Source organism: Zea mays, chromosome 10, assembly GCF_902167145.1.
Source record: "Zea mays cultivar B73 chromosome 10, Zm-B73-REFERENCE-NAM-5.0, whole genome shotgun sequence".
In the NCBI taxonomy this organism is placed as follows: domain Eukaryota; kingdom Viridiplantae; phylum Streptophyta; class Magnoliopsida; order Poales; family Poaceae; genus Zea; species Zea mays.
Window position 1 is genome coordinate 64,513,175 of NC_050105.1, and position 71,335 is coordinate 64,584,509.

Here is a 71,335-nt window from a genome sequence, read left to right on the forward strand (position 1 = left end):
ATCATTGGAGAGCATGTTCCACATATGCTGGAAGAAATTTCCTCGTACATTGTTAGTCATCAGACACGCACCACCATACGTTCTTGCTTAAACAAAATGGTAAATGTGTGTGTTTGCGAAGAGAATTAAAGGCAGGTCAGCACAAAAGCTACCCTGACGGTGGCGAGGATGACGAACTGGTCACTGTTGTCGATCCTCCTCTGCGTCACCTCCGACGCTAAGATGACGCCACAATCCTCGATATAGTAGTCGTCGAACGCGCGCGACATGACGAGTACCGACGACTCTTGGTTGGGCTACCAAACGAAGTGTACCCCGGGCTCATCAGCGAGGTAGTACCCCTGGCCGTTGCACCACCAGATGTGCTACTCCACTACATACATCATGTTCGAGGACACTCACACAACGTCAGCAACGTCCATCGTCCCAGCGCACAAGAATTCATGTCCGGTCAGTAGCGACTTACGTGGTAGGTTGGGCTTCAGGTGGACGATGAGCTAGACGACGTGATGGCGTCGTCGTCGGATGCGGTGTCCAGAACAACCCGAGAGTCGTCGATGTTGGCGACAACCATGAGGCCTCCCTGCTTAATGATGGACAGTGCGGTGCAGCTGCTCTGGACCGCGTCCAAGTGGTGGCTTCGCGGGAGCTTGTCGAACACAGCGGCGCATGCGACCACGTAGGACTGCTTCTAGAGGTCGAACTGACAGTCGCCAAGCTTCTTCTCGTCATCGATGAGCGACGCCAACGTGAGTGCCTCCTGCTCATGGTGTTTGTTTGGGGTTTCAAGTAAGAAACATGGATTCATGCTTGGCGTTGGTTTATGAAAATGACTCAGAAGTCTGATCTATGGAAAAAATATTACGGAGAAAAATGTCACCCATGCAAAAAAAAGGAATTTAAGTATAATACATTATTCAAACAAAAGAAATTGCATGCAAAGCTCTTCTTTAAATAATATTACCTCCATCCAAAAATCTAATTCAAGAATCTCGGTGATACTTATCTACTACTACGCATTGTGCAAGGGTAGCAAGTGAGCTTGGTGAGAGATGTAGTAGATGTGTTTCATGTCATAGATGTAGACATAAACACATATGTGGTGTAGTGGTAGCTACTCTTGGCCTTCTCTTAAGAGGTCACGGGTTCAAATCCCCTTGAGAACATGTGTTTTTTTTAAATTTTAGCTAGACGTGAGCTGTACGGGGGAATGAGAATGGGAATGAGCTTTGGGAATGGCCGACTACTCTTGCAGCCTTAATAGTAGTAGAGATAATAGCATATAGTGAGTGCATGGGACATGCAGATGTATGAACAATCTTGTCCGTCTGAACCCTTGTTGTTTTTTTTGGAGTCAAACTAAAACCGGTGCTCCTTCATATAAACATGGCAACAATATGAATATAAGAAAATTTCCACACTCTCATTCAAAAGCAAACAAATTTATTAGTGTTGACTTCGATTTGGGTGCCAATTAGTGGAGATGAACTAACTGACGGTGCTATCTGCAGGAGCGCAGACGGTCCACGGCACAAGGTCAGACGGTCCGCGACTTCGGCGCAGGAGGTGCTCCCTCCCTGCATGCTTCCGGATGATTCGCGCCTAGGGCTCGGATGGTCCGTGCCTAGGGCTCGGATGGTCCGTGCCTAGGGCTCGGATGGTTCGCGACTAGCGCATAGGTCTTCTTCTTCGCAGGAAACCCAAATCTCGCCTCCCTGGATGGACCCCATCGGGGCGGAGAGATCCTAGGTGTGTCTTGAGGCCGACAGGTCACCTAACAAGACACCTCGAGACAATGCCGGGCCGAAGAGAGCTGAAGAAATAGGTTGAGAAAGACTAATACTACGACTAAACTAAGGTTAGATTACTCCTACTCCTAAGGAATAGAAAGAACAATACAAATAATATAAATTTGGTAAATAGATTTGATTGGATCGATTGTGGGGGCATCAATCGTTTGTATCCCTTCATCTATATAAACGGTGTAGGTCTGGACTCGTTACAAGTCGATTCCCAAGTTAATTCCATGGATTTTGCTAACAAGTCCTGTAAGAAATCCGGAACCATAACTGATTTTGTGATCGCGTGTACCATCCACGCCACCACGACGGACCGTTTGGATCGTGGACCGTCCGCCTGGCAACTTTGGTGCTCAACATATGCCCTACCTTTTGGTGGAGGTTGGTGAACCAACAACATATGCAATGTCAGCACTCTTCGAGAAACAACAACTCTCACAAATTATTTTGTTCTCGAAGTAAGAACAAAGCCCAATGCAAGTCAGCATCCTATTCAACCTAATAGGGGTGATTCACTACCGTAATCCGGGCCTTTGCCGAGTGCCGGCGGCTTTGTTGAGTGCTTTTTATCGGGCACTTGGCAAAGAAGACTTTGCCGAGCATCGCACCCGACAAAGTTTTGCGCTCGGTAAAGAGCTTGTTTACCGAGTGCAGGACACTCGGCACAGAGAAACACTCGGCAAAGACTGCTTTGCCGAGCGGCAAACACTCGGCAAAGAAGGCTCTCGGCAAAGGGCCGTTAGCGGCCGTCTACAGCTGACGACCGTCAGTCTTTGCCGAGGGCCAAAAGCCGGCACTCGGCAAAGAGGGTCTTTACCGAGTGTCTTCTGTGGACACTCGGCAAAGCATATTTTTTTATTTTGGCCACCAAACTTTTTGTTGTATGTTCCTACACTATGTAGACCTATATGTACCATTTTGGTACAATTATAACAGTGTTTTCAATAGCTAGTAGATTTAGTTCGTTTATTTGAATTTCTTCGGAAAATTCAGATTTGAACTACAGGTCACTCGAAATTTGAAAAACCGTGCATGCAAAAATGATATCCATGCTACTTAGCACAAGTTACGACCAATTTCAGGAGCGGACTGGAAACTTCAAGCAACATGCTCACTAAACATGGCCGTGAACTTGCCATCCACGTGTTTAAAAATTGTATAAAACACAAACAAAGTCAGAAAATCATGAAACCTATCCACGTGTCATGATATCATATGTAGAGGCTGTGATAAAAATTTGAAAAAGTTTCGAGAAAGTTGTGACGCACTATGTGTACAAACCTAAGAGATCCACATTGAAACTCTATAATTTCATGTGTTGTTCTCTTAGGTTTCTACACATAATGTCTCACAACTTTCTCCAAATATTCTAAATTTTTTATCATAGCCTCTACATATGATATCATGACACGTGGACAAGTTTCATGATTTTCTGAGTTTGTTTGTGTTTTATAAAAATTTTAAACAGCTGGATGGCAAGTTCACGGCCATGTTGAGTGAGCATGGTGCTCGAAGTTTCCGGTCCGCTCCTGAAATCGGTCGTAACTTGTGCTAACTAGCATGGATATTATTTTTGCATGCACGGTTTTCCAAGTTTCGAGTGACTTGCAGTTCAAATGTGATTTTTTCGAAGAAATTCAAATAAACGAACTAAATCTACTAGCTATAGAAAACACTTTTCTATTTGTATCAAAATGGTACATGTAGGTCTATATAGTGTAGGAACACACCATAAAAATTTTTGTTGGGAAAATAAAAAAATAAAAATGTACTTTGCCGAGTGTCTAGAAATGACACTCGGCAAAGTAGTCTTTGCCGAGTGTCCCCTGGGAGTGCCGCCGATCTGGCACTCGGCAAAGCATATTTTAAAATTAAAAAAAAATCTTTGCCGAGTGCCAGATCACGAGCACTCGGCAAAGCACTCGTACATAGCGCTGGTCAGTTCTTCTTCTTCCTCACTCTCTCACTCGTCGTGCCAACGCCCTCACCGCGCCGCCGCCGCGCCGCCGTGCCCACGACCGCCGCCGCGCCCACCGACGTGCCCTTCCAGCCCGCGACCTCGCCCTCAGCCCGCCGCGCCCTCCCTGCCCGCGACCTCGCCCGTCGTCGTGCCCTCTTTGCCCTCGCCGGCCCGCTGCGCCGCCGTGCCCTCGCCCGCCCGCCGCCTCGCCCGCGACCCGTCGTCTCTCCCGCGGCCCACCGTCTCGTCCGCGACCAAACCTCCAAGGTGATTGCTTGCTTTCGTTTTGTGATATTGTAATTAAAAAGCTTTATTCTACGTGTATGATATATATGAAATGATTAGGTTTAATATTGAGTTAATTATATACATGTATGATTAGGTTAATATGTAGTCTTGTTGTGTTAAATTTATGTACGTGTATGATTAGGTTAATATGTAGTATTGTTGATTGCCGGCCATCGTGCCGTTGAATTATGTGTGGATGTTAGCCATCGTGCTGATAGTTTTATTTGCAGGATTTCGAAACCTCCCCGTGCAGGGGAGTTTCTGCCAAAATTTTCTGTTGCTAAGCTTCTGTTAGAGGATGGAGGACCGTGAGTGGATGTACACGGGCCGTAGAGGAAGGAACAATGTCACCACTGAATGGAATAGAAAGACCGGTGATTTCGTGGAACGGGCATATGGCGAGGCTGCTAAAGGAGCGAGTCTAGTCCCATGCCCGTGCAGCAAATGTGCCAACCGGAAAAGAAAACCAAAGAACGCCATGGTAGAACATATTTGGAAGAATGGATTTATGTCGGGCTATACTCGGTGGATATTTCATGGTGAAGCGCATCGTACGAGAGAGGAGGTGCTGAGACAACGTGTCGAGGATTATGACGCGGATGTGGGGGTAGTGGATATGTTGAACGACTATCAGGAGGCACAGTACACGGGAGGATGTATGGATGACGAGCCAGAGCTGACTGCAAAGGCGTTCTACGACATGTTCGACGCGGCACAGAAGCCCCTTCACGGCCAGACAAAGGTTTCTCAACTGGATGCCATTGGGCATGTAATGGCGTTCAAGTCACTGTACAACATGAGTAGAGACACATTCGATAGCTTGTTGACGGTTATTGGGAGCCTGCTTTCCGGATGATCACGTTCTGCCAAAGAGCATGTACGAGGCACAGAAACTCCTTCGTGCACTCAAGATGATGTATGAGCATATTCATGCTTGTCCGAAGGACTGCGTGCTATTTAGGAAAGAATACGCGGAGGCAAAGTACTGTCCCAAGTGTAAATCGTCTAGGTTCATGGAGGTAGACTCTGGTGATGGACAGAAGAGGCAGCTCGACATCCCCTTGACAATCCTACGGCACCTTCCGTTCATACCGAGGATCCAGCGTTTGTACATGACAGAGGAATCCATGAAACAGATGACATGGCACAAAAATGGAAAAATGATATAATCCTGACACGATGGTGCACGCATCCGATGGTGAAGCATGGAAACACTTTGATGCCATTCACCGTGAGAAAGCCGAAGAGGCTCGTAATGTACGTGTTGCGTTGGCCACAGATGGGTTCAATCCCTATGGAATGAGCGCTGGCCCGTACACATGTTGGCTCGTGTTTGTTATCCCAATCAATCTCCCCCCTGGTGTGTGCTTTCAAAGGCAGAATATATTCGTGTCGTTGATAATTCTCGGACACCCGGGGAATAAAATGGGCGTGTACATGGAGCCTTTGATCGATGAATTGGTACATGCCTGGGAGGAAGGGGTATGGACGTATGATAGAGCTACGAAGACAAACTTCAGAATGCATGTTTGGTATCAGTACTCCATGCATGACTTACCGGCATATGGGCTATTCTGCGCCTGGTGTGTTCACAGTAAGTTCCCATGCCAAGTTTGCAAGGAAGCTCTCAGGTTCATTTGGTTGAAAAAGGGTGGCAAATATTCGTCCTTCGATAAACATCGACAATTTCTCCCTCCTGACCATCCATTCCGCCTAGACATCAAGAACTTTACAAAAGGTGTCGTAGTGACAGACCACCCACCTGCAACGATGACTGGTGCCGAAATTCGTCAACGGATAGATGGGCTCGTGGCCAATACAGAAGGTGGTTTTGTGGGATATGGTGAGCAGCTTATGTGGACACATAAGTCTGGCTTGACTCGGCTCCCCTATTATGACGATCTGCTCCTTCCACACAACATTGACGTGATGCACACTGAAAAGAATGTTGCCGAGGCACTATGGGCAACAATTATGAACATTCCTGATAAGTCAAAGGATAACGTGAAGGCAAGAGTGGATCTGGCAGCGTTATGTGAGAAGGCCTAAGGCCGATTTTGTCCTAAGCAGGGCCCAGAGGAAGGAAGTACTTCAGTGGATCAAGATATTGATGTTCCCTGATGGGTATGCAGCTAACCTAAGTAGGGGGTGAACTTATCTACTATGCGAGTCTTAGGGATGAAGAGTCATGACTTCCACATATGGATTGAACGGATTCTTCCTGTGATGGTTCGAGGATATGTCCCTGAGCATGTCTGGCTAGCGCTTTCAGAGTTGAGCTATTTCTTCCGTCAGCTTTGTGCAAAAGAGTTATCTCGGGCCGGGGTTGCAGACTTGGAAAGATTGGCACCCGTGTTACTGTGTAAGCTTGAGAAGATATTTCCACCCGGCTTCTTCAATCCAATGCAGCATTTGATTCTTCATCTCCCCTATGAGGCCCGAATGGGGGGCGTGCAGGGACGTTGGTGCTATCCAATCGAGAGATGTCTAAAGACTATTCGAAAGAAATGTAGAAATAAATGCAAAATCGAGGCTTCCATTGCAGAGGCATACATTCTAGAGGAGGTCTCAAACTTCACAACAACTTATTATGGTGACAAACTGTCGAGCGTGCATAATCCACCCCCTCGTTACAATGATGGCGACAATGAATCGAACCTTAGCATATTTCGAGACCAACTCAGAAGCGCAAGTGGCTCGACCACCAAGACCCTGACACATGAATAGTGGCGGCATATCATGCTATATGTATTGACCAACCTTGAAGAGGTGACGCCATACATGGAACAATTTCTTCATGAATTCTGGCGTCAATCAAGGGACCCCACTCCACAGGAATATGACACTCTTCTTAGAAAGGGTGCGAGAAATGGGTTGCCCGATTTCATTTCCTGGTTCAAACGTAAGGTACGTGCTTAGTTTGTAAAAGAGATACGTCTTTGAACTCAATTTAGCATCTTTTAACTTGCGAATACTTGCAGGGCCAAAGAGATCCGTCTATGAGTGCCGAGTTGAGACAAGTAGCCAACGACTTTGCTTATAGGGTCAAGAAATATTCTGGGTATGACGTCAACGGATACCGTTTTCGCACAACAAACTACGACAAAAGTCGGCCCAATCGGAAAACAATGTGTTCTGGAGTCTTTACGCCTGGCCTTGATGATGTCGATTATTTTGGATGAATCGAAGAAATATATGAGCTCAATTTTTATGGTTCCAAACCTCTTACTCCAGTGATATTCAAATGTCATTGGTTTGACCCTCAAGTGATGAGACGGACACATTCTAATCTTGGGATAGTCGAAATTTGACAAGATTCCACCTTACCAGGAGACGATGTCTATATCGTGGCCCAACAGGCCACACAAGTGTATTATCTCCCATATGCGTGCCAAACGAAAGAACATCTTAAGGGTTGGGATGTTGTGTATAAGGTATCGCCGCACGAGAGGTTACTTGTTCCTAACGATGAAGATTACAACTTAAACCCGGACACATATGATGGAGAGTTCTTCCAAGAAGATGGGCTAGAAGGGCGATTTGAGATAGACTTAACCGAAGCTATCGGAATGGACGTAGATATTGAAATGGTTGTTGATGAGGAGGATGATGAGGTGCAAAATGATAATGACTTAGTAATCCTTGAAGGCAATGACATTAATGACGAACTTGCGTCTTCCGATGGTGTTGAGATTGAAATGGTTGATAGTGATGATGAGAGTTATGATCCGGCTAACCCCGACACATATGAAGATTATTTTTAACGTAATGCTATATGACTTTTTATTTCGCACCTGTTTTTAAATATATCTTTTTATATGTGCTTATTTGTTTACTCTTAATTGCAGATTTTTGGACAAATATGGTGGGCGGTTGGCTGAGGAGGAGGAGGGGGAGGAGGAGCAGGATGGCGGACGAGCCAGAGCAGGACGAGGCACAGCAGGCGGCGCAGCAGGTGACCTTGTCCAGCATCAGGCAGCGCAGCAGGACGACGATGACCAGCAGCAGGACGACGATGAAGCTCAGCAGACCGCCTCAGGTTCTAGCGCCTCAGGTTCGAGGAGCATCTACCTGCGAGGTCTCGCGAGTCTGCCTCAGCGTCCCATACTTCGGGATAGGCGGCCTCTGATTCGGCCGGATGGGGAGAGGCATGTAACTTTATGTTCTTCATTCTTGTTCAAAATCATAATATAAACTAATACTTTTATTTATCACTTGGATAGGTCTTGGACGGTTGTGGATTATGCTGGGGGTCATCGTCGCCTCCCCAATGGCATCCTCGGGCTGTTGTGCAGGGAACACTTCCCTGGACTGGTTGAGTACGCCGGAGTGATGGGCCCAGCCTACACCTTCGACCACTACGCCGTCGCCCCCGATGCAGTAGACCGGGACAGCCGGGAATTCAATAACAAGGTGGAGCGGGTGAAGCAAGAGCTGTGGGTAAGTCTTAGTATAATGTAAAATATGTCGCATTCGTTGCAAATTCTTGAAATAATGTATGGATACATCGTTTTTGTATGCAGGATTTCTTCAGATGCGAGGCTGGATACGAGGCTAGGGCGGATGTGGTGGCCACCACGAGTTGTAAGAAGCTCGTCGTGGACATGCACTATGAGGCTCGAATCCAGGCCATCATCACCTACCACGGCTCCGTCCTTGGGGAGAGGGTGACCAAGCAGCAAGCCCGAACCATGTCGTTGACCAGGGACCAGTACCTGCAGGTAAAGTCATGCATGTTTGGTACCAGTACTCCATGCATGAATTTAAATTTATCTTCTGATATGCACTTTACGTGTTTACTTTGTAGGTGATTCCACATTGGTGTGCCGCACATCCTCTATGCTGGGAGCAGATGGTGGATAGGTGGTGTTCGGCTGAGTGGGACGAGGCGCACAACGCTAGCCGAGATTAGCGTATGATGATGCAAGGTCCCTCCTACCACCAAGGCAGCCGGAGCCTGGGCCAATATGCCGAAGCATGGGTATGCCCTCTTTTTTATTTACGTATATAGCACTGGATTAGATATTATTTCTAACTATCTTGTTGGTTTTCTTGCAGTCGGCGTCACATGGTGGCTGGCCTTGCTCCACCTTCTCGGCCTATGCTATGGCCCATAAGGGCAAAGCGACGTCCGACGTCACCTACAACCCGGATGACGGGCCCGAGGCCTACACCAACCCCGCCGTCTACAACCGCCTTCATGACTACACCGCCATGGCGCAGGAGGTCCATGGCCCAGAATATGATCCAAGCACCGAGCCGATCGACCCCGATGTGCTCATGAGGGTCAGAGGAGGCAAGAGACATGGGCGGTACTGGATTGCCGACGGGGCAATCGACTCGTCTTCCACTCCCACTCTATCTCAGGTGAGAGCAAGGAGCATGGGCTCGAATCCAGCCATACGACCTCGACACGACAGCTCACAGCATCGCATACAACAACTAGAGGTTAGTGCTTCTGTAACTCGTCCTTCCTTGAGTTATATACCTTCTCTTTGAGTTACTATAACGTTGGCTTGTAATATTACAGACCCAACTAGAAGAAGAGAGGAGGGAACGTCATGAGATGGAGGCGAGGATGATGGTGGAGCGGGAGGCTCACCTAGCAGATCATCAGAGGATGGCGGAGATGTTCCAGTACATGCAGAGCCTTGGCGCCGCACAGGGCTTCGCTCCGCCACCTCCATTGTTCCCTGCAGTTGACCCTGCTATCTTCCATACTCTCTTGAGTATCAAAATTGTAGTTAGATGTTGGTAATGCATCTGGTATAACACATGCAATCTCTTCTCTGTGCAGGGCCAATCTAGGGCGGCATCCAACAACCCTCATGAAGGGTTCAGCCCAACGCAGCACCAGTCGAACCGCCCACCTCCATGAGAGTTATGTTTTCAGTGTTTAGACTTCAGAACTTGTGTTGAATACTTATGTTTGTGTTGGATACTTATGTCAGAGCTTCAAGCTTATGAGGCTTATGTTCTTGATACTTATGTTTGCGTTGAGAACTTGGATATTTATGTTTGTGTTGGATATTTATGTTTGTGGTGATATCTGTGATGTATATATGTGATATATGTTATGTATATGTGGTATCTTTTGTTTGTTTGGATGGAATATAAAAAACAAATACAAAAGGTGCATACTGGTCACTTTGCCGAGTGTGACACTCGGCAAAGAGGTGCTTTGCCGAGTGTTAGGGTCATAACACTCGGCAAAGAACCAAGACCTGGGCACCGGTATAGGTTCTTTGCCGAGTGTAATGTCTATGGCACTCGGCAAAGAAGCATGCTTTGCCGAGTGCCATATCAAGCACTCATCAAAGTACCTGACATGGGGACCCCCTCTGGCGGATTCTTTGCCGAGTGCTGTTAGGCCGACACTCGGTAAAGGTAACTTCTTTACCAAGTGTCACCTGGGACACTCGGCAAAGACGCCGTCTCCGTCAACCCGGCGCCGTAACGACTGCTTTTCTTTGTCGAGTGCCCCTTGGCACTCGGCAAACCTCTTTGCCGAGTGCCCAAGAAAAGTACTTGCCGATGCAGTGTATGTCGAGCCCTCTTTGCCGAGTGCGACACTCGACAAAGCCTTTGCCGAGTGTTTTTAAGGCTTTGCCGAGTGCTTCAGGCACTCGGCAAAGCCGGCGATTCTGGTAGTGATTATAGGGTTCTAATACATAAAGGTCATTTAGGATTGTATTTTTTTGGCCATGACCATTTGATCAATAAGTTAACAGGTATAAAAATGTGGTGCCCTAGCCTGACAATTCGGTCGCACCTACCCACCGACTCCTCCGGTCTTGTTAGTATTATTGTCCGGAGCCTTCCGAACAATCACTCCTTGCGACATATTCGACGTGTGAGGATCACCAATGACAATATTTTGGCCTTTGCCTTTATCAGCCACTTCCGACCGAACCAGGACTTTTTTGTTTGTTAATTCTATTACGTTGACAGGAAATGGTTGCATGTCCACTTGCATCTCCTTAAAAACTCAAATGGCCCTCATTTATGGCTGATTGTATCAGTCGTTGAAAAACATTACAATCATTGGTGGCATGGGAAAAAGAATTATGCCACTTGCAATAAGCACGACTCTTTAATTCATCTAGAGGAGGAATAATATGAGTTACTTTGCCACTTTTTACTAGTTCATCAAATATTTCATCACACTTAGCAACATTAAAAGTAAATTTAACTTCTTCGTGTCGATTCTTTTGAACCGACTGTAAAGAAGAACATGGTGAAGGTTTGGCCTTTGTTGGCCAAACAAGTTCAGTTGTATATATATCTGCAGATTCATCATTCGAACTATCATGCTCCACTAGATGTATATTATTGCCAACCGATTTTGATGTCTCTTAGCCTTGGCTTTCATAGGCCAAAGTCACTAGTGTAGCTACGCCATTGAAAATAATTGGGTGCCATCTATTTTTTTCTCTTAGGTAAGATCGCAAACCATTAAAATCTAGCCCTGCTAGCTGTTTGTCTGCGACATGGATTTGGAAGCATCGGTGTCTAGTGTCCCGGAACCTTCGGATATAGTCATTAATCGATTCCCCGTTCCCCTATCGGACTAAAGCTAAATCAGCTAATTCTAACTCATGATCTCCTGAAAAAAGTGGTCATGGAATTTCTGCTCTAATTCCTCCCAAGAGTTGATGGAGTTAGGCAGCAGGGCTACGTACCATGAGAATGCGATACCAATAAGGGACAACAAGAATAAACGGACAAGGTAGGCTTCCCTATCAGCCAATTCTCCTAGGTGCGCTAAGAACTAGCTTACATGCTCATGCGTACTGTTTCCGCCTTCACTATAAAATTTAGAGAAATTCGGTATCCTGGTCCCTTGAGGATATGTCACGATTTCAAATAGATGATTATAAGGTTTCCGATACGACTGCACCGATCTAGTTACACTTATGTTGAGCCTTTCTCGGAGTAGTTCAGCCATTTCGTCCCTAATTTTTTCTATAGTGCCTGGTGGCAAGCCACTGGTCCTTGGGAGGTGGGGCTCGTTTGGCCAAGAATTGTTATATCACCCTTCTTGCCAGGGCCAATCAAAAATGACGCTCGGCCTATGATCGCATGGTGCACCACGACTTTGATATGTAAGGGTCGGACATATTGCTGCTGTGGTATATAATAGTTTGGTGTGCTTTGCGCCGCAATAGGTTCTATGTACATGTATCCGGACAGTCTGGTCAATGTGACAGGACGGTCCGGTGCGTTGACGGGCGGTCCGTGGGTGTACCCAAACTGTCTGGTCATGTTTGCTACCACCGGGGGCACATGGTGGCCATGGTGTGGTTTGGACTGTCTGATAGAGAGAGCCGGACTATCCGCGTTAGGGATGGACGGTCCGCGATTAGATGTAGACGGTCCAGTCATGTCCAGAGTTGTTGATCTGTCAAGCAGGGACGATAGTGGTGGAATTTTCCCTGTATATGAATTCATCGGCATACGATAGAATGGCTGGGGCTATGAATCCCCATTTGTTGCCGATGTATTAGACATAAATATTCTATTGCTAGTTTCGTATGACAGAAAACTAGGAACAACATATTTCTCAAATGTGTGTGTTAATTTTCTAATTGTTTCTTCCAACCCTCCAATCTATTGCTTCATTTCATTTTGTTGTTTCTTAATAGAATGGATGTAGTCAGATTTATTTACATTTGAGATTTGAAGCGAAGGCAGGAGGCATGCAATCTCGATCTCTTCATGCTTGGTAATCTTCTAGTGGCGATCCACCGTGAAATATGATAAGAATATCTCCATCACCTCCTCCTCAACCTTGGCGAGATGACGATGTGCATCCTTCCTCACTTGACTCATCATATTGTTGTTACTCATCGACCGACAGGCTTTCAACAACCGATCTAAGGATATTGTCTGAGGAGATTTCGGTGCGATCTTTAGAATTGGCCATCTGCGGCAGACTATAATAGATTTAGAACACACCCTTCCCTAGTGGAGTCGCCAAAAGTGTGTTGGCTCCAATTTGGGTGCAAATCAAGCGCTCTCTGAGCTCGAACGGTTCTCGACTGGTGTATAGGTCTTCTTCTTTGTAGGAAACTTAGACCTCGTCTCCCATCGGGGTGGAGAGATCCTAGATGTGTTTTGGGGCCGACAGACCATCCAAGACATCTCTAGACGATGTCGGTCGAAGAGAGGAGAAGAAATAGGTCGAGAAAGACTAATACAAGGACTAAACTAAGGTTAGATTACTTCTACTCCTAAAGAATGTAAAGAAGAGTGCAAATGAGATCAATTTGACAGATAGATTTGATTGGATCGATTGTGGAGGTGTCAATTGGCTATACCCCTTCATCTATATAAAGGGGAGATGTCTGAACCCATAACAAGCGGTTCCTGAGTTAATCCCGCGTATTTTACTAACAAATCCCACAAGAAATCCGGAATCATAACTGTTTTTGTGCTCTCGCGGATTGTCCGCGCTGCTAAGGCAGACTGCCTGTTGCCAAATTTGGTGCTCAACAATTAGTTTGAATTACTTATGCGATTCTATTTAATCATTTATTCGTTTTCTCCTTTTCTCATTGTCAGCAGCATTTTTTTTACTTTCGACTTTGTCCTTTGTTTTACGTTTGTTTTACGGGGAGAAACACACTTTCTTGATGATACGATGATCCTCCTAACCAGACACAAGCTTTTCGAAGAGCTTGTTTGAGTGAGCTTTTCTAAGAGCATGTTTGGATGAGCTAGAGTTTATTACTAGTTAGAAGAAAAATTAGTTTAAATTAACTGAGTTTGGCTAGCTAAAAATTAGTTTAAGTTAGCTAATTTTGGCTTGCTAGTTGACTAATAACTACTTGAAGACTTGGATAAAAAAATAGCTCACCTATTAGCCATCTTGTATAGATACACTACTAATTTTATCTAACTATCCCCTCCATCCAGAATTATAAGTCAATATATTTATTTAAGAGTCAAAGCATCTCAACTTTAACCAGAATTTATATAATAAAAAATGATATTCATGATACTAATTACACATTATTAAAATTTTATTAATATATTTTACAATATATCTATTTGATGTTTCTCTCTTACATGCGCTAAACCCAGAGCGAAACGGTCGCAGCTGCATGCGAATGAGGTTAGGAAAGTGTGGAAAAATATAATGTAATATATGGTAGTTATATATATACTAGTCGGTTGCCCGTGCGTTGCAACGGCTTACAACAATACCTACGTAAACTATATGTCGGGGACCATAATTAAGGATACCCCTAAGACTCCTAAATCTCACCTGGTAACCCCCATCAGCACAAAGCTGCAAAGACCTGATGAGTGCGATTAAGGTCAAGGCTCAGTCCACTCAAGGAACACGATCTCGCCTCGCCCGAGCCCAGCCTCGGGCAAAGGCAGCCAACCTCGAAGGATTCACGTCTCGCCCGAGGGCCCCCTCAAGCAACGGACACACCTCCGGCTCGCCCGAGGCCCAGTCTTCGCCAAGAAGCAACCTTGGCCAGATCGCCACGCTAACCGACCATATCGCAGGAGCATTTAATGCAAGGATGGCCTGACACCTCATCCTGACGCGCGCTCTTCAGTCGACAGAGCCGAAGTGACCGTAGTCACTTCGCCGCTCCACTGACCGACCTGACAAGAAGACACCGTCGCCTGCGTCGCTCCGACTGCTGTGCCACTCGACAGAGTGAGGCTGACAGCAGCCAAGTCCAGCCTCGGGCACCATAGGAAGCTCTGCCTCGCCCGACCCCAGGGCTCGGACTCAGCCTCGCCTCCGGAAGACGACAAACTCCGCCTCGCTTGACCCCAGGGCTCGGACTCAGCCTCGGCTCCGGAAGACGACGAACTCCGCCTCGCCTGACCCCAGGGCTCGGACTCGACCTCGACCTCGGAAGATAGACTCGACCTCGACCTCGGAGGAGCCTCCGCCTCGCCCGACCTAGGGCTCGGACTGACCACATCGCAGGGGGGCCATCATTACCCTACCCCTAGCTAGCTCAGGCTACGGGGAACAAGACCGGCGTCCCATCTGGCTCGCCCCGGTAAACAAATAATGATGGCACCCCGCGTGCTCCATGACGACGGCGGCTCTCAGCCCCTTACGGAAGCAAGGAGACGTCAGCAAGGACTCGACAGCCCCGACAGCTGTCCTTCCGCAAGGCTCCAGCGCTCCTCTGACGGCCACGACATCACATGAACAGGGTGCCAAAACCTCTCCGGCTGCCACGACGGCATGTACTTAGGGCTCTAGCTCCTCTCTGCTAGACACGTTAGCACACTGCTACATCCCCCATTGTACACCTGGGCCCTCTCCTTACGCCTATAAAAGGACGGTCCAGGGCTCTCGTACGAGAAGGTTGGCCGCGCGGGAGAACGGGCCGCCACGTAATTCTCTCGCTCTCTCCCACGCAGACATTTGTAACCCCCTACTGCAAGCGCACCCGACCTGGGCGCAGGGCAACACGAAGGCCGCGGGTTTCCCCTTTCGCATGTCTCCTTTTCCCCCCTTCGTGCTCCGTCTCGCGCCGACCCATCTGGGCTGGGACACGAGGCGACAATTTACTCGTCGGTTCAGGGACCCCCCGGGGTCGAAACGCTGACAGTTGGCGCGCCAGGTAGGGGCCTGCTGCGTGTTGACGAACAGCTTCCCGTCAAGCTCCAGATGGGTAGTCTCCAGCAACCTTTCCAACCCGGGACGGTGCTCCGTTTCGGGAGTCTTGAGTTCATGTCCCTCGACGGCGGCTACGACATGATACTCCTTCCTCCGCCGCGCGACAGCGACAATGGCGGCCGATGGCCAGCCCGCCGGCGGCGGAATCAACGACGTCTTCCCCACGTGGCAGAAGAACAACATTCGGGTTTGTTCCGTCGCCTCCCCGGACGACGGAGGAGGAGGCGGGGCAACCATGGCCAAGCAGGAGGCGGCACCTCGTCGGCTGTCAAGCGAGTCGACGGTGTCGGCGCCCCAACGGGGGACACGTCGGGCGTCGACCTTGCGTCTGAGACGAAGACGAGCGCCATTTCCCCGCAACACGCCATCTCCAAGCAGACAGACGACGCCAGCACGCTCGCGAGGGACTTGTTGGGCGTCACCCTCGTACCTGAGACGACGGTGCAGTTCGCCCCTGACGCGACTTCGTAACCGCCCGTCAACCAGGAGGTACCGACCGATTCCCATCCCGTGCCTTTTAGATCCAGCTGCGACCCACCGAGCGACCTCGCTTTGGTGGACGCTTTTATAAAGGCATGTACAAACCCTCCGGGGTATCATATGCAGTCACCCTGGGACCGGCTGACGGCCATCTCGACCTACGAACCCTCGGGTTCCGAGGAAGATGACGAGCCCGACTTTTGTTGGGATTTCTCCGGGCTCAGTAACCCCAGTGCCATGCGGGACTTCATGACCGCATGCGACTACTGCCTCTCCGATTGTTCCGATGGTAGCCGCAGCTTCGGCGACGAGGACTGTGGCCCAAGTCATGAATGTTTCAACGTCGATCTAGGGGGTCCCGGCGAAGGCAACCATCTTGGTATGCCGGAAAACGGTGATCCCCCTAGGCCTGCGCCTCGCATTGACATCCTTCGGAAGCTAGTTGTGGTCCCAGTCCCTGCGGGGGGTCAGGACGCACAGCTCGAGCAAATCCGCGAGATGCAGGCCAGGCTCGATGAGGGAGCAGGAACACTTGAGCCGTTCCGGCGGAACATCGGGTAGGAATGGGCAGACCGAGCTCCGGCCGGAGAAGCGCGTCATCTGCCCCAGGGCATCCAGCTCTGCATTGCCGACGATGTCAGGGCAAGGCCACCACCGGCTTCCAGTGGGGTCGGCCAGAACCTGGCTGCAGCAGCAATACTACTCCGCGCGATGCCGGAACCATCGACCACCGAAGGGCGGCGTATCTAGGGAGAGCTCAAGAATCTCCTGGAGGATGTCGCGGTCCGACGAGCCGAAAGCTCTGCCTCCCGAAGGCAGGGGTATCCCTCGGAGCATCGTGCCGCGACTTCCCGATTCATGCGGGAAGCCTCGGTCCACACCGGGCGCACGCGCAACAAGGCGCCTGCGGCCCCGGGTCGCCTCGGCAACGAGCACCACCACCGCAACCTTCGAGCCCACCTCGACGAGAGGGTGCGCCGAGGCTACCACCCCAGGCGTGGGGGACGCTACGACAGCGGGGAGGATCGGAGTCCCTCGCCCGAACCACCCGGTCCGCAGGCTTTCAGCCGGGCCATACGACGGGCGCCGTTCCCGACCCGGTTCCGAACCCCGACTACTATCACAAAGTACTCGGGCGAGACGAGGCCGGAACTGTGGCTCGCGGACTACCGGCTGGCCTGCCAACTGGGTGGAACGGACGATGACAACCTCATCATCCGCAACCTCCCCCTGTTCCTGTCTGACACCACTCGAGCCTGGCTGGAGCACCTGCCTCCAGGGCAGATCTCCAACTGGGACGACCTGGTCCAAGCCTTCGCCGGCAACTTCCAGGGCACGTACGTACGCCCTGGGAACTCCTGGGATCTCCGAAGCTGCCGCCAGCAGCCGGGAGAGTCTCTCCGGGACTACATCCGGCGATTCTCGAAGCAGCGCATCGAGCTGCCCAACGTCACCGATTCGGATGTCATCGGCGCATTCCTCACCGGCACCACCTGCCGCGACCTGGTGAGCAAGCTGGGTCGCAAGACCCCCACCAGGGCAAGCGAGCTGATGGACATCGCCACCAAGTTCGCCTCTGGCCAGGAGGCGGTTGAGGCCATCTTCCGGAAGGACAAGCAGCCCCAGGGCCGCCAGCCGGAAGATGTCCCCGAGGCGTCCACTCAGCGCGACACCAAGAAGAAAGGCAAGAAGAAGTCGCAAGCGAAACGCGACGTCGCCGACGCGGACCTTGTCGCCGCCGCTGAGTACAAGAACCCTCGGAAACCTCCCGGAGGTGCCAATCTCTTTGACAAGATGCTCAAGGAGCCATGCCCCTATCATCAGGGGCCCGTCAAGCACACCCTTGAGGAGTGCGTCATGCTTCGGTGCCACTTTCACAAGGCCGGGCCACCTGCGGAAGGTGGCAGGGCCCACAACAACGACAAGAAGGAGGATCACAAGGCAGAGGAGTTCCCCGAGGTCCACGACTGCTTCATGATCTACGGTGGGCCAGTGGCGAACGCCTCGGCTCGACACCGCAAACAAGAGCGTCGGGAGGTCTGCTCGGTAAATGTGGTGGCACCAGTCTACCTAGACTGGTCCGACAAGCCCATCACCTTCGACCAGGGCGACCACCTCGACCGCGTGCCGAGCCCGGGGAAATATTCGCTCGTTGTCGACCCCGTCATCGACAACGTCAGGCTCACCAAGGTCCTCATGGACGGAGGCAGCAGCCTCAACATCATCTACGCCGAGACCCTCGGGCTCCTGCGGATTGATCTGTCCTCGGTCCGGGCAGGCGCGGCGCCTTTTCACGGGATCATCCCCGGAAAACGTGTCCAACCCCTCGGACAACTCGATCTGCTTGTCTGCTTCGGGACTCCCTCCAACTTTAGAAGGGAAACCCTCACGTTCGAGGTGGTCGGGTTCCGAGGAACCTATCACGCAGTACTGGGGAGGCCGTGCTGCGCCAAGTTCATGGCCGTCCCCAACTACACCTACCTCAAGCTCAAGATGTCGGGCCCCAACGGGGTCATCACCGTCGACCCCATGTACCGACACACGTACGAATGCGACGTGGAGTGCGTGGAGTACGCCGAGGCCCTCGCCGAATCCGAGGCCCTCCTCGCCGACCTGGAGAGCCTCTCCAAGGAGGCGCCAGACGTGAAGCGCCATGCCGGCAACTTCGAGCCAGTAGAGACGGTTAAGTTCGTCCCTCTCAACCCCAGCAACGACGCCTCCAAGCAGGTCCGGATCGGCTCCGAGCTCGACCCCAAATAGAAAGCAGTGCTCGTCGACTTTCTCCGCACAAACGCCAAAATCTTTGCGTGGAGTCCGTCGGACATGCCTGGCATACCGAGGGATGTCGCCGAGCACTCGCTGGATATCTGAGCTGGAGCCCAACCCATGAAGCAGCCTCTACGCCGATTCGACGAAGAAAAGCGCAGAGCCATAGGCGAGGAGATCCACAAGCTGATGGCTGCAGGGTTCATCAAAGAGGTATTCCATCCCGAATGGCTTGCCAACCATGTGCTTGTGAGAAAGAAAGGAGGGAAATGGCGGATGTGTGTAGACTACACTGGTCTAAACAAAGCATGTCCGAAGGTTCCCTACCCTTTGCCTCGCATCGATCAAATCGTGGATTCCACTGCTGGGTGCGAAACCCTGTCTTTCCTCGATGCCTACTCAGGGTATCACCAAATCAGGATGAAAGAGTCCGACCAGCTCGCGACTTCTTTCATCACACCTTTTGGCGTGTACTGCTATGTTACTATGCCATTTGGTTTGAGGAATGCGGGTGCGACATACCAAAGGTGCATGAACCACGTGTTCGGAGAGCACATTGGTCGAACGGTCGAGGCTTACGTCGATGACATCGTAGTCAAGACGAGGAAAGCCTTCGACCTCCTCTCCGACCTTGAAACGACATTCCTGTGTCTCAAGGCGAAGGGCGTAAAACTCAATCCCGAGAAGTGTGTCTTTGGAGTCCCCCGAGGCATGCTTTTGGGTTTCATCGTCTCCGAGCGGGGCATCGAGGCCAACCCGGAGAAAATTGCGGCCATCACCAACATGGGCCCCATCAAAGACTTGAAAGGCGTACAGAGGGTCATGGGATGCCTTGCAGCTCTAAGCCGTTTCATCTCGCGCCTTGACGAAAGAGGACTACCTCTGTACCGCCTCTTAAAAAAGGCCGAGTGCTTCACTTGGACCCCTGAGGCCGAGGAAGCCCTCAGGAACCTGAAGGCGCTCCTCACGAACGCGCCCATCTTGGTGCCCCCGCTGCCGGAGAAGCCCTCTTGATCTACGTCGCCGCTACCACTCAGGTGGTCAGCGCCGCGATCATGGTTGAGAGACGAGAAGAGGGGCAAGCATTGCCCGTCCAGAGGCCGGTCTACTTCGTTAGTGAGGTACTGTCCGAGACCATGATCCGCTACCCACAAATTCTGAAGCTGTTGTACCCGGTGATTCTGACGCGGCGGAAGTTGCGACACTACTTCGAGTCTCATCCGGTGAATGTGGTGTCATCCTTCCCCCTGAGGGAGATCATCCAGTGCCGAGAGGCCTCGGGTAGGATTGCAAAGTGGGCGGTGGAAATCATGGGCGAGACAATCTCGTTCGCCCCTCGGAAGGCCATCAAGTCCCAAGTCTTGGCGGACTTTGTGGCTGAATGGGTCGACACCCAGCTTCCAGCAGCTCCGATCCAACCGGAACTCTGGACCATGTTTTTCGACGAGTCGCTGATGAAAATAGGGGCAGGCGCGGGCCTGCTCTTCATCTCGCCCCTCGGGAAGCACCTCCGCTACGTGATGCACCTCCATTTCCCGGCGTCCAACAACGTGGCTGAGTACGAGGCTCTGGTCAACAGGTAGCGCATCGCCATCGAGCTAGGGGTCCGACGCCTCGACGCTCGCGGTGACTCGCAGCTTGTCATCGACCAAGTCATGAAGAACTCCCACTGTCGCGACCTGAAGATGGAAGCCTACTGCGACGAGGTTCGGCGCCTAGAAGACAAGTTCTACGGGCTCGAGGTCAACCACGTCGCCCGACGATACAACGAGACTGCGGACGAGCTGGCTAAGATAGCCTCGGGGTGAACAACGGTTCCCCCGGACGTCTTCTCCCGAGACCTACATCAACCCTCGGTCAAGACCGATGACACGCCCGAGCCCGAGAAGGCCTCGGCCCAGCCCGAGGCGCCCTCGACTCAGTCCGAGGCACCCTCGGCTCAGTCCGAGGCGCCCTCGGCTCAGCCCGAGGCACCCTCGGCCCCCGAGGGTGAGGCACTGCGCGTCGAGGAAGAGCGAAATGGGGTCCCGCCTAATCGAGACTGGCAGACCCCGTACCTGCAATATCTCCACCGAGGAGAGCTGCCCCTCGACCGAGCCGAAGCTCGGCGACTGGCGCGGCGTGCCAAGTCGTTCGTCTTGTTGGGTGACGGGAAGGAGCTCTACCACCACAGCCCCTCAGGCATCCTCCAGCGATGCATATCCATCGCCGAAGGTCAGGAGTTATTACAAGAAATACACTCGGGGGCTTGTGGTCACCACGCAGCGCCTCGAGCCCTTGTTGGAAACGCTTTCCGACAAGGTTTCTACTGGCCGACCGCGGTGGCCGACGCCACTAGAATTGTCCGCACCTGCCAAGGGTGTCAATTCTACGCAAGGCAGACCAACCTACCCGCTTAGGCTCTGCAGACAATACCCATCACCTGGTCGTTTGCTGTGTGGGGTCTGGACCTCGTCGGTCCCTTGCAGAAGGCACCCGGGGGCTACACGCACCTGCTGGTCGCCATCGACAAATTCTCCAAGTGGATCGAGGTCCGACCCCTAAACAGCATTAGGTCCGAACAGGCGGTGGTGTTCTTCACCAACATCATCCATCGCTTTGGGGTCCCGAACTCCATCATCACCGACAACGGCACCCAGTTCACCGGCAGAAAGTTCCTGGACTTCTGCGAGGATCACCACATCCGGGTGGACTGGGCCGCCGTGGCTCACCCCATGACGAATGGGCAGGTAGAACGCGCCAACGACATGATTCTGCAAGGACTCAAGCCGAGGATCTACAACGACCTCAACAAGTTTGGCAAGCGATGGATGAAGGAACTCCCCTCGGTGGTCTGGAGTCTGAGGACAACGCCGAGCCGAGCCACGGGCTTCACACCGTTCTTTCTAGTCTATGGGGCCGAGGCCATCTTGCCCACGGACTTAGAATACGGTTCCCCGAGGACGAGGGTGTACGACGACCAAAGCAATCGAACCAACCGAGAAGACTCACTGGGCCAGCTGGAAGAGGCTCGGGATATGGCCTTACTACACTCGGCGCGGTATCAGCAGTCCCTGCGACGCTACCACGCCCGAGGGGTTCGGTCCCGAGACCTCCAGGTGGGCGACTTGGTGCTTCGACTACGACAAGACGCCCGAGGGCGGCACAAGCTCACGCCTCCCTGGGAAGGGTCGTTCGTCATCGCCAAGGTTCTGAAGCCCGGGACGTACAAGCTGGCCAACAGTGAAGGCGAGGTCTACAGCAACGCTTGGAACATCCGACAGCTACGTCGCTTCTACCCTTAAGATGTTTTCAAGCCGTTCATATACCTCGTTTACATATGAAGTCTAACCATCAAGGAAGGGTCAGCCTTGCCTCGGCAAAGCCCGACCCTCCCTCGGGGCTAGAAGGGGCGAACCCCCTCTGCGTCAAAATTTTCCTCGGAAAAGGTCTTTCTGCTAGAACGTCTTTCATGCTTTTCGACTACTTCGAAAGTGGGATCATGAAAACGACGGAGTACATGTAAGCAGCCAAGGCCGACCGAGCCGAGGGACTCCTACGCCTCCGGGATACGGATACCTCACTCATCACCTTCTGCGATAAGTAACTCACGCTCGGATAAGCGATTCCGCTGACCGAACAAGTCTTAATGCTCGGAAACTTTTTTGCCGAAACGATTTTTCAGGCCTTCTCGACTATATCGATAACAGAATCCTACGGACGAGTAAGAGTACACGTAAGCGGCAAGGCCGACCGAGCCGAGGGACTCCTATGCCTCCGGGATACGGATACCTCACTCATCACCTTCCGTGAAAAGTAACTCTCGCTCGGACAAACAATTCTGTTACCGACAAATAAGTCTTGATACTCAAAACAAGGGGAAAAGAAACGCAGCTTTACAACACAACGACGATATGTTTGGGCCTCGGCGGCCGCAGAAAACATACGCACGCTACAAGATGAACCGATCCTGCAGGCTCAGACATCGATGGAGGGGGAGCAGCAGCACCCTCGGCGTCAACTCCACCTTCGGCGAAGTCCGACCGAGCCTCGGACGGCAACACGGGCGAAGGATCTCCGCTTCGAAGGACGACGTCAGTACCATGCCCGGGCTATCGCCGCCAGGGTCTCCTCCAGGAATCCGGCCCGAGCAGACGGCTCGGCCGACCGCCCCGAAACCTCGGCCAGCTGTCCCCCGAGGACATCAGCCCGACTCATGGCCTCGGCAACTCGACTCCGGCGCTGGTCCCGCCAGTGGACGGCCCGGCCAGGCTCCGGCCGACGAAGTCTTCTTTTCGAGCCAACTCTGCCTCTGTTCACACTGACACTGCTGCCTCCGGCTTCGGCTCATCGCAGAGCGGCCGAGGGTTCCTTTAACTAAGCAAGAGAAGCCTCGGGCGGCAAGGCCGACCGAGCCAAGGGACTCCTACGCCTCCGGGATACGGATACCTCACTCGTCACCTTCGCACGAGGCAACTCACACTTGGTTAAGCGGTTCAGTTAGCCGACAGGCGAGTCCTAGTGCTCGAAATGAGGAAAAAACACGACTTCATGCCAAAAATACATACATGTTCAGGCCCCGACATCCACAATGAACAGACACCGGCATTCAAGGTGCCATTACAAATGGAACTCCGGTTCCGCCCCCGCGGGTAAGAACAACCTCCACACCGGAGAGCCTGCGGGGCGACAAGCTCCGGGCAACTCGCCAGCGACCTCTGCAGCAGCAGCCATGGTCTCAGGACGGACGCAGCCACCGAAAGGCTCTCGTTCGCGTCCCCACTCAAGGGACGCGAACCAGACATTAAAGCCAAAGAGCCGGAGGTCGGTCCGTAGGTGGCGCTGACGGCCTCGATGGCGGAGAAGCTTTCTCCAGCTGCCACCACGTCAGCATCGACGGCGGCGTCCGCCTGTCCACCAACGCCGCACCAGCGAGCGCGGGCCGCTCCAAAGCGCACCGGCAGGCCCTCGCTCCCGTCCTCGCCACGAAAGCGAGGACAGAAGACGGAATGTTGCATCCTAGCTGGGTAGCAACAGTTCGCCTTCCCCGACATGGCTGGAGGACGCCTCCTCCGCAGAGCTGGAGGATGGTTTCCACCCCAGAAGCTGGAAGAAGAGGTGGTCCGTCGACCCACGCGGGAGCTAGAGCTCCGGCTCGCCTCGCCCTTCGCCCCAGCCAGGATGATGAAAATCCTTGAAGCTGAGGGCGGGGCAGAGGTCGCAGCCCGGCTTGCTTCTCCCCACCATCAAACTGGTGGTCACCGCCTTGGGTGACCACCGACGAGGAGATGCAACCGGGCTGCCTGATGAAAATCCTTGAAGCCGAGCGATGGCTGAAAGGTACCAACTTCCGCGAAGTTGCGTTCCTCCAACGACGACAAGGCGGAAGAACCGCGGACGCTCCCCATCCGGGGGCTCGGAAGGTGGAAGGACGCGATGCATGGAGGGAGTGCGAAGACATGGTTGCCATCCAAGGGGGTCACCCTCCTTTTAAAGGCGACTCTCCCCACTTGCGTCCTCAGCCGTCGCGGACCGAGTCTTCTCCAACACGCTCCAAGGTCCTCCCCCTACGACATGGGGGCTGGGTCCCACGTGTCATGCAAGCTGGCCCAGGACAGAAGGAGCCAAAACCGCCGCGCGCGGTGCGCGCAACTGCCCAGCGGTTACAAGCATTCCTCCACTATCGCTTGGACCAGCGGGTGAAAGGGCGGACCGCCATGCAGGCGACATGCAACCGCACCAAGGGGGCGCACCCTTTCGACTTCGACGCGTCCAGCATGGAGGCCCAGGCCCACACGTCATGTAACCGGCGCGCCGGTTACTACGTGCGAGAAACTGCACCGCCACTCGCGCTAGTGCCACGCCTTCTCGACTGCGGAACCGGTGCCGCGACTCGAGGCGACCCTGCGCATGACCCGACAGTGCCAACTGAGCACATCGGTCACGGGTCAGTCAGCCGCGGGAGAAGGCGCGACGGTCGATACGGCCAGAAATGGGCCGGCAGTAATGGCGGTGGCAGGCGGGCGGAAGCAGCAGTCAAGTCGTCAGCAAGCTCACGTCCCCTCCTAGGACAGCAAGAGAGCCCTCTCCCACAGAGTGAAGACGACGCGCCCGTGTTCCGTTCCTCGAATGGCTCGCGCACGCACAATGGCTGCCCCGCGAACCACTCATCCCGTCGCATTAACTCTACGGCAGGAAAGGCGGCACCTTTGGCAGGCGAAGCAGGCGACGCTTCACCTCCGCCATGATGACCGCGTTAAAAAAGGTGTGCCACGTCATTCGATTTCATATCCTTTTCCAATTCCTCTTTCTCTCTCTTGCCACAGGGACCGGGAAAGGGGATACTCCGAAAGGGATCCTTCTCCGCGAAGGAAGCGGGCCCCGAGCCCCCCTACTGATCAGAGGTTCAAAGGCTGGCCCCTCGGAAGGGTTCAATAGCCGCCTCAGAGCACTCGGGCTCCGCGCCCACTACTAATCAGAGGTTCGAAGGCTGGCCCCTCGGAAGGGTTCAACAACCGCCTCAGAGCACTCGGGCTCCGCGCCCACTACTGGTCAGAGGTTCGAAGGCTGGCCCCTCGGAAGGGTTCAACGGCCGCCTCAGGCCACTCGGGCTCCGCACCCACTACTGATCAGGGGTTCGTAGGCTGGCTCCCGAAGGGTTCGACAGCCGCCTCAGACGCAGAGCGAGGGATGACCCTGGGTGTTCGATACATAACCAAGGCTCGGGCTACGCTCCCGAGCTACCCTAGGACATTTCCGAGACCAACGGGACCGATTTTGTAACGGAATCCCACCAGAGGGAGGCATCGAGCCCTCGGACCCCGTCAAAAGGGGACCGGGTCCGGCAAATCACCCGCATGTACTTTTGGAGCGTGCCTCCGGGCCACTAGCCGACCCCTAACGAATGGGGCACGGGCGTCCACTCGAATTACCCGTTAGCAACTCACTGGAGACACCATGTTCGGCGCCCTCCGAGGGCAACATGGCGCTTTCCCCCCCTCCTCCTTGCGGAAAGGCGACGCAGGGGCGTATGTAAAAAAGCCGAGTCTGTCCTTGACCGTCCTCTCGCTCTGTGCGGAGGCTCGGGGGCTGCTCTCGCAAACCCGGCTCCGGCCAAACTGTTGACAGCGTCAACATACCAGCCCGAGAACTTGGGACTCGACTGTGCACCCGGGCTACGGCCAGTTCGCATGAGGGAACAACCAGACCGGCCGAAGCATCACGAAACGCACTAAGACCTCGAAGGAGTCAAACCACTCCTCCGAGGCCTCGGGGGCTACACCCGGCGGGTGCGCTCGCGCGCACCCATCGGAACGAAACGCAACCGAGAAAGGCCGGTCCCCTTGCAAAAAAGTGCGACAAAAGCCTCCAAGCGAGTATCAACACTCCCTTCGAGGCTCGAGGGCTACTGTCGGGGACCATAATTAGGGGTACCCGCAAGACTCCTAAATCTCAGCTGGTAACCCCCATCAGCACAAACCTGCAAAGGCCTAATGGGTGCGGTTAAGGTCAAGGCTCAGTCCAATCAAGGGACACGATCTCGCCTCGCCCGAGCCCAGCCTCGGGCAAAGGCAGCCGACCCCGGAGGATTCACGTCTCGCCCGATGGCCCCCTCAAGCAACGGACACACCTCCGGCTCGCCCGAGGCCCAGTCTTCGCCAAGAAGCAACCTTGGCCAGATCGCCACGCCAACCGACCATATCGCAGGAGCATTTAATGCAAGGATGGCCTGACACCTCATCCTGACGCGCGCTCTTCAGTCGACAGAGCCGAAGTGACCGCAGTCACTTCGCCGCTCCACTGACCGACCTGACAAGAAGACAGCGCCGCCTGCGTCGCTTCGACTGCTGTGCCACTCGACAGAGTGAGGCTGACAGCAGCCAAGTCCGGCCTCGGGCGCCATAGTAAGCTCCGCCTCGCCCGACCCCAGGGCTCGAACTCAGCCTCGGCTCCGGAAGACGACGAACTCCGCCTCGCCCGACCCCAGGGCTCGGACTCAGCCTCGGCTCCGGAAGACGACGAACTCCGCCTCGCCCGACCCCAGGTCTCGGACTCGACCTCGACCTCGGAAGACAGACTTGACCTCGACCTCGGAGGAGCCTCCGCCTCGCCCAACCTAGGGCTCGGACCAACCACATCGCAGGGGGGCCATCATTACCCTACCCCTAGCTAGCTCAGGCTACGGGGAACAAGACCGGCGTCCCATCTGGCTCGCCCCGGTAAACAAATAATGATGGCGCCCCGCATGCTCCATGACGACGGCGGCTCTCAGCCCCTTACGGAAGCAAGGAGACGTCAGCAAGGACTCGACAGCCCCGACAGCTGTCCTTCCGCAAGGCTCCAGCGCTCCTCCGACGGCCACGACATCACATGAACACGGTGCCAAAACCTCTCCGGCTGCCACGACGGCATGTACTTAGGGCTCTAGCTCCTCTCTGCTAGACACGTTAGCACACTGCTACATCCCCCATTGTACACCTGGGCCCTCTCCTTACGCCTATAAAAGGACGGTCCAGGGCTCTCGTACGAGAAGGTTGGCCGCGCGGGAGAACGGGCCAACGCGTAAGTCTCTCGCTCTCTCCCACGCGGACGCTTGTAACCCCCTACTGCAAGCGCACCCGACCTGGGCGCAGGGCAACACGAAGGCCGCGGGTTTCCCCTTTCGCCTGTCTCCTTTTCCCCCCTTTGTGCTCCGTCTCGCGCCGACCCATCTGGGCTGGGACACGCGGCGACAATTTACTCGTCGGTCCAGGGACCCCCCGGGGTCGAAACGCCGACACTATCCATCAAAAAAATTTCAAGATTTTTTATTGTTTGTCTCCGCTCTCTGTATAATATATTTTTTATTTGGCTAACTGATGTTATTGTTTACTCCATGCAAATATGTCTTGGTACAACACGGCCAATGAAGTGAGCGATTAGAAGAGAGTTCACAACGATTGACTGAATGAACAGAGATTATAAAAGGACATAATTCCATCATACAGAGACCAAATAAGAGAAAATTTGTGAGATCAAGTTTATAAAATAAGTCCCATGAAGTCAAACTTATAAAAAAGATAGATCAAAATATGGAGTGATTGCTAAAGTCAGGCATCAATAAAAACTGGATGCGCTACATATAAATTACGCTACTTCGTAGCAATTACTAACGTTTAAAACCAACAAATAATCTTTCATTTTGATGTTAGTGTGACAAATCATTGCTGCTCCATCTAATTCAGCAACCTCAAACATTGTGTAGTCCATTGCGCCAATGTGGTCTCAGAAACGACCTAATGCTTGCAAGAGCAAAGAACGTCGTGCCGTGCTTGGGCTGTAGCCTCGGCCCGTAGTGTTGGCCCGGCCCGACACGATTATTTTTTTTATTTTACAAAAAAACGTATATACATATATACAATTTATATTCAACATTAAAAACATCTTAGCGTGATGTTCTACTGGTTAGACAGTTTCATCCCATGTCTCCCGCTCTTCTTCCATCAGGGCATGGGTTCAAACCTCACCTCTTGCACCGTTTTTTAACATTTTACGCTAATCTAATTAAATGGATCGATGGGCTAACGGGCTGGTCCGACACAGTTAGCAGGCCGGCATGACGTGACTATGCCATAGTTGTGGCCCGCGTGTATCTAGCCCGTGTCGGGCGTCGTTACGCTGATTTAATTAAATGGATCGACGGGCTAACGGGCTGGCCCGACACAGTTAGCAGGTCGGCATGACGTGCCTGTGCCATAGTTGTGGTCCGCGTGTATCTAGCCCGTGTCGGGCGTCGTTACGCTGATTTAATTAAATGGATCGACGGGCTAACGGGCTGACCCGACACAGTTAGCAGGCCGGCATGACGTGTTTGTGCCATAGTTGTGGCCCGCGTGCATCTAGCCCGTGTCGGGCGTCGTTACGCTGATTTAATTAAATGGATCGACGGGCTAACGGTCTGGTCCGACACAGTTAGCAGGCCGGCATGACGTGCCTGTGCCATAGTTGTGGCCCGCGTGCATCTAGCCCGTGTCGAGCGTCGTTTGACATCTATAGACGTGCAGCGGATTAATTTAAAATAGCTGTGAGGGATTATTTGTAAAAAAATGACGCATGACTACCGTTGAAACTGATGCTTTAAGTATAGTATAGTATTATATATATATATATATATATATATATATATATATATATATATATATATATATATATATATATATATATATATATATATATATATATATATATATATATATATATATATATATGAGGATAGGAAAGTGCGGAAAAAATATAATATAATATATGGTAGTTATATATATAGTAATTGTGACCGTAAAATGATATTGGATAGAGTAGAAAACTTTCTGTTTAGGATGGAATCTTTTTTTAGGGTAGAGAAGGGCTGGGCTGACGAAGTGCTAATTCCTCAAGCTCAAGCTCAGCCCACGATCTCCAGAACGTACCATATGTCAGTCCATATTTGGCCTGCCATTATTTCCCCGAGCGTCCCATATTTGCGAGAGATTCTGATATTTGCCATCAGCAAGAAACAGGTTTGTAAAATTGCCATCAGACTCACATTTCATAGACCTAGCTGGACCCATAATTCATACACACAATGGTAATTATAATAAGAAGACAACATTATGAGTGGCAAAAATCCAATTATCTCCGTATTTGCAATCTGAAGCACCCTGTTCGCAAAACCTCTCCTGCTCCTGCCGCCGCCGCCATGGAGAGTGCGCCGCAAACCCCCACCATGGCGGCCGCCGGCGATGTCCTTCGCGTGGCCGACCTCCCGGGACGAGGTCGCGGTCTCGTGGCCGCCCGCAACGTCCGCGAGGGTGAGGTGCTCCTCTCCGAGCCTCCCGTCCTCCTCTACCCGTCGACCCTCTCCTCCCTCCGCTCATACTGCTCCGCCTGCTTCCGCTCCCTCCCCCCCGCCGCCACGATTCCCTGCGTTTCCTGCCGCGCCGCTGCCTTCTGCTCCCCGGCCTGCGCCGCCGCTTCGCACCCGCACCTCCTCTGTGCCGCGCTCTCCCACGGCGGCGGCGCTGGCCTCGCCGCCGCCGCTCCCACCGAGGCGATCCAAGAGCCGCTCCTCTTCCTTCTCTCCGCCTACTCCCTCCCGGAGTCAACCATGCGCTCCATGCTCTCTCTCTCCTCGGCGCCGCCCCCGCCCCCGGGCGCGCAGGACGCCGCGGGGCTCCATGCTGCTGTGGCAGCCCTAGCGCCGCCGCACATGCTTCCCCAGGGATTGTCGCCAGACCTAACGGCGGCTCTCCTCGCCAAGGACCGGGGCAACAGCTTCGCCATCATGGAGCCGTACCGACACGGGATGTCGCTCGAGCTCCTGAAGGCGCGGGCCTACGCAGTCTACCCCCGTGCTTCGCTGTTCAACCATGACTGCCTGCCCAATGCGTGCCATTTCGATTACCCCGACAGGCCTGGGCCAGGGAACACTGACATTGTGGTGCGTGCACTCCATGACATACCCGAGGGGAGGGAGGTCTGCATCAGCTACTTTGCGGCTAATTGGAGGTATGCTGATAGGCAGCGCAGGCTGCTGGAGGATTATGGGTTCCGGTGCGAGTGTGATCGCTGTCAGGTGGAGAGTCAGTGGAAGGATGATGATGATAACAATGGAGATGATGGGGATGACACCATGGAAGAGGAGGGTGAGGATGATGTTGGAGATAGAGGTGATGATGGGATTGAGGAGGAAGAGGGGGATGGTGCTACCAATGGCGGTGATGATGATTTCCCACATGCCTACTTCTTTGTCAGGTACTTATGTGACAATGAGGGTTGTTGGGGTATGCTTGCTCCATTGCCACCCTCACCAAACGGCGACCTGTCCCATGTGTTTGAATGCAATCTCTGTGGGAAGCTGAGGAAGGAAGAGGATGTCATTCCTGATGAGGGCACTTCTGGCATGGTCCATTAGTTTGATGAAAACATACTGATCCGTGTGCTGCTTCTTTTAGTGGGTAAGAATTTGCTACACTCCTCCATTTTACTGTTCTTGGGCACGCTAATTCACTTCTCTAGTAATATTTTCTGAAGCCGATACAATTAGTTATGCTCTATAATCTGATTTAATATTTTACAGAGTTAAAGAAAATAATGTTCAGTTGGGAATATTATGTAGAGTATGTATGGAAGGATTTGATTAGGTTGCTGTTTTAACCATGTTATCAATAATCTAATCTATCTCAATTTTGTTTTTATTTTGTAATTTGCACATTGTTGGATGTAGATATCTTGTTTGGTGGTTTCTCTTAATTCCCTGGTTGAATTCAGGAAAGGGGGACAATGTCAGTACTCAGGAGTTAAGTTATACTAATAATTTGCAGTTTGGCACTTATTTTCTTTAGAATAATGAAATGTTTAGAAACTTACCCTTCAGAATATCCCCTTGTTGGATCCTTTGATTATGATTATTCCTTGGATCAAGATTATAGTCGTGTGGATATTGATTACACTCACTTTGTGATCCAATATTTTTTGTTAGCAAGTAAATAAGTCACCACCATCAGCTCTTTGCTATCACTATTCACTTGTTTGTGCTACTTTCTCCGGTTTGCATATTTGTACGGGTGAGCTATTGATGTAACGTTGTTTCTAAATTTAAGCTACATCGTCCTCTGCTTTTAGATTGTTAGTTCTGCCATACACTTCGTGCTTCAAATCATTCTTGGCGAAGTTTTCCTTGTGTGAGCTAGTTTTTTACTGGAGTGTGTAGATTACATTGTTTTTATAGGAGGCTATGCCCAGGGGCCAGGGCCAATGTTGAAAAGGGATTTGACATTGCATGAATAAGCTACCAGCCTTAGCATGTTAGAAACAAAAGACTTTGGCCATAGAGTCTCTAGCCTAATTAACATGAACACTACTCTCCCCGTTTTAAACTGTAAGTCATTTTGTTTTTTCTAGGTACATAGATTTATGCACCTAGATATACACTATGTCTAAGATACATAGTAAAACTATGTTTGTAGAAAAGCCAAGACGTTAATTTAGGACAAAGGGAGTACAAAATTAAGGTGGACTAGCAGTCTAGCACCACTAATTGTGCCGTTGGTGTAAATGTCCATTATAGTATAGGAGGGTCATAGTAGTAAATTTCCACTCATGTCACAAATAAAGGGACCATATCGGTCAAAGCTAATTATTTTTAGGAGCCTAAGAACTCTATGAAGCTCCTCTCACACTTATTTGACACAATTTTTCTTTATACAAATGTAGGAGTCAGGGAAGTCTGTTGTTTAAATCTACTGACTGAAGTATCCCAGCTCCAATGAGAGGCCGCATAATAAAAAATCCAAAAGGTTAAGAGTGAGTATGGTCCTAATAAGGCATCAAAATGTCTTTTTTTGTAGAGAAGATAGCCATATGCAGACTGTAATAGCTTGAAACTAGTTTCCAAAGAAGGATAATTATGACTCAATTTTAATTAATGAATCCCTTTATGTTCATATACTTGGATGATCAACTCTGCAGATTACTAATTCTTCATGGGGGACTGTTTATTTATTTACTATGCCGATGCTGGCAATAGGGCGAATTTAAAATGTTGATGAAGCCCTAAGCAGTCTACTCTCCTGTTGTTATTAGTTAATGTTTGTTTTAGATCAAATACATAATCTATGTCCCTAGCATGAGAGAAACACTACTGTAGTTTATTTATTAGCTAATGATGATCTATTATACCTTTGGTGGCGACATCATTTTTCCTGCTTAAACAAGGCATTGTACGGATCCCTGTGCAGAGTATGAACTTACGACATGAGCCTTTCAATCAAAGGGGAGAAAGTTGGAAGATGATGTCTAGCCATGTAAAGAGAATGAGAATTGGCCAATGTCCATAACTCTTCCAAGATTTGAGCCAGAGGGCAGGGGGTGGGGGTGGAGTTAAAGAGTTCATTGCTGGCAAACCATTTAGCCTTAGGGGATGATCATTGCTGCTAATCTCCACCTTAATTTAGTAGTGTTCATGTTAATTAGGCTACAAATCCTGTGGCGAAGGTCTAACACAAGCTTGGATAAGTAAGAGAAGTGAGTGTCAAAATGGCACATTATTTCATTTTTAGTTTCATGGAGATACCCAGTTTGAGCAGTATCTAGGTACGAGGAGTTACAAATTTGTTTATGTTATGTATTGTGCTCTTGCGTCATACTGATAAGAGAACCGTGATGACAAAATCCACCTGTTTTGGTGTTTACCTTGAGCCTTGTAAAGGTTTTCATTAACATTTCATCATGCTTCACAATCAGATGTGTTTCATTTTCAAGGAAAATGACTACATTACATATTTTACATGATTGTGAACTGAATCAGAACCGAATGTTTGTGTCACTGATTTTCTGATGTGCAAACAATTCAATGGCAGAGCTCTTGGTGAAGGAAGCCTGTTAATTCCTTGGCTGTTCGGCAGAAAGGGCATGGGTTCGATTCATCTGGACGTTGGAATTGTTCATGTAATACCATGTAGGCAAAACCTTAGCTTACTATTCTTAGAAATCTAATTTGGTTGTAGATTTTTTTCGTGACTCAAATCTGGGAAGGAAAACTTGGATAGGTGAGCCTGAGTTCGGAATTACAGTGGGTTGATCAGTTTTGTGTATGTTGTCTGGACATAGCCGCCGGGTAAAGGACAGTGTTGCGGTATACCAAGCGAGTTAGCGCTTGGCCCTATAATCACATCGGGCGAGCCTGCAAGGCTACAGCCATGCACTGGGCACTTCCTTATAGAACCATGAAAAGGGCAGGCTAGGTTGCGAGAAAAGAGAAGCAGAGTTGTGGCACTCAGACTCTGTTCAACGGTGTGCACTCCCCTATCCCTGTTGCCGTTTAGGGGGTCCAAATCCCTACAACGGTGCCCCCTTTGAACTCCTCTACACGCTACAGTTTTAGTGGAGGCTACAGGAAACCAACAGATATGGGGGTGCGGTAGTGAGCCCCCTGCCCTCGGTTTACGTGTGTGGCAGTGTTTGTTAGTTGGGAAAAATTGATAATAGATGGTGAATAGGTATGTAAAATGATATTTTATGGTTGTAGTGGAGTATAGGGGAAGGATTTAGGGGGAACCGCTGTACAGGGTGGAGATATAGGGGAGAAGAGAACGCTGACGTGGCACGTGAGTAGGATATAGGGGGAGAAATTTAGGGGGAACCGCTGAACACAGTCTCAGACCGTCTTCAACCGTTCACCCCCTCTCCTATCACTGTGCAGCCTACAGTGGCTACAGTGCTCCCCTTCACCGTTGCCTTCTCTCTAGTAGAGATTTCTTCTCTCACACTACGTGGAGGTAGGGACGGCAACGGGGAATTTCCTATCGGGTTTTAGCTCCCCAAACCTGTCCCCGCGATAAAAGAATTTCCCCGTCCCGTCCCCGCTTAAATTATAATTAAATCGTACTTCATTTGTTATTAATATAAAACATTGTCACTTATACACATTGTTAGATATAAAAATCATTATGTGCACATTAAAATCAATGTATTTGTATAACGGGTAATCTCTTGATAAGGTAATTTTTTATTTTAATCATTAACTATTACATTAAAACATTGTCACATATAAGTTTAAGGGGTCCCCGCGGAGAATGGGGACCCCGTCCCCATTTACATCCCGTCGGGGAAGAAACTTCCCATCCCCTAATGGCTTGTTCGGTTCTATCCCAATTCATATGGATTGGGGGGATTGAGGGGTTTTAATCCCTAGTAAGTCAAAATCTCTCCCAATTTATATCGATCCCCTTCAATTCATATGGATTTAAAATAACCGAACAAACCCTAATAGAGGAATTCCCCGCGGGGAATCGGGAATCGGGTCGCCATTGCCATCTCTACAATGGAGGGGTACTCTACGGCGTGCTCCCCGATGCGCGCAACCCCCTCCGCATGCTTGAACCCGCGAGCGAAAGTCTTCGAGGCGAGTGAAGGTGTCGTCGCGGCGACTTTGTTTTCGCCATCGGAAGGGCCGTTCGTCGAGGTTTGTCCAACTGCGGGCAACTGTGACGGCAGCCGAGATCCTCCAGGCGACCGCGACCGGCCTTCGCCGCCAATAGTCGTCGATCGAGGAGGAGCTAGCTTCCAACGAATGGAGCGGCTTCGAAGACGCCGCTGTCGTTCTTCTGTGTCCGCCGGGGCATCGTCTCCGACTCGTTGTTGCAACGGAGTTCATCGATCGGGGCCCAGATCTGCGTTTCCCCATTCTACTTCGTTGGACCTAAACGGTCTAAGGTACGATTCGTCTCGTCTGTTGTTCGTGTTCCTCTGATCCAGTCCACTTGGGATTTCCGTCTCATGCTTGTGCCCTGCAGATGGTATTTTCCGAGTCCATTTAGGATCAGGGTTTACTAAATTTGTGTAGTAAGTTGTGTACGATTCTTTGTAAACAGTTCTCTGATTTCATCCCAAATCAACATGGATTAGGGAAAGCTGAAATCATATCCTTGGGCAGGTAACATCGTGCTCGGTACTCCAGCAGTTTGTTATAGTTTCATGAACTGCAACTTCAATTAAAACCATTGTATGCTTAGCAATAACTGATGTGTGGACTATCGACAACTTTACTTATGTAGCTTCATAACTTAAGTTGATTATTTCATGTCACTGCAACTAATTGAGGTTCTACTTTCTTTTCGACTTATATTCGTTGTTATAAATCCCTTTCAGTATTTGTCGGCGTTTCGAGACAGGGGGGTCCCTAAGCCGACGAGTGAGTGTGCTGCGTGCCCCAGCCCAGATGGGTCGAGCGCGTGGGCGAGCGCGGAGGGGGGAGAGGCGAGGCGGCCGGAGCCGAGCGTGAGAGAGGTGGAAGTCCCGCGGCCTTCGTGTTCGTCCCGCGCCCAGGTCGGGTGCGCTTGCAGTAGGGGGGTTACAAGCGTCCACGCGGGTGAGGGAAGCGAGCGGCCCCAAGAGAGCGCCTGTCCCGTCCTCGGTCCCGCGCGGCCAACCTTCTCTGAGAAGGCCCTGGTCCTTCCTTTTATAGTCGTAAGGAGAGGACCCAGGTGTACAATGGGGATGTAGCAGAGTGCTACGTGTCTAGCGGAGGGAAAGCTAGTGCCCTAGGTACATGCCGATGTGGCAGCCGGAGAGATCTGGGCATCCTGCTGGCGTGATGTCGTGGCTATCGGAGGTGCGGCGGAGCCTGATGGAGGGACAGCTGTTGGAGCGGTCGAGTCCCTGCTGACGTTGTCCTGCTGCCGTAAGAGAGCTGGGGGCCGCCGTCGTCATAGAGTTCGTGGAGCGCCATCATTGCCCCTCTGGCGGAGCTGGCCGGACGAGACGCCGGTCTTGTTCTCCGTGACCCGAGTCGATTCGGGGTAGGATGATGATGACGTTTCCTGTTGACGTGGCGGTCTGTGCTCTAGGCAGGGCGACGTGGGGTTTCCTCCGAAGCCGAGGTTGAGTCTTGCCTTCAGTTGCCGTGGCCGAGCCCGAGCCAAGGGGTCGGGCGAGGCGGAGGTCGTTCGGCCGAGGCCAGGGCGGAGTCCGAGCCCTGGGGTCGGGCGAGGCGGAGTTTCGTCGTCTTCCGGGTCTTAGCCTGAGTCCGAGCCCTGGGGTCGGGCGGAGCGGAGTTCGCCGTCTTCCGGGTCTTAGCCCGAGTCCGAGCCCTGGGGTCGGGCGGAGCGGAGTTCGCCGTCTTCCGGGTCTTAGCCCGAGTCCGAGCCCTGGGGTCGGGCGGAGCGGAGTTCGCCGTCTTCCGGGTCTTAGCCCGAGTCCGAGCCCTGGGGTCGGGCGGAGCGGAGTTCGCCGTCTTCCGGGTCTTAGCCCGAGTCCGAGCCCTGGGGTCGGGCGGAGCGGAGTTCGTCGTGGCGCCCTTGGCAAGGCCTGATTGCCTGTCAGACTCACTCTGTCGAGTGGCACTGCAGTCGGAGTGGTGCAGGTGGCGCTGTCCTTCTGTCAGACTGGCCAGTGGAGCGGTGGAGTGACGGCGGTCACCTCGGCTCTGCCGGGGGCGTGTGTCAGGATAGAGGTGTCAGGCCACCCTTGCGTTAAATGCCCCTGCAATTTGGTCAGTCGGTGTGGTGATTTAGTCAAGGTTGCTTCTGAGCGAAGCCAAGGCCTTGGGCAGCCGGTGATGTGTCCGCCATAAAAAGGGGGCCTCGGGCGAGACGGAAGTCTCTCGAGGTCGGCTGCCTTCGGCCGAGGCTAGGCTCGGGTGAAGCGTGATCGAGTCACTCGTGTGGACTGATCCCTGACTTAATCGTGCCCATCAGGCCTTTGCAGCTTTATGCTGATGGGGGTTACCAGCTGAGAATTAGGCGTCTTGAGGGTACCCCTAATTATGGTCCCCGACAGTAGCCCCCGAGCCTCGAAGGGAGTGTTAGCACTCGCTTGGAGGCTTTTGTCGCACTTTTTTGCAAGGGGACCAGCCTTTCTCGGTTGCATTTCGTTCCGGTGGGTGCGCGCGAGCGCACCCGCCGGGTGTAGCCCCCGAGGCCTCGGAGGAGTGGTTACACTCCTTCGAGGTCTTAATACTTCGGCTGGTCTGGTCGTTCCCTCATGCGAACTGGCCGTAGCCCGGGTGCACGGTCGGGGCCCAAGCTCTCGGGCTGGTATGTTGACGCTGTCAACGATTTGGCCGGAGCCGGTTTTTGCGAGAGCAGCCCCCGAGCCTCTGCACAGGGCGAGAGGACGATCAGGGACAGACTCGGCTTTTTACATACGCCCCTACGTCGCCTTTCCGCAAGGAGGAGGGGGGGAGTGCGCCATGTTACCCTCGATGGGCACCGAACATGGTGTCTCCGGTGAGCTGCAAGCGGGTAATCCGAGTGGACGTCCGTGCCCCGTTCGTTGGGGGTCGGCTAGGGGCCCAGAGGCACGCCCAAAAGTACCTGCGGGTGATTTGCCGGACCCGGTCCCCTGGCGACGGGGTCCGAGGGCTCGATGCCTCCCTCCGATGGGATTCCGTTACAAGATCGTTCCCGCTGGTCTCGGAAATGTCCTAGGGTACCTCGGGAGCACAGCCCGAGCCTCGGTTATGTATCGAACGTACCCCTGGTCATCCCTCGCTCGGTGTCTGAGGCGACTGTGAACCCTTCGGGGGCCAGCCTTCGAACCCCTGATCAGTAATGGGCGCGGAGCCCGAGTAGCCTGAGGCGGCCATGGAGCCCTTCGGGGGGCTGGCCTTCGAACCCCTGACCAGTAGTGGGTGTCGGGCCCACGCGATCTGAGGCGGCTGTTGAACCCTTGGGGGGCCAGCCTTCGAACCCCTGATCAGTAATGGGGGGCTCGGAGCCCGGTTCCTTCGCGGAGAAGGATCCCTTTCGGGGTATCCCCCTTCCCTGGTCCCTGTTGCAAGAGATAGAGAAAGAGGAAAACGGAAAAGGATACGAAATCGGACGACGTGGCGTACCTTTTCTGAAGCGGTTATTACGGCGAAGGTGAAGCGTCGTGCGCTCCTCCTACCAGAGGCGCCGCGTGTCCCGCCGCGGAGTTAATGCGACGGGGCGAGTGGTTGGCGGGGCGGCCGTTGCGCGCGGGTGATCCGTTCGAGGAACGGGTCACGGGTGCACCGTCTTCACGCTGTGAGAGGAGGCTCTCTTGCTGTCTCAGGATGGAACGTGAGCCTGGCCGACGACGTGACCGCTGCGCCCGCCCGCCTGCCACCGCCATTACTGCCGGCCCACTTTCGGTCGCTTTGACCGACGCGCCAGGCTGGCGCTGCTGGGTCGCCTCGAGTCGCGGCATAGGCTCCGCAACCGAAGAGGCGCGACGGTGGCACAAGTGGTGGTGCGGTTGCTTGCATGCAGCAACTGGCGCGCCGGTTGCTTGACGCGTGGGCCTGGGCTTCCAAGCTGGCGTGTCAGAAGTCGGAGAAGCGCGTCCACCTGGCGCGGTTGCATGCCGCCTGCATGGCTGCCCGCCCCTTCCGCCCGTTGGTCTGGGCAAAAGTGGGGGGTCGCTTGTAACCGCTGGACGGTCGTGCGCACCACGCGCGGCGGTTTGGCTTCTTCTGCTCTGAGCCGGTTTGCATGGCATGCGGGACCCAGCCCCCGAGTCGCAGGGGAGGGCCTTGGAGCGTGTTGGAGAAGACTCGGCCCGCGGCGCCTGGGGGCGCACGTAGGGGGAGTTGCCTTTAAAAGGAGGGAGGCTCCTTTCGTAAGGCAACCATGTCTTCTTCCTCCCTTAAGCGCCGGGTCTTCCCGTCTTCCAAGCCCCCGGATGGGGGATATCCGCCGCCTTTCCGCCTCCTCGTTGGAGGAACGCAACTCCATGGGAGTTGGTACCTCTCAGCCATCGTTCGGCTTCAAGGATTTTCATCACGCAGCCTGGTTGCTCCCTCCCGCCGGTGGCCACCCAAGACGGTGACCTCCAGCTCCTGGATGGGGGGAGACAGACCAGGCTGCGGTCCCGCCCTCAGCGTCGGGTGCGTTCGTCATCCTCGCTGGGGCGGGGGCCGAGGCGAGCCGGGGCTCTACCTCGCATGTCGGTCGGCGAACCACCTCCTCTTCCAGCTTCTGGTGGTGGCAATCGTCCTCCCGCGCTGCGACGGAGTCGTCCTCCAGTCATGCCGGGGAAGGCGAACTGTTGCTGCCCAGCTAGGATGCAACATTCCGTCTTCCCCCTCGCATTCGGGGCGAGGACGGCAGCGAGGATCTACCGGAGCGCTTGGGGGCGGCCCGCTCTTTGGCTTTGATGGCTTGTTCGCATCCCTTGAGTGGGACCGCGAACAAGAGCCTTCCGGTGAGTGCGTTCACCTGGGGCCATGGCTGCCGCCGCAGAGGTCGTCGCCCCGCAGGCCCGAGGTCGCTCATACCCTCGGGGACGGAACCGGAGTCCCGTTTGTAATGGCACTTCGAATGCCAGGGTTTTTTGTTCATTGCGGCTTTCGGGGCCTGAACATGTATGTAATTTTGGCACGGAGCCGTGTTTTTTCCTCATTTCCGAGCACTAAGTCTCGCCTGTTTGATTGTCTGAACCGCTTTACCAAGCATGAGTTGCCCCTGTGTCAAGGTGACGGGTGAGGTATCCGTATCCCGGAGGCGTAGGAATCCCTCGGCCCGTTCGGCCTTGTTATGTGAGGCTCCTCTAGCTTAGTTGAAGAGACCCCTCGGCCGCCCTTTGGTGGATCGAGGCCGGGGGTAGCGATATCAGTATGAACAGAGGCGGAGTTGACTCGAGAATGGGAACCTGGTTGGCCGGAGCCTGGCCGGGTTGCCCGTCAGTGGAGCCGACGCCCAAGTCGGTCAGTCGAGGCCTCGGATCGGGCTAGCGCCCTTGGAAGCCGGTTGCCCGAGGCCTCAGGGGTAACCGGTTGAGCCGCCTGCTCGGGCCGGATTCCTGGAGGAGCCCCTGGACCTCGGCGCCGCCCGAGGCTGGGTCGGGCTTTGCTGTAGACGTCGTCGATGCCGAGGGTGCTACGGCTCCCTTCGGCGTGAAGACCCGAGCCTGCAGGATCAGATCATCTTGTAGCGTGTGCCTTCTGCGGCCGCCGAGGCCAGAAAAACACACCCTCGCCGTGCTTGCGAAGCTGCGTCTTTTTTCCTCTTGTTTCGAGCATCTGGACTCTCTGTTGGTAACAGGGATGTTTGTGCGATCGAGAGTTGCTTCTCGCGGAAGGGACGAGTGAGGTATCCGTATCCCAGAGGCGTGGGAATCCCTCGGCTCGGTCGGCCTTGCCGCTTACGCGTACTTTCACCCGTCCATGAGGCCCTGTCCCCGACTTAGTCGAGAAAGCTTGAAGGACTGCTTCGGCAGGAGAGCTTTCCGAACGTGAAGACTTGTTCGGTCCACGGAGTCGCTTTATCCGAGCGCGAGTTACTTATCGCAGAAGGTGATGAGTGAGGTATCCGTATCCCGGAGGCGTAGGAGTCCCTCGGCTCAGTCAGCCTTGGCTGCTTACGTGTACTCCGTCGTTTCCAGGATCCGCTTTCCGAAGTAGTCAAGAAGCACGAAAGTAATCCTGCTAAAAAGAGATCCTTTTTCGAGGAAAAATTCGACGCAGAGGGGGTCTCCCCCCTTTTAGCCCCCGAGGGAGGGTCGGGCTTTGCCGAGGCTAGGCCGACCCTTCCTTGACGACTAAACTTTGCGTAGGTGCGAGGTATATGAACAATTTGGAAACATCTTAAGGGTAGAGGCGACGTAGCTGTTTGATGTTCCAAGCGTTGCCGTAGATCTCGCCTTGATTGTTGGCCAGCTTGTATGTTCCGGGCTTCAGAACTTTGGCGATGACGAATGGCCCTTCCCAGGGGGGCGTGAGCTTGTGCCTCCCTCGGGCGTCTTGCCGCAGCCGAAGCACCAGATCGCCCACCTGGAGGTCTCGGGACCGGACCCCTCGGGCATGGTAGCGTCGCAGGGACTGCTGGTACCGCGCCGAGTGTAGTAAGGCCCTGTCCCGAGCCTCCTCCAGCTGGTCCAGCGAGTCTTCTCGGCTAGCTTGGTTGCTTTGGTCGGTGTATGCCCTCGCCCTTGGGGAGCCGTGTTCCAGGTCAGTGGGCAAGATAGCCTCAGCCCCGTAGACCAGGAAAAACGGCGTGAAGCCCGTGGCACGACTCGGCGTCGTCCTTAGGCTCCAGACCACCGAGGGGAGTTCCTTCATCCATCGCCTGCCGAACTTGTTGAGGTCGTTGTAGATCCGAGGCTTGAGCCCTTGTAGAATCATGCCGTTGGCACGCTCTACTTGCCCATTCGACATGGGATGAGCCACGGCGGCCCAGTCCACCCGGATATGGTGATCCTCGCAAAAATCCAAGAATTTTTTGCCGGTGAACTGGGTGCCATTGTCGGTGATGATGGAGTTTGGGACCCCGAAGCGATGGATGATGTTGGTGAAGAATGCCACCGCCTACTCGGACCTGATGCTGTTCAGAGGTCGGACCTCGATCCACTTGGAGAATTTGTCGATGGCGACCAGCAGGTGCGTGTAGCCCCCGGGCGCCTTCTGCAAGGGGCCGACGAGGTCCAGACCCCATACAGCGAAGGGCCAGGTGATGGGTATTGTCTGCAGAGCCTGAGCGGGCAGGTGTGTCCGCTTCGCATAGAATTGGCACCCTTCGCAGGTGCGGACAACTCTAGTGGCGTCAGCCACCGCCGTTGGCCAGTAGAAGCCTTGCCGGAAAGCATTTCCAACAAGGGCTCGGGGTGCTGCGTGGTGGCCGCAAGCCCCCGAGTGTACTTCTTGCAGCAGTTCCCGACCTTCGGCGATGGAGATGCATCGCTGGAGGATGCCCGAGGGGCTGCGATGGTAGAGCTCCTCTTTGTCGCCCAGCAAGACGAATGACTTGGCGCGTCGCGCTACCCGCCGGGCCTCGACTTGGTCGAGGGGTAGCTCTCCTCGACGGAGATATTGCAGGTACGGGGTCTGCCAATCTTGGTCTGGCGTGGCCCCGCTCTGCTCTTCCTCGATGTTCAATGCCCCGCCCTCGGGGGCCGAGGGTACCTCGGGCCGGGCCGAGGTTACCTCGGGCTGAGCCGAGGGTACCTCGGGCTGAGCCGAGGGTACCTCGGGCTGAGCCGAGGGTACCTCGGGCCGAGCCGAGGGTACCTCGGGCTCGGGCGCGTCGTCGAGCTTGACGGAGGGTTGATGCAGGTCCCGGGAGAAGACGTCCGGGGGGACTGTCGTTCGCCCCGAGGCTATCTTCGCCAGCTCGTCTGCGGTTTCGTTGTAGCGCCGAGCGATGTGGTTGAGCTCGAGCCCGAAGAACTTGTCTTCCAGGCGCCGAACCTCATCGCAGTAGGCCTCCATCTTCGGGTCGCGGCAGTGGGAGTTCTTCATGACTTGGTCGATGACGAGCTGCGAATCACCGCGGGCGACGAGGCGTCTGACCCCTAGCTCGATGGCGATCCGCAATCCGTTGACCAGAGCTTCGTACTCGGCCACATTGTTGGACGCCGGGAAGTGGAGGCGCAGCACGTAGCGCAAGTGCTTTCCGAGGGGCGAGATGAAGAGCAGGCCCGCACCGGCCCCCGTCTTCATCAGCGACCCGTCGAAAAACATGGTCCAGAGCTCCGGTTGGATCGGAGTCGTTGGTAGTTGGGTATCGACCCATTCGGCCATGAAATCCGCCAACACTTGAGACTTGATGGCCTTCCGAGGGGCGAACGAGATCGTTTCGCCCATGATCTCCACCGCCCACTTTGCGATTCTGCCCGAGGCCTCTCGGCACTGGATGATCTCCCCCAGGGGGAAGGATGACACCACAGTCACCGGATGGGACTCGAAGTAGTGTCGTAGCTTCCGCCTTGTCAGGATCACAGCGTACAGCAGCTTTTGAACTTGTGGGTAGCGGATCTTGGTCTCGGACAGCACTTCGCTGATGAAGTAGACCGGCCTCTGAACGGGCAATGTATGCCCTTCCTCCTGCCTCTCGACCACAATCGCGGCGCTAACCACCTGAGTGGTCGCGGCAACGTAGACCAAGAGGACTTCTCCGTCCGCCGGCGGCACCAAGACCGGCGCCTTTGTAAGGAGTGCCTTCAGGTTGTCGAGGGCTTCCTCGGCCTCAGGGGTCCAAGCGAAACATTCGGCCTTCCTTAAGAGGCGGTACAGAGGCAGACCTCTTTCGCCGAGGCGTGAGATGAAACGGCTCATGGCCGCGAGGCATCCCATGACCCTCTGTACCCCTTTTAAGTCCTTGATGGGTCCCATGCTGGTGATGGCCGCGATCTTCTCCGGGTTGGCCTCGATGCCTCGCTCGGAGACGATGAATCCTAGGAGCATGCCTCGGGGCACCCCGAAGACACACTTCTCAGGATTAAGCCTGACTCCTTTCGCCTTGAGACACCGGAATGTCACTTCAAGGTCGGAGAGGAGGTCGGAAGCCTTCCGAGTCTTGACTACGATGTCATCGACGTAGGCCTCGACCGTGCGACCGATGTGTTCGCCGAACACATGGTTCATGCACCGCTGGTACGTCGCACCTGCATTCCTCAAGCCGAACGACATGGTGACATAGCAGTACATGCCGAACGGCGTGATGAAAGAAGTCGCGAGCTGGTCGGACTCTTTCATTCGGATCTGGTGATACCCTGAGTAGGCATCGAGGAAGGACAGGGTTTCGCACCCAGCAGTGGAATCCACGATTTGGTCGATGCGAGGCAGAGGGTAGGGAACCTTCGGACATGCTTTGTTGAGACCAGTGTAGTCTACACACATCCGCCATTTCCCCCCTTTCTTCCTCACAAGCACAGGGTTGGCAAGCCATTCGGGATGGAATACCTCTTTGATGAACCCTGCCGCCATTAGCTTGTGGATCTCTTCGCCAATCGCTCTGCGCTTCTCCTCGTCGAATCGGCGCAGAGGCTGTTTGACGGGTCGGGCTCCGGCCCGAATATCCAGCGAGTGCTCGGCGACATCCCTCGGTATGCCGGGCATGTCCGAGGGACTCCACGCAAAGACGTCGGCGTTCGCGCGGAGAAAGTCGACGAGCACTGCTTCCTATTTGGGGTCGAACCCGGAGCCGATCCGGATCTGCTTGGTGGTGTCGCCACTGGGGTCGAGGGGGACGGCCTTGACCGTCTCCGCTGGCTCGAAGTTGCCGGCATGGCGCTTCACGTCTGGGACCTCCTTGGAGAGGTTCTCCAGGTCGGTGATGAGGGCCTCGGACTCGGCGAGGGCCTCGGCGTACTCCACGCACTCCACGTCGCATTCGAACGCGTGTTTGTACGTGGGGCCGACAGTGATGACCCCGTTGGGGCCCGGCATCTTGAGCTTCAGGTAGGTGTAGTTGGGGACGGCCATGAACTTCGCGTAGCATGGCCTCCCTAGCACGGCGTGGTAGGTTCCTCGGAACCCGACCACTTCGAACGTCAGGGTCTCCCTTCGGAAGTTGGAGGGTGTCCCGAAGCAGACTGGGAGGTCGAGTCGCCCGAGGGGCTGGACGCGCTTCCCAGGGATGATCCCGTGGAAGGGCGCAGCGCCTGCTCGGACGGAGGACGGATCGACGCGCAGGAGCTTGAGGGTCTCGGTGTAGATGATGTTGAGGCAGCTGCCCCCGTCCATCAGGACCTTGGTGAGCCTGACATCGCCGACAACGGGGTCGACGACGAGCGGGTATTTCCCCGGGCTCGGCACATGGTCGGGGTGGTCGGCTCGGTCGAAAGTGATGGGCTTGTCGGACCAGTCTAGGTAGACTGGCGCCGCCACCTTCACCGAGCGGACCTCCCGGCGCTCTTGCTTGCGGTGCCGAGCCGAGGTACTCGCCGCATGCCCTCCATAGATCATGTAGCAGTCGCGGACCTCGGGGAACCCCCCTGCTGGGTGATCTTCGTTCTTGTCGTCGTCGTGGGCCCTGCCACCCTCGGCGGGTGGCCCGGCCCTGTGGAAATGACGCCGAAGCATAACGCACTCCTCGAGGGTGTGCTTGACGGGCCCCTGATGGTAGGGGCACGGCTCCTTGAGCATCTTGTCGAAGAGGTTTGCACCTCCGGGGGGCTTCCGAGGGTTCTTGTACTCGGCGGCGGCGACAAGATCCGCGTCAGCGGCGTCGCGTTTCGATTGCGACTTCTTCTTGCCTTTCTTCTTGGCGCCGCGCGGAGCAGACGCCTCGGGGGCTTCTTCCGATGGGCGGCCCTGGGGCTGCTTGTCCTTTCGGAAGATAGCCTCGACCGCCTCCTGGCCGGAGGCGAACTTGGTGGCGATGTCCATCAGCTCGCTCGCCCTGGTGGGGGTTTTGCGACCCAGCTTGCTCACCAGGTCGCGGCAAGTGGTGCCGGCGAGGAACGCGCCGATGACATCCGAGTCGGTGATGTTGGGCAGCTCGGTGCGCTGCTTCGAGAATCGCCGGATGTAGTCCCGGAGCGACTCCCCCGGCTGTTGCCGGCAGCTTCGAAGGTCCCAGGAATTCCCGGGGCGCACGTATGTGCCCTGGAAATTGCCAGCGAAGGCTTGGACCAAGTCGTCCCAGTTGGAAATCTGCCCCGGAGGCAGGTGCTCCAACCAGGCACGAGCAGTGTCGGAGAGGAACAGGGGGAGGTTGCGGATGATGAGGTTGTCGTCGTCCGTTCCACCCAGTTGGCAGGCAAGGCGGTAGTCCGCGAGCCACAGCTCCGGTCTCGTTTCCCCCGAGTACTTTACGATAGTAGTCGGGGGTCGGAACCGGGTCGGGAATGGCGCCCGTCGGATGGCCCGACTGAAAGCCTGCGGACCGGGTGGTTCGGGCGAAGGACTCCGATCCTCCCCGCTGTCGTAACGTCCCCCACGCCTGGGGTGATAGCCTCGGCGCGCCCTTTCGTCGAGGTGAGCCCGACGGTCGCGTCGATGGTGCTCGTTGCCGAGGTGGCCCGGGGCTGCAGGCGCGGTGTTGCGCGTGCGCCCGGTGTAGACCGAGGCTTCCCGCATGAATCGGGAAGTCGCGGCATGAGGTTCCGAGGGATATCCTTGCCTTCGGGATGCAGTGCTCTCGGCCCGCCGGGCCGCGGCGTCTTCCAGGAGATTCTTGAGTTCTCCCTGGATCCGCCGACCCTCGGTGGTTGACGGCTCCGGCATCGCACGGATGAGCATTGCTGCGGTTGCCAGGTTCTGACCGACCCCGCTGGATGCGGGCGGCGGCCTGATCCTGACGTCGTTGGCGACGCGGTGCTGGAGACCTTGGGGCAGATGACGTATTTCTCCGGCCAGGGGTTGGCCCACCCACGCCTGTCCGACGTCCCGACGGATCGGCTCAAGCGCTCCCGTTCCCTCACTGAGCCTGGCCTGCGCCTCGCGGACTTGCTCGAGTTGTGGGTCGTAACCCCCCGCCGGGGCGGGGACCACAGCTAGCTCCCGTGGGATGTCGGCGCGAGGCACTGGCCTAGGGAGATCACCATCCTCCGGCATGCCAAGATGGTTGCCTTCGGTGGGATTCCCTAGCTCGATGTGGAAACATTCGCGGCTTGGGCCGCAGCTCTTGTCGCCAAGGCTGCGGCTTCCATCGGAACAGTCGGACAGACAGTAGTCACATGCGGCCATGAAGTCCCGCACGGCACTGGGGTTGCCAAGTCCGGAGAAATCCCAACCGATGCTGGGGTCGTCATCTTCCTCGGACCCAGAGGGCCCGTAGGTCGAGACGTCCGTCAGTCGGTCCCAAGGCGACCGCATACAGAACCTCAGTGGGGTTGCACTCGCCTCAATGAGAGCGCCCGCCAAATCGAGGTCGTTTGGCGGGTGGAGGCCGAGTCGAAATGACGCAAGATGGGAGTTAGTCGTTACCTTTTGGTCGACGAGGAGCGACGTAGTCACATCGGGGACTGGTTGCGCCGTCATCTCTGGTTCGAGGGCGACGTCCTGCAGGCTTTCCGCGAGCGCGCCGGCGTCGTCTTCTTGCTCGGGGTCATCGTGCCGCGGGGGGACGGCGCTTGCCTCCGTCTTGAACGCGAGGTCGATGTCCGGCGTGCCTTCCGTCGGGGCGTCGGAGGCGTCGATTCGCTCGACGGCTGACGAAGCGCGGCCTCCCGTCTGGCCTTGACGGCTCCGCCTTCCCCTCCGTTGGCGGGGGAGAGAACGGAGCGAGCCCGAATATAGCTCTTCCACCACGCGGGGAAGACGTCGTCGATTCCGCCGCCGGCGGGCGGGTTGTCGGCCGCCATTGTCGTGGTCGCACGGCGGTGGAAGAAGTATCATGTCGTAGCTGTCGTCGAAGGACATGAACTCGAGAGCCCCGAAACGAAGCACCGTCCCGGGCCGGAGAGGTTGCTGGAGACTGCCCATCTGGAGCTTGACGGGGAGCTATTCGTCAGCACGCAGCAGGCCCCTACCTGGCGCGCCAACTGTCGGCGTTTCGAGACAGGGGGGTCCCTAAGCCGACGAGTGAGTGTGCTGCGTGCCCCAGCCCAGATGGGTCGAGCGCGTGGGCGAGCGCGGAGGGGGGAGAGGCGAGGCGGCCGGAGCCGAGCGTGAGAGAGGTGGAAGTCCCGCGGCCTTCGTGTTCGTCCCGCGCCCAGGTCGGGTGCACTTGCAGTAGGGGGGTTACAAGCGTCCACGCGGGTGAGGGAAGCGAGCGGCCCCAAGAGAGCGCCTGTCCCGTCCTCGGTCCCGCGCGGCCAACCTTCTCTGAGAAGGCCCTGGTCCTTCCTTTTATAGTCGTAAGGAGAGGACCCAGGTGTACAATGGGGATGTAGCAGAGTGCTACGTGTCTAGCGGAGGGAAAGCTAGTGCCCTAGGTACATGCCGATGTGGCAGCCGGAGAGATCTGGGCATCCTGCTGGCGTGATGTCGTGGCTATCGGAGGTGCGGCGGAGCCTGATGGAGGGACAGCTGTTGGAGCGGTCGAGTCCCTGCTGACGTTGTCCTGCTGCCGTAAGAGAGCTGGGGGCCGCCGTCGTCATAGAGTTCGTGGAGCGCCATCATTGCCCCTCTGGTGGAGCTGGCCGGACGAGACGCCGGTCTTGTTCTCCGTGACCCGAGTCGATTCGGGGTAGGATGATGATGACGTTTCCTGTTGACGTGGCGGTCTGTGCTCTAGGCAGGGCGACGTGGGGTTTCCTCCGAAGCCGAGGTTGAGTCTTGCCTTCAGTTGCCGTGGCCGAGCCCGAGCCAAGGGGTCGGGCGAGGCGGAGGTTGTTCGGCCGAGGCCAGGGCGGAGTCCGAGCCCTGGGGTCGGGCGAGGCGGAGTTTCGTCGTCTTCCGGGTCTTAGCCTGAGTCCGAGCCCTGGGGTCGGGCGGAGCGGAGTTCGCCGTCTTCCGGGTCTTAGCCCGAGTCCGAGCCCTGGGGTCGGGCGGAGCGGAGTTCGCCGTCTTCCGGGTCTTAGCCCGAGTCCGAGCCCTGGGGTCGGGCGGAGCGGAGTTCGCCGTCTTCCGGGTCTTAGCCCGAGTCCGAGCCCTGGGGTCAGGCGGAGCGGAGTTCGCCGTCTTCCGGGTCTTAGCCCGAGTCCGAGCCCTGGGGTCGGGCGGAGCGGAGTTCGTCGTGGCGCCCTTGGCAAGGCCTGATTGCCTGTCAGACTCACTCTGTCGAGTGGCACTGCAGTCGGAGTGGCGCAGGTGGCGCTGTCCTTCTGTCAGACTGGCCAGTGGAGCGGTGGAGTGACGGCGGTCACCTCGGCTCTGCCGGGGGCGCGTGTCAGGATAGAGGTGTCAGGCCACCCTTGCGTTAAATGCCCCTGCAATTTGGTCAGTCGGTGTGGTGATTTAGTCAAGGTTGCTTCTGAGCGAAGCCAAGGCCTTGGGCAGCCGGTGATGTGTCCGCCATAAAAAGGGGGCCTCGGGCGAGACGGAAGTCTCTCGAGGTCGGCTGCCTTCGGCCGAGGCTAGGCTCGGGTGAAGCGTGATCGAGTCACTCGTGTGGACTGATCCCTGACTTAATCGTGCCCATCAGGCCTTTGCAGCTTTATGCTGATGGGGGTTACCAGCTGAGAATTAGGCGTCTTGAGGGTACCCCTAATTATGGTCCCCGACAGTATTCATGTTTGCATATTTGATGTTTGCACATACATTTTTTCAATAACTTATACTACCAAAAGGATGCTACAACCTCCTCAAATGTAACCATCTGTTTTCCCACCCAACAATTTTAGAGTGCCCCTCAATACAAAAAATGATTGTGGTTAGTTGCTCTAGAATATTCGTCACGACTTATTGTGTTAGGCAAACTTTAATTTTCTTTCTTCTACTACAACATCACTTAGCTTACACCCATTAGTCCAACAATGCGCCTAATACTTTGATGTATGGACCTTGCCTACCTAAGGAGAAACTCTAAGGATAGGCTTGCAGGTGGCAAATATGTCAAGCTACTGCAAAACTTGGTCCTCAATCTCGGATCCTCCGTGGAAAATGTTGCATGCAAAATTCGAAGCTTTCTAGAAAAGGCTTTCATGCACTTGGGTGATGAGCATTACCTTCTCAATGCTCTATTAGCTATCCAAAAAGAGGTTGAGCTCATGGAACAAGATGCAATAGAGAGCAAAGCAAGGCCAGATCCAGAGATGGAGATGTTTGAGGAAGAACTAAAGAATTTGGAGCCAGTGCAGTTAGTCCACCAAAATCCTGTTAGCCCCCCTCCTCCGCCGAATTGTATGAGCCAGGTGACAATGATTCATACAACTCAAACTAGTCCACTAGGTATAGCATTCGGAACCTATAAAAGTAGTAAGTAGTTGTGCCGTTGTGTTAGTATTCCATCCAAATAAAGAACCACTTATGTTTGTTGGTTGTGGTGGATGGGTGTCTCCTGTTGCAATTCTGGCTTGTGGTCTATGTGCGTGTTACTTATGTAAGAACCTTTATCTGGCATTCCTAAACCTAGTTATATGCGAAATTATGTGTCTTCTGTGCTTTGAAATTGATTATTCTCTGCCTCTGATTCCCAGAATGGCTGAGAACAACCATAGCACACATTTTTGACCTCATGGTGATGCACCAAGTTTAGAAAACCAAGGAGTGCCACCACCTATGTGTAATCCTCAGTTTTGGTCGGGCCCTGCATTTCAGTCTACCACACCTTCATCTATGAATCTTACTACTAGCCAGGTGAGCAGTCACAATTGGAGCCAGCCACATAATGACCCATCTAGTTATGCCATCCACAATACATGGAACCAATATTTTGGTATGATGAATCCTGCAACTGATGCCCCTCAAACTTCCTTGGGCCAAGTCACTTTGCAACCACCTAGTCCTTTTGCCCACGTTTATAACAATGCTACAAACCCATATGAGCCTAAAGACCAACTTTAATGCTACGGTGTACTATTACTTTAGTACCATACCGGAAGTTCAAGGCACAATTCAATCAACTTAAATAGGTGGACCATTGGTGTATCTATTGAGAAGCTGAGAAAAGAATGAAGTACTGTCACGCGCCGCCGGCTGGGCCGGGCTGAGGCTGTGGTTGTGGTTGTGGCCGTTCAGACCTTGGTCCGAATATTCCTTCCTAACGGTTGCGCATGTTGCCTGGAGTGATGATCGTCCATTACTATAGTATGTTACAGGCCGTTTCCTGTGTTATGGCTAGTAACAGACGGGCTGTAATGACTGTCAGCTAGTAACAGACGTCACTGATGATGTCAGTTTCTGGCTGGCTGTAAGCCTGTAACGGTAGCTTTGATGGCGATCGTTCGCCTCCCTCTGCGCGTGTACTGCTTTTGGTGACAGTACACACGAACAGTCTCAGACACGTTACACACAGTTGCTCGCTCCGTCCGTCCGACCAACGCTGATCGAGTTCTTTGTCGCTGACGCCGTTCGAGGGACTGTACTGCGTAAATGCATCGACTGTGTACGACTACATCGAACATACACACAATATGTCTCGTGTGAATGGAGTCACTGATGCCTTGAGCATAGGTCCTTCCGCATGGTATACTCCGTTCTTAGTATTTATGCATATTTTACTATTGTTTACTGCTTATATGAGTAATGATACACATATACACATACATGTCGTCACATACATCACTGTAATTTTCTGGATTAAATTAATACTGAAAATGTCTATTTCTAGTCTCCAATGTCATGTCGTGCTTCCACACAATGTTGAGTTGAAAACTTGAGGTGCATCTGCTGCTAGCCACGCATCATATACGGTGGCTGCCATGACCAGGTGTCTGTTCACACAATGTTGAGTTGAGAACTTGAGGTGCATCTGCTAGCCACGCATCATATACGGTGGCTGCCATGACCAGGTGTCTCTGTTCACAGTTCACTATGCATGTGGACTACGACACTCTCTGTACCAATTTCCTGATCCTTCCTTCTGACTACTCGGTAGATGGTACGAACCCATGTATCTTTTCATGCCTTTTTCAATATACAAATGCAAAAGAAAATGCTCATGACATAACATATACCCCTTCGTATTAACGTAATTGTCCTACTTTTCTTACCAAAATACCATATACTAGTACAGAAAAAATTCATTATGATTTCATTTTTGTCGGCGTTTCAACCTCGGGGTCCCTGGACCGACAAGTAAATTATCGCTGCGTGTCTCAACCCAGATGGGTCGGCGCGAGATGGAACACAAGGGGGAGAAAAGGGAACCGCGTCTCGTGTTATCCTGCGCCCAGGGCGGATGCACTTGCAGTAGGGGTTACAAGCGTTCGCGAGGGAGGGGGGAGCCTACTCGTCAGCCCGTCCTTCCGCGCGGCCACCTTCTCGTACGAGGGCCCTGGACCTTCCTTTTATAGATGTAAGGAGATGGTCCAGGTGTACAATGAGGGTGTAGCAATATGCTAACGTGTCCAGCAGAGAGGAGCCAGAGCCCTATGTACATGCCGACGTGGCTGTCGGAGAGGAGCTAGTGCCCTGTGCATGTGACGTCGTGGCCGTCGGAGGAGCGCTTGAGCCCTGTAGAAGCACAGCTGTCGGGGTTGACGGGACCTTGCTGACGTCTCCTTGCTTCCGTAGGGGGCTGAGAACCGCCGTCGTCATGGGAGCACGCGGGGTGTCATCATTACTTGTTTACCGGGGCGAGCCAGATGGGACGCCGACCTTGTTCCCTGTAGCCTGAGCTAGCTAGGGGTAGGGTAATGATGTACCCCCTGTGGCGTGGTCAGCCCGAGCCCAAGGTCGGGCGAGGCGGTGACTCCTTCGAGGTCGAGGTCGAGGCCGAGCCCTGCGGTCGGGCGAGGCGGAGGCCTTCTTCCGAGGTCGAGGTTGAGGCCGAGCCATGGGGTCGGGCGAGGCGGAGACCGTCTTCCGAGGTCGAGGTCGAGGCCGAGCCCTGGGGTCGGGCGAGGCGGAGTCCATCTTCCGAGGCCGAGGCGGGGGCTGAGCCCTGGGGTCGGGCGAGGCGGAGCTTCCTATGGCGCCTGAGGTGGGACTTAGCTGTTGTCAGGCTCACCCTGGCGGGTGGCACAGCAGTCGGAGCAGGGCAGGCGACGCTGTTTTCCTGTCAGGTCAGTCAGCGGAGGGGTGAAGTGACTGCGGTCACTTCGGCCCTGTCGACTGAGAAACGCGTCAGGATAAGGTGTCAGGCCATCCTTGCATTGAATGCTCTTGCGATACGGTCGGTTGGCGAGGCGATCTGGCCAAGGTTGCTTCACTGCGAAGCCTGCCCGAGCTGGGCCTCGGGCGAGTCGAGGGTACGCCCGTTGCTTGAGGAGGCCCTCGGGCGAGGCGTGAATCCGCCTGGGTCTACTGTTCCTGCCCGAGGCTGGGCTCGGGCGAGGCGAGATCGTGTCCCTTGAGTGGATGGAGCCTTGACCTAAATTGCGCCCATCAGGCCTCTGCAGCTTGTGCTGATGGTGATTACCAGCTGAGTTTAGGAGTCTTGGGGGTACCCCTAATTATGGTCCCCGACAGTAGCCCCCGAGCCTCAAAGGGAGTGTTGGTACTCGCTTGGAGGCTTTGTCGCACTTTTTTGCAAGGGGACCGGCCTTTCTCGGTTACATTTTGTTCCGGTGGGTGCGCGCGAGCGCACCCGCCGGGTGTAGCCCCCGAGGCCTCGGAGGAGTGGTTTGACTCCTTCGAGGTCTTAATGCCTTTCGTGATGCCTCAGCCGGTCTGGCTGTTCCCTCATGCGATCTGATCGTAGCCCGAGTGCATGGTCAGGTTCCGAGTTCTCGGGCTGGTATGTTGACGCTGTCAACGGTTTGGCCGGAGCCGGGTTTGCGAGAGCAGCCCCCGAGCCTCTGCACAAAGCGAGAGGGCGGTCAAGGACTGACTCGGCTTTTATCATACGCCCCTTCGTCGCCTTTCCGCAAGGAGAAGGGGGGAAAGCGCCATGTTGCCCTCGGAGGACGCCGAACATGGTGTCTCCAGTGAGTTGCTAACGGGTGATCCGAGTGGACGCCCGTGCCCCATTCGATAAGGGTCGGCTAGTGGCCCAGAGGCGCGCTCCAAAAGTACCTGCAGGTGATTTGCCGGACCCGATCCCGTTTGATAGGGTCCAAGGGCTCGATGCCTCCCTCTGATGGAATTCCGTTACAGAATCGCTCCTGCTGGTCTCGGAAATGTCCTAGGGTACCTCGAGAGCGTAGCCCGAGCCTCGGCCATGTATCGGATGTACCCAGAGTCATCCCTCGCTCTGCGTGTTCTGGGGCGGTTGTCGAACCCTTCGGGGGGCCAACCTTCGAACCCCTGACCAGTAGTGGGCGCGGAGCCCGAGTGGTCTAAGGCGGCTGTCGAACCCTTCCGAGGGGCCAGCCTTCGAACCTCTGATCAGTAATGAGCCTGAAGCCCGAGTGCTCTGGGCGGCTGTCGAACCCTTCTGAGGGGCCAGCCTTCGAACCCCTGATCAGTAGGAGGGCTCGGGGCCCATTTCCTTCGCGGAGAAGGATCCCTTTCAGAGTATCCCCTTTCCCGGTCCCTGTAGCAAGAGAGAGAAAGGGGAAGAGGAAAAGGATATGAAATTAAATGACGTGGCGCACCTTTTTTGACGCGGTCATCATGGCGGAGGTGAAACGTCGCCCGCTTCACCCGCCAAAGGTGTCGTCTGCCCTACCGCGAAGTTAATGCGACGATACGGGTGGTTCGTGGGGTATCCGTTGCACGAGCCGTTCGAGGGACGGAACACGGGCGCGTCATCTTCATGCCGTGGGAGAGGGCTCCCCTGCTGCTCCAGGAGGGGACGTGAGCCTGCAGACGATTTGACCGCCGCTTCCGCTCGCCTGCTGCCGCCATTACTGTCGGCCCACTTTTGGCCATATCGACCGTCGCGCCTTCTCTCACGGCTGACTGACCCGTGACCGACGTGCTTGGTTGGCACTGTTAGGCCATGTGCAGGGTTGCCTCGAGTCGCGGCATTGGTTCCGCAGTCGAGAAGGCGCAGCATTGGCGTAAGTGGCAGTGCAGTTTTTCGCACGTAGTAACCGGCGCGCCGGTTACATGACGTGTGGGCCTGGGCCTCCATGCTAGATGCGTCGAAGTCGAAAGGGTGCATCCTCGTGGTGCGGTTGCATGCTGCCTGCATGGCGGTCCGCCCTTTCACCCGCTGGTTTAGGCGAAGATGGAGGAGTGCTTGTAACCGCTGGGCGGTTACACGCTCTGCGCGCGGCGGTTTGGCTTCTTCTGTCCCGGGCCAGCTCGCATGACGCGTGGGACCTAGCCCCCGTGTCGTAGGGGGAGGACCCTGGAGCGCGTTGGTGAAGACTTAGTCCGCGACGCCTGAGGACGCGAGTGGGGAGAGTCGCCTTTAAAAAGGGATCGACCTCCTGGGTGGTAGCCACGCCTTCGTACTCGCCTCATGCATTGCACACTTCCACCTTCCGAGCCCCCGGATGGGGAGCGCCCGCGTTGCTTTCGTCTTGCTGCTGTTGGAGGAGCGCAACTTTGCGGAGGTTGGCACCTTTTAGCCATTGCTCGGCTTCAAGGATTTTCATCAGGCAGCCCGGCTGCATCCCCTCACCAATGGTCACCCAAGACGGTGACCACCAGTTCGATGGTGGGGAGAAGCAAGCCGGGCTGCGGCCTCTGCCCCGCCCTCAGCTTCAAGGATCTTCATCATCCTTGTTGGGGAGGAGGGCGAGGCGAGCCGGGGCCTGCCTTCGTGTGGGCTGGCGTCCCGCTTCTTCCTCCGGCATCTGGGGGTGGAAACCATCCTCCAGCTCTGCGAAGGAGGCGTCCTCCAGCCATGCCAGGGAAGGCGAACTGCTGCTGCCCAGCTAGGGTGCAGCATTCCGTCCTCTGTTCGGGCGACGGTGGCCAGCCGCACCGGGGGGGGGGTCTCACAACACGTCGTACGCCGCGAGGGCGGTACTCGTGTTCTGGGACGGTCCCATTCTCGTTTTCGTGGCGAGGACGGGAGTGAGGACCTACCGGTGCGCTTTGGGGCGGCCGACGCTCGCTGGTGCGGTGTTGGTGGGCAGGTGGACGCCGTCGTCGGTGCTGAGGTGGTGGCAGCCGGAGAAGGTTTCTCCGCCGACGAGATCGTCGGCGTCACCTGCGCTCCGGGCCTCCGGCTCTTTGGCTTTAATGTCTGGTTCTTGTCCCCCGTGAGGGGACACGAATGAGAGCCTCCTAGGCGGTAGCGTTCGCCCTGGGGCCATCGCTGCTGCTGCAGAGTTCGCCGACGAGCCACCTGGAGTTTGTCGTCCCGCAGGCTCTCTGATGTGGAGGTTGTTCATACCCGCGGGAGTGGAACCAGAGTTCCGTTTGTAATGGCACCTTGAGTGCCGGTGTATGTTCATTGCGGCTGTCGGGGCCTAAACATCTGTGTATTTGGGCGTGAAGCCGTGTCTTCCCCTTGTTTCGAGTATTGGGACTCGCCTGTCGACTAGCTGAGCCGCTTAACCGAGTGTGAGTTGCTTTGCGCGGAAGGTGCCGAGTGAGGTATCTGTATCCCGGAGGCGTAGGAGTCCCTCGGCTTGGTCGGCCTTGCCACTCAAGGCTTCTCTTGCTCAGTTAAGGAACCCTCGGCTGCTCTGCGATGAGCCGGAGCCGTAGGGAGGGGTGTCAGCATGGATAGAGACGGAGTCGGCTCGAAAAGGGGCTTCGTCGGCCCAGGAGCAGGCGGCTTCCTAGGCCGAGGAGGTGCAGCAGCGGCGGTCAGAGCCTGGCCGGGTCATCCGTGAGCGAGACCATCTTCAGAGTTATGCTGCCGAGGCCATGAGCCGGGCTGATGTCCTCGGGGACAGCTGGCTGAGGCTACAGAGCGGCTGGTCAAGCCGTCTGCTCGGGCTGGGTTCCTGGAGGAGACCCTGGCCGCGATGGCCCAGGCGCGGTGCTGATATCTTCCTTCGAGGTGGGGATTCTCCGCCCGTGTCGCCATCCGAGGCCGGGCCAGATCCCGCCGAAGGTGGAAACAACGCCGAGGGTGCTGTTTTCCCTCTGTTGATGACTGAACCTGCAGGAACAATTCGTCAGTAGCATGCGTATGTCTTTTGCGGCCGCCGAGGCCCAAACATATCATTGTCGTGTTACAAAGTTGTGTTTCTTTTCCTCTTGTTTCGAGTATCAGACTTGTTTGTCGGTAGCAGAATTACTTGTCCGAGCGAGAGTTACTTATCGCGGAAGGTGATGAGTGAGGTATCCGTATCCCGGAGGCGTAGGAGTCCCTCGGCTCGGTCGGCCTCGCCGCTTACGTGTACTCTTACTCGTCCGCAGGATTCTGTTATCGATATAGTCGAGAAGGCACGAAAAATCGTTCTGTCAGAAAAGTTTTCGAGCGTTAAGACTTGTTCGGTCATCAGAATCGCTTATCCGAGCGTGAGTTACTTATCGCAGAAGGTGATGAGCGTTAAGACTTCTTCGGTGGAGATATTGCAGGTACGGGGTCTGCCAGTTTCGATTAGGCATGACCCCATTCCGCTCTTCCTCGACGCGCAGTGCCTCACCCTCGGGGGCCGATGGTGCCTCGGGCTAGGCCGAGGCCTCCTCGGGCTCGGGTGTGTCATTTGTCTTGACGGAGGGTTGATGTAGGTCTCGGGAGAAGACGTCCGAGGGAACTGTTGTCTGCCCCGAGGCTATTTTAGCCAGCTCATCCGCAGTCTCGTTGTACCGTCGGGGCGACGTGGTTGAGCTCGAGCCCGTAGAACTTGTCTTCCAGGCGCCGAACCTCGTCGCAGTAGGCTTCCATCTTCGGGTCGCGGCAGTGGGAGTTCTTCATGACTTGGTCGATGACAAGCTGCGAGTCGCCACGAGCGTCGAGGCGTCGAACCCCTAGCTCGATGGCGATGCGCAACCCGTTAACCGGAGCCTCATACTCGGTCACATTGTTTGACGTCGGGAAATGGAGGCGCAACACGTAGCGGAGGTGCTTTCCGAGGGGTGAGATGAAGAGTAGGCCCGCACCCGCTCCTGTTTTCATCAGCGACCCATCGAAATACATGGTCCAGAGTTCCGGTTAGATCAGAGCTGTTGGAAGCTGGGTGTCGACCCATTCAGCCACAAAGTCCGCCAAGACTTGGGACTTGATGGCCTTCCGAGGAGCGAAAGAGATCGTCTCGCCCATGATCTCCACTGCCCACTTTGCGATCCTACCCGAGGCCTCTCGGCACTGGATGATCTCCCCCTGGGGGAAGGATGACACCACAGTCACCGGATGAGACTCGAAGTAGTGCCGCAACTTTTGCCGCGTCAGAATTACTACGTACAGTAGCTTCTGAATTTGCGGGTAGCGGATCTTGGTCTCGGATAGCACTTCACTGATGAAGTAGACCGGCCTCTGGACAAGCAATGCATGCCCTTCTTCTCGTCTCTCGACTACGATCGCGGCTCTGACCACCTGAGTGGTTGTGGCTATGTAGATCAAGAGGGCTTCTCCCACAGCGGCGGGCACCAGGATGGGCGCGCTTGTCAGGAGCACCTTTAAGTTCCCGAGGGCTTCCTCGGCCTCGGGGGTCCAAGGGAAGCGCTCGGTCTTCCTTAAGAGGCGGTACAAGGGTAGGCCTCTTTCGCCGAGGCGCGAGATGAAACGGCTCAGAGCCGCAAGGCATCCCATGACCCTCTGTACTCCTTTCAAGTCCTTGATAGGCCCCATGTTGGTGATGGCCGCGATTTTCTCCGGGTTGGCCTCGATGCCCCGCTCGGAGACGATGAACCCCAGGAGCATGCCTCGGGGGACTCCGAAGACACACTTCTCGGGATTGAGTTTCACGCCCTTCGCTCTCAGACACTTGAATGTCATTTCAATGTCAGAGAGGAGGTCGGAGGCTTTCCTCGTCTTGACTACGATGTCATCGACGTAAGCCTCGACCGTTCGGCCGATGTGCTCTACGAACACGTGGTTCATGCACCTTTGGTATGTCGTGCTTGCATTCCTCAAACCAAATGGCATAGTAATATAGCAGTACATGCCAAAAGGTGTGATGAAAGAAGTCGCGAGCTGGTCGGACTCTTTCATCCTGATTTGGTGATACCCTGAATAGGCATCGAGGAATGACAGGGTTTCGCACCCAGCAGTGGAATCCACGATTTGATCGATGCGAGGCAGAGGGTAGGGAACCTTCGGACATGCTTTGTTTAGACTAGTGTAGTCTACACACATCCTCCATTTCCCACCTTTCTTTTTCACAAGCACAGGGTTGGCTAGCCATTCGGGATGGAATACCTCTTTGATGAACCCTGCAGCCATCAGCTTGTGGATCTCCTCGCCTATGGCTCTGTGCTTTTCTTCGTCAAATCGGCGCAGAGGCTGCTTCACGGGTCGGGCTCCAGCTCGGATATCCAGCGAGTGCTCGGTGACATCCCTCGGTATGTCGGGCATGTCCGAGGGACTCCACGCAAAAACCTCGGCGTTCGCGCAGAGAAAGTCGACGAGCACTGCTTCCTATTTGGGGTCGAGCTCGGAGCCGATCCGGACTTGCTTGGAGGCGTCGTTGCTGGGGTCGAGAGGGACGAACATAACCGCCTCTGCTGGCTCGAAGTTGCCGGCGTGGCGCTTCGCATCTGGCACCTCCCTGGAGAGGCTCTCCAGGTCGGCGATGAGGGCCTCGGATTCGGCGAGGGCCTCAGCGTACTCCACACACTCCACGTCGCATTCGTACGCATGTCGGTATGTGGATCCGACGGTGATGACCCCGTTGGGGCCCGACATCTTGAGCTTGAGGTAGGTGTAATTGGGGACGACCATGAACTTGGTGTAGCATGGTCTCCCCAGCACTGCGTGGTAGGTTCCTCGGAACCCGACCACCTCGAATGTGAGGGTTTACTTTTGGAAGTTGGAGGGAGTCCCGAAGCAGACGGAAAGATCGAGTTGTCCAAGGGGCTGAACACGCTTCCCGGGGATGATCCCGTGAAAGGGCGCCGCACCGGCCCGGATCGTGGACATATCGATCTGCAAGAGCCCGAGGGTCTCGATGTAGATGATGTTGAGGCTGCTGCCTCCGTCCATGAGGACCTTGGTGAGCCTGACGTTGCCTATGACGGGGTCAACAACAAGCGGGTACTTTCCTGGGCTCAGCACGCGGTCGGGATGGTCGCCTTGGTCGAAGGTGATGGGCTTGTCGGACCAGTCTAGGCAGACTGGCGCCGCCACCTTCACCGAGCAGACCTCCCGGCGCTCCTGCTTGCGGTGTCGAGCCGAGGCGTTCGCCACCTGCCCACCGTAGATCATGAAGCAGTCGTGGACCTCGGGGAACTCTTCTGCCTTGTTGCCTTTCTTCTTGTCGTTGTCGTGGGCTCTGCCACCTTCCGCCGGGGGCCCGGCCTTGTGGAAGTAGCGCCGAAGCATGATGCATTCCTCAAGGGTGTGCTTGACGGGACCCTGATGATAGGGGCACGACTCCTTGAGCATCTTGTCGAACAGGTTGGCCCCTCCGAGAGGCTTCCGAGGGTTCCTGTGCTCGACGGCGACGACAAGATCTGTGTCGGCGGCGTCATGTTTCGCTTGCGACTTCTTCTTGGCCTTCTTCTTTGTGTCGCACTGGGCGGGCGCCTCGGGGACGTCTTCCTGCTCGCGTCCCTGTGGCTGCTTGTCCTTCCAGAAGATGGTCTCGACCGCCTCCTGACCAGAGGCGAACTTGGTGGCGATGTCCATCAGCTCGCTCGCCCTGGTGGGAGTCTTGCAACCCAGCTTGCTCACCAGGTCGCGACAAGTGGTGCCGGCGAGGAACGCGCCGATGACATCTGAGTTGGTGATGTTGGGCAGCTCGGTGCGCTGCTTCGAAAATCGCCGGATGTAGTCCCGCAGGGATTCTCCTGGCTGCTGGCAGTAGCTTCGGAGATCCTAGGAGTTCCTAGGGCGCACGTATGTGCCCTCGAAGTTTCCAGCGAAGCCTTTGACCAGATCGTCCCAGTTGGAGATCTGCGCAGGAGGCAGATGCTCCAGCCAGGCCCGGGCGGCGTCAGAGAGGAACAGGGGGAGGTTGCGGATGATGAGGTTGTCATCGTCCGTTCCACCCAGCTGGCAGGCCAGCCGGTAGTCCGCAAGCCACAGTTCCGGCCTTGTTTCCCCCGAGTACTTAGTGATGGTAGTCGGGGCCCGGAACCGGGTCGGGAACGGCGCCTGTCGTATGGCCCGGCTGAAAGCTTGCGGACCGGGTGGTTCGGGCGAGGGGCTCCGATCCTCCCCGCTGTCGTAGCGTCCCCCACGCCTGGGGTGGTAGCCTCGGCGCACCTTCTCGTCGAGGTGGGCTCGACGGTCGCGGCGGTGGTGCTCGTTGCCGAGGCGACCCGGGGCTACAGGCGTTGCGTCCCGCGTGCGCCCGGTGTGGACCGAGGCTTCCCGCATGATTCGGGAAGTCGCGGCGCGATGCTCCGGGGGTACCCCTGCCTTCAGGAGGCAAAGCTTTTGGCCCGTCGGACCGCGGCATCCTCCAGGAGATTCTTGAGTTCTCCCTGGATACGCCGCCCCTCGGTGGTGGATGGCTCCGGCATCGCCCGGAGTAGTATTGCCGCTGCAGCCAGGTTCTGGCCGACCCCACTGGAAGCCGGGGGCAGCCTTGCCCTGGCATCGTCGGCGATGCGGTGCTGGATGTCCTGGGCCTGATGACGCGTTTCTCTGGCTGGTGCTCGGCTTGCCCACTCCTGCCCGATGTTTAGCCAAAGCTGCACAAGTTGTCCTGCTTCCTCGTCGAGCTTGGCGTGCATCTCGCGGATTTGCTCGAGCTGTGTGTCCTGACCCCCCACAGGGACTGGGACCACAACTAGCTCCCGAAGGATGTAACCGCGAGGCGCAGGCCTAAGGGGATCGTCGTCCTCCGGCATACCAAGGTGGTTGCCTTCGTCGAGACCCCCTAGATCGACGTGGAAACATTCGCGACTTGTACCACAGCTCTCGTCGTCAAGGCTGTGGCCACCAACGGAGCCATCGGAGAGGCAGTAGTCACATGCGGTCATGAAGTCCCGCATGACACTAGGAGCACGGAGCCCGGAGAAATCCCAACCAGAGTCTGGCTCGTCATCTTCCTCGGAACCCGGGGGCCCGTAGGTCGAGACGGCCGTCAGTCGGTCCCAGGTTGACCACATATGGTACCCCGGAAGGTTAGGATATGCCCTTATGAAAGCGTCCACCGAAGCGGGGTCGCTTGGTGGGTCGAAGCTGAATCTAAAAGGCATAGGGTGGAAAACGGATGATACCTCTTGATCGATGGATGGTGACGAAGTCGCGTCGGGGACGGACTGCACCGTTATCTCAGGTACGAGGCTAACACCCAGCAAGTCCTTCGCGAGCGTGCTGGCGTCATCTGTCCGCTTGGGGTTGGCGTGTTGCGGGGAAACGACGCTCGTCTTCGTCTCAGACGCGAGATCAACGCCCGACGTGTCCCCCGCTGGGGCGCCGGCGTCGTCGACTCGCTCGACAACCAACGAGGTGCCGCCTCCTGCTTGGCCACGGTTGCCCCGCCTCCTTCTCCTGCGGCGAGGAAGGTGACGGGACAGACCTGGATGTTGCTCTTCCGCCATGGGGGGAAGACGTCATCGAGTCCGCCGCCGCCGGGCGGGTTGACGGCCGCCATTGTCGCTGTCGCGCGGCGGAGGAAGGAGTACCATGTCGTAGCTGCCGTCGAGGGACATGAACTCGACACTCCCAAAACGGAGCAGCGTCCCGGGCTGAAGAGGTTGCTAGAGACTACCCATCTGGAGCTTGACGGGGAGTTGTTCGTCAACACGCAGCAGGCCCCTACCTGGTGCGCCAACTGTCGGCGTTTCGACCCCGGGGGGTCCCTGGACCGACGAGTAAATTGTCGCTGCGTGTCCCAGCCCAGATGGGTCGGCGCGAGATGGAACACAAGGGGGAGAAAAGGGAACCGCGGCTCATGTTATCCTGCGCCCAGGGCGGATGCGCTTGCAGTAGGGGGTTACAAGCGTTCGCGAGGGAGGGGGAGAGTCTGCTCGTCAGCCCGTCCTCCCGCGCGGCCACCTTCTCGTACGAGGGCCCTGGACCTTCCTTTTATAGATGTAAGGAGAGGGTCCAGGTGTACAATGGGGGGTGTAGCAATATGCTAACGTGTCCAGCAGAGAGGAGCCAGAGCCCTATGTACATGCCGACGTGGCTGTTAGAGAGGTGCTAGTGCCCTGTGCATGTGGCGTCGTGGCCGTCGGAGGAGCGCTTGAGCCCTGTAGAAGCACAGCTGTCGGGGCTGACGGGACCTTGCTGACGTCTCCTTGCTTCCGTAGGGGCTGAGAACCGCCGTCGTCATGGCAGCATGCGGGGTGTCATCATTACTTGTTTACCGGGGCGAGCCAGATGGGACGCCGGTCTTGTTCCCCGTAGCCTGAGCTAGCTAGGAGTAGGGTAATAATGTACCCCCCTGTGGCGTGGTCAGCCCGAGCCCAAGGTCGGGCGAGGCGGTGACTCCTTCGAGGTCGAGGTCGAGGCCGAGCCCTGGGGTCGGGCGAGGCGGAGGCCGTCTTCTGAGGTCGAGGTTGAGGCCGAGCCCTAGGGTCGGGCGAGGCGGAGACCGTCTTCCAAGGTCGAGGCCGAGCCCTGGGGTCGGGCGAGGCGGAGTTCATCTTCTGAGACCGAGGCGGGGGCCGAGCCCTGGGGTCGGGCGAGGCGGAGCTTCCTGTGGCGCCTGAGGCGGGACTTAGCTGTTGTCAGCCTCACCCTGGCGGGTGGCACAACAGTCGGAGCAGGGCAGGCGGCGCTGTTTTCCTGTTAGGTCAGTCAGCGGAGGGGCGAAGTGACTGCGGTCACTTCGGCCCTGTCGACTGAGAAACGCGTCAGGATAAGGTGTCAGGCGATCCTTGCATTGAATGCTCCTACGATACGGTCGGTTGGCGAGGCGATCTAGCCAAGGTTGCTTCACTGCGAAGCCTGCCCGAGCTGGGCCTCGGGCGAGTCGAGGGTACGCCCGTTGCTTGAGGAGGCCCTCGGGCGAGGCGTGAATCCGTCTGGGTCTACTGTTCCTGCCCGAGGCTGGGCTCGGGCGAGGCGAGATTGTGTCCCTTGAGTGGACAGAGCCTTGACCTGAATTGCGCCCATCAGGCCTCTGCAGCTTGTGCTGATGGTGATTACCAGCCGAGTTTAGGAGTCTTGGGGGTACCCCTAATTATGGTCCCCGACAATTTTGTTCTTCAATTTCCAAAAAAAAAATTAAAGTACTTCTCTTATTTATAATGTTATATTTTTGTTGACAACGATTCTGGTTTAACAAAATACAATGTGCGGGATTTAATTGAGTAAATGGCGAATTCATACTACGGGAATATGTATATCTCACTACTTAGGGCTAGTTTGGGAACACTATTTTCCCAATGGATTTCAATTTTCACAAAGGAAAATGAACTAATTTCTCTTGGAAAAATGAAAATCCCTCGGGAAAATGGTGTTACCAAACTAGCCTTAGGAAGGATAATGCTTGGTGTGACATGTTTTATGACTAATATGCATAGCGGTGTATCAGTACCCATTTCTCCGTTCATGTGCATTAACTAAAAGGGGTTCAAAAAAAATATCTATGTGATGTTTGATACTCTCTCCGTCTTAAAATAGTAGTATTTTAGCTCTTAATTTTTATGTCTATATTTAAATAGATTTGGTTTTTATATCTATATTCAAATAGATTAAGATAAATCTAGACATATATATAAAACACATACATAAGAGTTGTATGAACCTATTAATTAACTAAAACGAATTTTAATTTTAAACAGAGTGAGTACTATTTCACCGCATGCTTGTCGCACGTGCACTCTAACTAGTTGCAAGAATAAAATATAAGAATGTTCTAGTTTTCTCTCAATACTTTTTCATACTATTAAGCACTTCATCAACGACTTCATCTATTATCTTATGTAACACTCCAAGCTCGGCCAACCAATCCTTCAGCTCTGGATCATTCTCCGAAATATATTCTTCGGGTTCTGGCGAGAGAGCAGTCGTGTAAAAAGCATTTGTGTCAAGTAAGTACAAACAAATACTCGAAGCCTTAATGACTGAGTAAGCAAAATACCTTCGAGTTCTCTCAACCTTAAAGCTTCTTTTGTTTCTCTATCCATTTTTGCAGCCATATGAATCTGAGACAAGCACCATGTGTGAATATTAAACTTCGTAAACTGAAGGTAAAGTGTGAATGTTAAAAAAGGAACATTTCCTGCATTTTCTCTAGTAGCTTCATTAGCTAGCTTTTTTCCCTCACCAAGCCATACATCTGTATTTAATTTTCTCCCAAATTATGTATAGCTTCAACAAAAGGGTCTTTGATATTTTCAATAGAGAATTTAAATTTTGGCTAGATAACAACTTTTACATGTTCGCACCTAGCCTTCTTAAGAATCAAAGTTGTCCCTCGAGACCCTACACTTGCAGAGTAGTCACATGGGTAGATAGGACTTCATCAAAAGCCTCAGCTTCCCCTTCGATCCACTTCACTACCCTAGCTGGACGTATCACCTTGCACCAATTCCTTTTCACTAGAAAAAGGCCCTATGGTAATGAAGGTGTTCTTTAATTTTTCACAGCACTGGGCAGCAATGGAGAAGGATTTCTCTTTAGACTGTCGAAGCTCATCAACAGTTTTTTGTAGCACGTTGCGCTCGTTCTCGGTAATCTCACGCTTGCAATTTTGCATTTCAAAATTCCCCTCAGTTTCTTCAAGATTCTCCCTTAGTAGAGCCATTTCAGCTCTATGTGCTTTGGCTTGCCCTTTATTTGAGCTTCAAACTCAGCAATGTGCTTCATGCTATGGGAGTTATCGGTTTCTAGCTTCAAAGTTTTAGTACAGTCCTCAAGGTTCTCCTTAGATTTTTTTTGAAATCTGTTACAGTCCTCAATTAGATCATTGGCCAAGGTATTTAGCATTGATTCCTTTTCTTCAACCTTGTGTCAAAGATCAATAACCGTAGACCGCAGATTACCAATGGCTAACCAGACGCTGTCATTTTCAGCATCTTTCTATGCCTTCAAAACTTTGCATAAAATAAGCCCATGCATGTTATGAACAATAGTTTAAAGTCACACAATAAAACTAAAAAGGCAAAGGGTCAAAATCTAACCTTTAGGCTATTGTACGCTAGACAATCTGCAAACTTGTACTTCGGCATTGCAGATTGTAAGGAAAATGGACCTCGGGTCATTTGACTAAGTGATTTTTGTGTTTGATGATCAACATAACCTTGTGAACTAATGTGTTTGCTAGTGTTTGTGTTTGATGTTCACATGATGCAAAGAGGATTGGACTAAGGCTTTGAGGATGCAACACCTCAAAAGAAGACTTAAAAGATGTGTAGAAGTCCAAGACTCAAGAACAAAAGAAGCCCAAAGAAAAAAACGAAGAAATTCATGAAGTGGGCAGTCAGCCAGCGCTCTGGTGGCGCACTAGACAGTGAACAATACCTGTGTGCAACCAGACAGTCTGTCTAGAGAGGCTTGCAACCAGGGACTCTCAGGCATTGTAGCACCGGCGAAAGTAGCCTAGAGGGGGGTGAATAGGCTACACCTGAAATTTTTCACCAAAAACTTCGAGATAATGTTAAGTTCAAGTTGCACTGGTGCAAACTGGTTCAGCTGATTTTGTTTACAGCTGAACAAGTTTGAACTTGCTCAACTTAGATTAGATAAACAGTTAACCAAATATGACAAAGTAATGAGAGATTCCTTCTTAAGACTTGCCCTAGAGAAAATCCACTCGAATGGGTGACAAATCGATGTGAATCGATTTCACAGGATTTAACCCGAGGTTCGGCAACCACCACAAAGGTGTCCTACTCCTCGTTGAGGAGCCCACAAAGGGCCGGGTCTTTTCCAACCCTAATCCTCCACAAGCCGACCACCAAGGTCAAGGCAATCTCTTCTCAACTTAGCTCAACGAGCGGGTGATACAAACTTCTTGGGGTCGTCCACAAATTTGGAGACTCTCAAGCAACCTCTATCCGTCAAGGAACACAAGGTTCCAAGAGTAACAAATCCGCACAAGATTCAAGTTTGCGATGAGCTCGAGAGATGAAGAGAAAGGGAGAATCGAGATGAAATCAACAACGAGTTAGACCGACTTCACCTCACACTAAGGGTCCTTCAATCAATTGAAGGAGATGCGATTTTGGGTGTGAGAGGTGGATTGAATGCTCTTGTTTGAGAGTAGGTCAGCCAAGAAATCGTGCATCGGCAGAAGTGAATGAAGAGAGAGAGTGTGAGGGGTATATAAAGGAGCCCCCAAAAGCTGGTGGCCATTGGGGAATCCTCACTGAAAACCGGTTGAACCGGTTTCCACCAGGGTGGTTCTCGGTTCAGCGGCTGGCTCAGCCGGAGAGTGAATCAGTTCCAAAATCGGTTGAACCGGCCCAAAAACCGGTTGAGTCGGTTTTTCAACAGTCTGCGCACAACTTTTTTGACATGACAGACTGGCAAACTGGCAGAGCAGAAAATGGCAGGGTGAACAGTGCAAAAACCGGTTGAGCCGATTTTTAGACCGGTTGAGCCGGTTTTTTAAACTGGCTGAATTGATTTTTAGGAAACTGAAGAGAACCATGGGGAAGTCTTAGTGGGAAGTGAAAGTGGTTTTTCCAAGAGCATTCATGATCTAATAAAATGTTTTCTTAGAGGATTTGGAAGAGGTTTGGACTGAGCTCATCGCAGTTACTTACTCAACTACTGCAGATCCCTCTTAATTGAACGATGATTCCTATGACTCAAGAATTATAAAAAGTAAACTGCCGTTGTTCATAAGCACTTGAAGCACGCTATATGATGTAAAATTTTAATCCGCTGTGTTTTTCCTTTTGTGTACATATGGAATCTGTGCTCCTCCTGTCTTTAGGATAACTGTATACATACTATGAGCAAACTTGTTAGAAACTCTGTTTGTTTTGTCATTTAATCACCAAAACCCTCAGTCCGGGTTGATTGCACTTACAATCTCCCCCTTTTTGGTGATTGATGCCAAAACAAACTAGAGTAGAGATAAAAACAAAATTACTAGCGAGATTATGAATACTTGTGTATGTGTGGCTCCCCCTAAATATGTGCATGTGTTTTATGATCTTCATATTGACTTGATATGTCAATTATGCAACATATTTGGAGAGAATGAATAGTCAACACATTACACAATTATTCGAGGGATGCAACAATGTTTTATAAGATATGATGATGTAAAATGACATACTCTCACAATTTCATCATGTCATAGCATAACACATATATGATGGATAAGGAGGATCATTAAAAAACTAGCTATTACAATAACGATCACCATCACATAATGTAGTTCATGGCCCTAGGCCATCATCACAAGCACAGACAAATGTAAAGTTATTACAGACCATCATGTTCATTACATAAATAAAAATAGTTCAGCAGTTTAGCCCCTTGGGCTACCAACCATCAACCCTTCTCCCCCTTTTTGTCAGCGAGCACCAAAAATAGGAGAAGACAAAATCACATATTACCAGGATGGAGAGGGATCAAAGAACCGAGATGCCAGATTAACTGCAAAGTTTTCCTCCCTAGGGTTAGCAGGGGGAGGAGTGCTTCCTGAAGGATCGTGGGGGGAGGATAAGATGAAGAGGGACTCGGATCGCCCTGGTGGGGAAGCGGGACAAACTGATCCCTATCATCAAAGAACTCTTCTTCAACATCTTCATCTTCAGCCGACATGAATGGAACACCATAAGTTTGTTGATGCCATTCATTGATTTCTGGAGGGGGTGCATGGAGAGGCACGTCAGGCGAGCGGGGAGCAAAAGGAATTCCCATGGAGATAGACTGACGATGGAGATTGTCATCCGTCTCCCGCTGTCGCCTGGCCAGCTCATGAACGTCAGCAGAAATGTTCCTGCACATGGAGAAAAAGGCTGCAATCCCATGAGCCAACCTAGCTCCCATGCTGCGACCATGACCTCGACCACGACCACAACCACGTGGAGTGGGAGAGCCACGACCAGGAGAAGGATGGGAGGGACCAGCTGAGATCTGCTCATGAGAGCTGGCAGGAGCCTTCCTCAACCGCCCTGCTGGATTATTGGGGTCAATCCAAAAAGGGGTATAGGAAAGATGTCAGGTGCCCTTTTCATATCTGAATTATGTGACTACCTCAATAGTTTTCATGATGTAGGGGGCATGCAGACAACCCTTGAGAGGGAAGCAAGAGGCATGAATAATTTCTTGCCAGATCATATCAAACACATTCAATCTCTCACTGCTATTGGGCTTCATGAAGGAGAGAAGAACCTTGCTTTAACCCAGGATGTTCATTTGATTTCCCCCTTTGGGAGTGAGAGTCATCCTAAAAATAGAGTTGAGATACCTGTAGTACTTATGCAAATTTGTGGATTTCCAATACTCATCATTTTCAGAAATATGTAAATCTTTGGCCTCAGCCCTGGTGGGAGGGCAAAAATCATGGATTTTGATCTTATCTCCAGCAATATCATTATCAGTGAATCCCAAAATATGAGAAAATCTTCTATAGCTGACCTTGTACCAGCTCCCTTCAATAAAAAAGTTCATATAAGGAAAGTTGTAGGGACTTTCCTCATCTGCATGCTTGATCCACAATGTGGAGTAGAATTGAGCAATAATCTCATCGTTCCAATCAAATTGGAAAGTCATGATATTCTTCATGTTCTTGTGTTCACAGGCCCTCAGTGCCAATGTCATCTCTCGATCCCCAATACCTTCACACCCACTCCAGTTGATAAAACGTTGATGCAGAATGGGTTGATGCTTCTTGGGAAGGATAACTGAATTGTAGAAATCTACATGTAGTAGAATCCAAAAGCGATTACCTTCAATCCGGACGTCTCTTACACAGAGGGCAGGGTTCTGAAAACACATATCTTGAAGAAGAGCGAACCCTCCGCTGGCACTGAAGTCAGTAATTTCTTCGTTGGGGGATCACTGAGCCTGAGCTTTGTGAAGAACCAATCCACGGATAATGGGGGCATTATCAAGAGGGAGGTCAATAACATCATCTTTACCTCCTTCATCATCATTGGTAGGCTCCCAGGCCTAAGGATTTGTCGTGGGACGAGAACGACTAGAAGGGTTTCGAGCCATTCGTCCGTGACTTCCTTGAGACCTAGAGGCCTCACCACCCATCATGACATTGCTGATCCTCGCCCACGCTTGGATCTGGACTGTGAGGGTGTCTCCTCATGAATCTCTAGGGAACTATCATCTGAGTCAAATTCAATGACCGATGGATTCCGACGACGAACCATCCTTGAGGTCAAACAAGATGCAAATGGTGAGAGTGATATTGATGTTCAAGAAATTTAACGAACATGTTTGAGGAAAGTCAAGTGTAATATTGGACATGCATTTCAACCGTTCATATGAACGGTCTAGCTACAATGAACAATATCAACTGATTCAACTCAAAGCAATGTTCAAGACAATGAGAACTGATTAAGTGAGAGTCACACACTTAAACTACACAATCTCCTTGAAGATAATCTCAAGATATTCAACAAATGCATAGATCGAGTCAAAAGATAGGGAAGAGATAAAAATACCTTGATCTGAGAAAACCTCCACAAAAATCCTGAAATTACGAGGTGAAGATGTGGAGGAGCTTGAGAGGATCGAATCCACAACTTTTCTCCACGAATTTTGGAGAGATTTTAGTGGATTTTGGAAGTATTTGAGGTGAGGAGGTGAGAGAGAAAGAGAAGAGAAGGCATCAGCGGCTGGGAAGAAACTGAGGTGAGAGACAAGAAGTAGAGGGGAAAGCAGAGAAAAGGCGGCGGCGACGGCTAGGCAGACTGCCCAAAACCGGTTCAACCGGTCCAGAAACTGATTCAACCGATTTTGCTGCAACACGCACAGTAAATGCGTAGAAAAAGAGGACTGACTACATAGACTTACTGACGAGCTGACAATGCAGACTGTGGGACAGACTGACAGCGCAGTCGCCAAGACGCAGAAAGCCGGTTTAGGGACCGGCTCAACCGGTTTTCAACAGAGAGAAGCCGGTTGAGTGGCTGGCTCAGCTGGTTTACTCAACCAGGTTTCAGAAAGAGCCAAATATGGCCTAGTATACAAACAATATTAATGTTATGAACATTTTAGACAACAAAAGTAAGATTTCAAATTTAATTTTGTGTCACAAAAAACAACTTTATGCAAATGAATCATGATTCAAGTTTTATTTCTTAAGACACGTTTCGAGAATCCAAGATATTTAGTTCACTCCTTAGAAAACAAAACCTAGTCTCATCAAGAGGTTTAGTGAAGATATCGGCTAGTTGATTTTCGGTGCTCACGTGGAATAATTCGATATCTCCTTTGGCTTCATGGTCTCTCAAGAAATGATGTCTAATATCGATATGTTTAGTTCTAGAGTATTGCACAGGATTGTTTGCAAGTTTAATAGCACTCTCATTGTCACACAACAGTGGAATTTTGTTAAACTCACAACCAAAATCTCTCAGGGTTTGCTTCATCCATAACAACTGTGCACAACATGCACCAGATGCTATATACTCAGCTTCTGCAGTGGAAAGTGCAACACAATTTTGTTTCTTGGAACTCCATGACACTAAGGACCGCCCAAGGAATTGGCAAGTGCCAGTAGTGCTTTTTCGATCTACTTTGCAACCGGCATAGTCTGAGTGAGAATAGCCAAGTAAATCGAAAAAGGAGCCTTTAGGGTACCACAATCCTAGATTTTGGGTGTGGACTAAGTATCTTAGGATTCTCTTAATGGCTATAAGATGACATGCTTTTGGATTTGCTTGAAAACGAGCACACATGCATACACTTAACATTATATTAGGTCTAGATGCAC

The 71,335-nt window shown here is 53.7% G+C and overlaps 1 protein-coding gene across 7 annotated transcripts; it reads left to right on the forward strand.

Moving 5' to 3' along the window:
* The first annotated feature begins 29,525 nt into the window (after positions 1-29,525).
* Positions 29,526-33,516, forward strand: LOC100276756 (uncharacterized). 7 transcript variants are annotated; one of them, XR_002265441.2, is made up of 3 exons: positions 29,527-30,906; positions 32,165-32,254; positions 33,310-33,516. XR_002265441.2 is itself a non-coding variant. In XM_035962992.1 (2 exons), the coding sequence occupies exon 1, from the start codon at positions 29,535-29,537 to the stop codon at positions 30,861-30,863; it is 1,329 nt and encodes a 442-aa protein (XP_035818885.1). In that variant the 5' UTR covers positions 29,526-29,534; the 3' UTR covers positions 30,864-30,906; positions 31,176-31,268. The 7 variants fall into 7 exon arrangements, 4 of the variants coding, with proteins under 4 accessions (XP_035818885.1, XP_035818883.1, XP_035818884.1 ...); XR_559706.3 differs by lacking the exon at positions 33,310-33,516 and adding an exon at positions 32,689-33,236; XR_559707.4 differs by lacking the exon at positions 33,310-33,516 and adding an exon at positions 32,689-33,176 and having other exon boundaries at positions 32,165-32,247.
* Positions 33,517-71,335: the final 37,819 nt, after the last annotated feature.

Coding starts and splice junctions, on each gene's coding strand:
- LOC100276756 (XM_035962992.1), top strand. CDS start 29,535: ATGGTAATTATAATAAGAAGACAACATTATGAGTGGCAAAAATCCAAT.